The 70,986-nt window shown below is 41.9% G+C and overlaps 3 protein-coding genes across 3 annotated transcripts; 1 reads left to right on the forward strand and 2 right to left on the reverse strand.

Moving 5' to 3' along the window:
- The first annotated feature begins 1,037 nt into the window (after window positions 1–1,037).
- On the forward strand, window positions 1,038–21,516 carry csf1b (colony stimulating factor 1b (macrophage)). The gene is made up of 8 exons (XM_060930736.1): window positions 1,038–1,231; window positions 8,964–9,077; window positions 9,499–9,561; window positions 13,066–13,236; window positions 18,267–18,459; window positions 18,595–18,737; window positions 20,716–20,759; window positions 21,311–21,516. Exons 1-8 carry the CDS (start codon window positions 1,181–1,183, stop codon window positions 21,372–21,374), a joined length of 843 nt encoding a protein of 280 aa, XP_060786719.1. The 5' UTR covers window positions 1,038–1,180; the 3' UTR covers window positions 21,375–21,516.
- Window positions 21,517–24,189: 2,673 nt separating this feature from the next.
- Window positions 24,190–46,626, reverse strand: rbm39b (RNA binding motif protein 39b). The gene is made up of 15 exons (XM_060931457.1): window positions 46,309–46,626; window positions 41,228–41,285; window positions 39,766–39,815; window positions 39,488–39,664; window positions 39,189–39,269; window positions 38,859–38,976; window positions 38,615–38,767; window positions 38,387–38,530; window positions 38,186–38,251; window positions 32,535–32,739; window positions 32,341–32,421; window positions 28,338–28,434; window positions 27,807–27,912; window positions 27,611–27,689; window positions 24,190–24,620 (listed from the first exon to the last, which is right to left on the reverse strand). Exons 2-15 carry the CDS (start codon window positions 41,276–41,278, stop codon window positions 24,520–24,522), a joined length of 1,509 nt encoding a protein of 502 aa, XP_060787440.1. The 5' UTR covers window positions 41,279–41,285; window positions 46,309–46,626; the 3' UTR covers window positions 24,190–24,519.
- A 12,429-nt stretch (window positions 46,627–59,055) lies between these two features.
- On the reverse strand, window positions 59,056–60,576 carry rh50 (Rh50-like protein). The gene is made up of 2 exons (XM_060932690.1): window positions 60,130–60,576; window positions 59,056–60,030 (listed from the first exon to the last, which is right to left on the reverse strand). The coding sequence occupies exons 1-2, from the start codon at window positions 60,574–60,576 to the stop codon at window positions 59,056–59,058; spliced, it is 1,422 nt and encodes a 473-aa protein (XP_060788673.1).
- Window positions 60,577–70,986: the final 10,410 nt, after the last annotated feature.

Genomic DNA, 70,986 nt, shown 5'->3' on the forward strand with positions numbered 1-70,986 from the left:
AACAATTATGTTTTCTTTCTTAAATAACATGCTTATTTTTTATTGTAAGGCTTAGATTATGTGGAGTGGCCACCTGTAAATGAGTTGTTACTATAGTCCTGGGTATGACTTTAAACCGCAACCCGTGATGAGTCTCAGGTCCGGGAGGACTTGAGGACTGGGGAAAGTGGAGTTACCCCTTAATCGCCATTTCTTCCAGGTCCGCTTTGACTCAGAGTGGTAGCACCTGCCTGGGTTCCAGCTATGGGTTAAATAGTACATCACCAATAAGGCGCTAGCAGCAGGGCACTTTTCGGTGCATTGTGGCAGATGAACCAAACAGGGTCGATGGCACACCACCAGATGGCATGCAGAAGAGCCACTCAAATGGCCAACGGATGGCATCAGTCAGCAAGTCAGATGTCACTGCGGGTCAATTTCCATACCTGTCAGGTCTGTGGGATTTTTGTGCACCACTTGGCATCAGGTCTGGAGGTCCAGAGAGACAACATGATGGGGGCATGACATTGTTTGTCTTTCCTTACTGTGCAAGGCACTTTGTTAGGAGAGGAGAATAGTATGCAAGAGCTCACAAGGCCAGACATTCTATGGTGGCTCGTCCGGGCCGTTTGTGCTGCCGGTGCAGGTGACTCTGTCGCTCTGATCTGCATTTCTGTGCATCCTAACGAAGCAGTCATCATTGTTAGCGATGGACAGCCGCTGCTGCTGCCGCTGAGTTACTACAGAAATGATCATGTATTAGACTATAAACCTGTGATTTGAATTACAGCTGGCATTACTGTTATTCAGTCATTTATTATGAATAAAGAAATCCTTCAACTATTAATAACAAGATTCCTGACCTAATTCAATCATATAACATAATAATAAAAATAAACAAGTTCTCAACAATGTCTACAACTTCGATTATAGCAGTAATGCAGGGAGAGAGAGAGAGAGAGAGAGAGAGAGAGAGAGAGGTGGGAGGGTAAAACCCAAAAACAAGGAGTGGAGAAGCGACAGGCTCTGTGGTCTTGATATTGTGGATTGTAACTCTGCTCTGCTCTCATACGGACTAAAACTTTACCAATCAATTGCTCTGTGCTTTCAAAATGGTCTTTTCTTTGACTTGAAACTCAACAGGCTTTCAATGTGCTCAAATGCATCTACGTGAAGAACAAAACTTTCACCTGCTGGATCCATGAGCCAGATGACCCTTTACACCTCTGCCCACATTCTCCACCAAACCCAGGTACGTACAGAGAGGATCTGAATGGAAAGTGATCTGAATGTATGGATGAATTAAAGAACTGATGCTCTCTTCCAGATGCTCCAGATTTCGTGAATGAAAACTATGAAACAAATATATACAGTATATATAAAAGTTCAATAAAAAAAAACTGTGAAGAAGAGAGTAAGTCAGTGGTTTCTTGGAAGCCTGGGAAAATTAGTTAATGCATTTTTTTTTTGGAAATTTTTACGAGACTCATTTTTTTATACCATAGCTCTGCTGGATACTTGATTCTGATTGGTTCAGAATGTGTTGATTAAATTTCTGTAACAGCGACTCTGATAGCAAGGTGAATACAGATTTATATTAACATGCTTATACGTTATCATATCTATAGAAACAACTCGTTCAAATTTAAAAAAAAATCTATAGTGAAGGGGTTTTTTTTGTGAAGGATGATTATTTAGCATTTTTGAAAGGAGTCTCCAGAGCCAGCACTTTGTAACGACCAGAAATAAAGCTATGACATGAGAGAGGCTTTAGGACAGAGGACAGTTTCTCGGTAACATAACCAGCTGCTTTTTTTTTTTTTTGTCTTATTAAGTTGAGGGAATGACTGTTTATATCTGCTATAACATAAGTGATGAGAACAATTTATTTTGCTGACATTCCACAACATTAACTTCAACTATAAAAGTCAAGTCAAGTCAACTTTATTGTCAAATATGCTATACATGCTCGACATACAGCACAGATGAAATATCAGTCCTCTCTGACCCATGGTGCAAACTGGCAATGCAATAAATAAAAATAGAATAATTGAAAAAAAAACAAACAATATAAACAGTATAAACACTCTAGATAGGAACTGGACAGACTAAACACTCAAACAATATAAACAGTATAAATAAACAGTATAAACAGTAGATAACAACAAGACAGACTAAACACTCAGACAGACAATATAAACAGTATAAACACTCTAGATATTAACTAGACTAAACACACACACACACACACACACACACACACACACACACACACACACACACACACACACACACACACAAATTGGTACAAATAACCAAACAGTCAAGGGCACTTGAGGTATAGCAGGTAAACATGCAATAAGCAGAATAAACAAACTAGCAGCTGTTAAGGTGAGGTAGTGCGGAATAGTGCAAATGGGCGAGGTAAAGTGAGATGTGCGGTCCCTGAGTTCAGTGTGTTAATGAACGATGAGATGTATGTATATGTGTGTGTGTGTTGGGGGGGGAACTGTGAGGATGACATGTCAGATGCTGAAGGGGGGTGTGCGAGCAGAATCTGTGGCAGGGGGCAGAGGGGTGAGGAGGGGCAGAACAGGGAGGGAGTTGAGCCTCCTGACCGCCTGGTGAAAGAAACTGTTCTTGAGCCTGCTGGTTTTGGCCCGGAGACTCCGCAGTCTCCTCCCCGACGGCAGCAGGCTGAAGAGGCTGTGAGATGGGTGGGTGGGGTCACCTGCAATCCTGATGGCTTTGCGGGTGAGGCGGGAGTTATAGATATCCATAAGAGAAGGGAGAGAGACACCAATGATCTTCTCAGCTGCTCTCACGATGCGCTGCAGAGTCTTGCAGCAGGACACGGTGCAGGCGCCGTACCACACAGTGATGCAGCTGGTCAGGATGTTCTCGATGGTGCCTCTGTAGAATGTGTGCATGATGGGGGCCGGGACTCTTGCTCTCCTCAGTTTGCGGAGGAAGTACAGACGCTGTTGGGCTTTTCTGGCCAGTGATGCGGTGTTGTTGTTCCAGGACAGGTCTTCAGAGATGTGCACACCCAGAAACTTGGTGCTGCTCACCCTCTCCACTGCAGCACCAAAAAAGAATCAAAAGTATGACATCATATTTTAATTACAGTAAAAAGAACCATTACATTACTGGCATTTAGCAGATGCTCTTATCCAGAGTGATGTACAACATACCCAGAGCAGCCTGGTGTCAGTAATCCCGGTGTGAAGGAGCAGACTACAAACACTCAGGACTACAACTCCCATGACACACAGTGCCCTCTGTCCCCAGCCTACTGAACTACAGCTGTCACGAATTTCCTTAATCACCGTTTCCACTATTTAAGCCGCTCATTCACACCACTCCAGTGCGAAGTATTGTCCTGCCAATTCAGTACATACCGAGCCTTGTATCTTTTCTGACTGTCTCTAGTGTTTCCTGACCTTTTGCTATTTCGTCTTCGTTTTCACTCTTTGTCTTTTCCACATCACGTTGTTCACCGATCGCCTGACCCTTGCTAGTTTACCAACACCGATTTAAGTCACACATTTTGGTTTTGTTGACAGTTTGCTGATCTGTTATCTCCGCGCATACATCAGTAAGTGCCTGCACTCTCACAGGATACGTTGCCATAATGGATGTAACAGAGGGTCCTAAACAGACTGCTCTAAACATGCAGGGGCGTTTGTTAGGAGAACATCAACAGATGCTCGCCGACCTCAACACCCAGATGATGCAGCTCGTATTTGTGATATCGCAGGCCCTCCTAGAATGCTCTGAGCCTCCTCCTAGCCCATTGCTTCAACTCCCCACTCCAGAGAAGTTTGCTGGAGATGTCATCGCATGTAAGGGTTTTTCACTGCAAAGTTCTATGTATTTTTCCATCATACCGCATTTATTGGAGGAGCACAAGATCGCAAAATTTATATCTTTTCTCTCGGGCAAAACACTTCACTGGGCCACCGCAGTTTGGAATAAGGGGCATGAGCAAACCAAGTCCTATGAACAATTCTTCACCATGTTTAAAAGGATGTTTGATCATGAACCAGAAGGGATAGAAGTTGGAGAGAGTCTTCTCACCAGTTCCCAAGGCTCCAGAAGTGTTGCTGAATATGCCTTGGAATTCAGGACACTAGCAGCTGTCAGTGGGTGGAACAATCCGGCACTGAAAGCGGTCTTTCGCCAAGACCTATGTCCAAAGATTGTTAGTGAACTGGCTTGTAGAGATGAGAACCTCACTCTGGACTCCCTCATTGACTTAGCTATTTGACACTGACCATCTATCCATCTCAACACCAAATCTGCCCAGTCTATGGAGGATGGCTCACCCATGGAGATCTCACGCACCCTTCTAACCCACGCCAAACTTGCTAGGCGATGCAAGGAGGGGTTATGTTTCTACTGTGGTAGCCCTGAGCATAGCATCTGGCAATGTCCCGTATGACCAGCCCGAAAGACCCCAACAGAGAGGCCTGTAAGCTCCACAAGTCCGGTGAGAAAATTCAGTTCTAAATCCTTTACCATCCCAGTCCTACTCAGGGTAGGGTCCTCCACTCATGTCTTATCTGCTTTCGTTGATTCAGGGGCAGAGGGGATCTTTATCAGTAGTGCCATCATGCAGAAACTTGACCTGCCTACCATCCTTGACCTTTTGCTATTTCTTCTCCGTTTTCGCTCTTTGTCTTTTGCACATCACGTTGTTCGCTGATCGCCTGACCTTCCCTTGCTAGTTTACCGATACCAATTTCAGTCACACATTTTGGCTTTGTTGACAGTCTGCTGATCTGCTTCCTCTGTGCATACATCAGTAAGTGCCTGCACTCTCACAAGGGGAGTAGGTGCCTTGCTCAAGGGCACTTCGGCCATTCCTGCTAGTACAGGGAATCAAACCAGCAACCTTTTGGGCCCAAAGCTGCTTCTCTAACCATTAGGCCATGGCTTCCCCCAAAGAAAGAGAGTTGTAATCACTGAAAAACAGCTTTCGTATAAGAGGAATAAAACACTCTGGGATGCCCAGTTATTGAAAAGTAACCCATCACCCAATCATAATCTAGCTGTTGTTACATACACTTTGTATTCATTGAGCCAGTTTGTATCGTAAAAGCTGGCTTTTAGAATTCAGCTTCTTTGTATCATCAGAGAGATTAGGAATAAAGATAGTGGGGTTTTTTTTTGCCTTCACTAATATTTTTGTCATGTTCCTCGGGTCTTTATGAAAGATGCCATAAAAACTACCATCTGCAAATAAATAGGATGTGTGGAAAACATCATATTGACTCTTTTCATTCGTGGTTTTACAATGACATAAGCTCTCCTTTCTACAACGATCTTACACTTGTTTCTCGTCAGTGGTGGAAACTTGTGGCTTTTGTATCACCGTCAGCTCAATCCACAGTTCTCTGCTTGCATTGTATTGTACCTCTCTACCCTGCCAAAAAAAAAATCTAGCTTGATCAGATCAGCTACCAGCTGCAAAAACAGGCTGAGCTGGTCAAGTCGGTAGACCAACGTTACCAGTTGGTAAGGTACAGTGGATATAAAAAGTATACACAGCCCTGTTAAAATTGCAAGTTTTTATGATATGAAACCAAGATAAATCATGTCAGATCTTTTTTCACCCACTGTTAATGTTATAAAGCAACCAACAAAATTCAAGTGAAAAACAAACAGAAAAAAAAACAGGTTGCATATGTGTGCACGTCCTTTGATAATGGGGCATGTGACTGTGTTCAGAATTAACTAGTCACATTCAAACTCGTGTCCAAAAGTAATTATCAAACACCTGTCATCGATGAAGTGATCCTGATTTCATCCGACTGCTGAAGCCGTGGTTCACAGCGAGCTTACAAAGCATGTTCAGGATCTCACTGTCAGAAGGTATCGATCAGGAGAGGGGTATAAAAGAACTTCCAAAAAATTTAATGTACCACTGTGAACATGGAACACTGTGGAACGCCTTCAACAACAAAATGAGAAAATGGAGTACCACAGTGACATTAGCAAGAACAGGACATCCCTCCAAAATTGACAAAAGGACAAGATGCTTGTCATAGAAGCTGCCAAGACTACGAAAACATTAAAGGAGCCTCCCCGCATGCGACAACAATTTTTCATATTCTTTACATCTGGGCTATGGAGAAGAAGCCTTTATTTGTCACATATACATTACAGTGCAGTGAAATTCCTTCTCTGCATGTAACCCATCCGAAGCAGTGGGTTATAAACACACATATGCCGCTTTTCCACTACAAACGCGGCTGAGTCGGGCTGAGCCATGCCGTGCTGAGTCGAGCTGAGCGGGGCTGTTGGAGTTGCATTTCGACTACAACTGCGCTGAACCGTGCTGGCTGGAAGTGGGTGGACACATTGGGTGGAGTTAGCGAAAGTGGGTGGACGTCACGTGATGTCGTTAAGCGGCGCAAACAGTGACATCAGTGATCTTTTAAGCGGTAGTCTCACGACCCGGATAGTAAACAATAAACATGGAGTCGTTAGTGTTGCTGGTCTTGGTGCTGTGGCTTGTTGTCACCGACAACGCCAACAGATACTGGCAAGAGCGTATAGATGAGGCGAGGTGCATAAGGCTTCAGAAATTCTCGTAATTCGTAATTATTCTTCTTCCGGGTTTGCGGTGTTTACAGATCCCAGTGTGCTCGCGGGGCGTGTGTGGGCATGTGAGGACACTCCTCCTCACCAATCAGTGCACAAGGGAGTGTCTCCTCACGCCCCTAGCCCCACTCGGCTCGGTTTGGCTCGCTTCAGCCCCACTCCAAAACCGTGCGAGTTTTGGGGGCTGAGTAGGGCTGAAGCGAGCTGAGTCGTGCTGTTCTGAGGTAGTCGAAACGCGAGCTGTGTCAGGCTGAAGTGAGCTGAAGCGAGCTGAAGTGAGCTGAAAAAGGGTAGTGGAAAAGGGCCAATACATACCCAGAGCAGTGGGCAGCTGCTCTACAGTGCCCAGGGAGCAGTTGGGGGTTCGGCACCCTGCTCAAGGGCACTTCAGCCATGGATGTAAAGGGAGCAGAAAGCGCTGTTCATTCACTTCCCCCCACCCACACATTTTTCCTACTCGTCCAGGGAATCGAACCAGTGACCTTTTAGTCCTAGACCTGCTTCTCTAAATTTTAGACCATGACTGCCTGCAAGAAAAACCTGTCTGGTTCTGAACCATTGACCTTTTGCATATCAACAAGGTGGCTATGGATGCCATTTCTCACAAGAAAAAAAAAAGCCAAACCTTGTATCACACAAACACGATAACTACTACAGAAACTGTTCATGTCAGAAGTGGGATATGAACCCACACCTTCATCCAGAGACTACTGTAGAACCATCTTCAGGAAAGAAGTCTGAAACTTGACTCTGGCAACTTACACCACACAGCCATCATGACACTACGGAGCTGTAAAGGTAGCGGTGGGCTTTAAGCCCAGGATCTCTTGTTAATGAGGTAAGCACTTTGACCAACTAAGCCACAGCACCACTAAGATAAATGTATGGACCCCATTTCTCACAATAAAAAAAAATTGCCAAACGTTGTGGCAAAATGTGGTATGGTCTGATAAGAAAAATAGTAAACACTCTTGAGTGCTACCCAATCAGCAGCTCCTTCACAGAATGGCAATGGGTATGGGATCATCAGGAGTAGGGCTTCGTACCGGTACTGTGTACCGGTACTGTACCGTGAAAATCGATTCGGTACAGGTCCAAAATACCGGATCATGAAGTACCGGTACTGTACCGATATAAATTTACACCAAGTATCTGCTTATTTTGTGACTGAAGATGCGTAAATCCTACCACAAAGACGAAAATTTAGCACTGGAAAAGACGTAAAATGCCGCGCTGAAACTTGAAATCAGAGCCATCTTTGATTTGAGATCCTCTCGCCACAGTCTCACGAGACCTTGCGAGAGCTTGGCTGATCCAGCGTTCTGATTGGTCAAAAAGACTCAAAAGCAGGTCAGCCATTTTTCCTTTGCTGGCATTGGCGGCCTTTGTTGCTTTGTGTAATTTTGCCGGGCAAGTTAAAGGCCGCGGACTGCGCGTAGTCTGTAGTACTCTAGTGTAGTCACTTCTCGCTGTGAGACAACTTATGACTTTTTGTCCCAAGTTAACTATACGGTGACTGAGAAGTGAGGTAGGAAACCTAGTTATGTTCGGTTTTCTTTGAATAAAGATACTGACAAGTTGTCAACAGTTTATTAATGTTTCTGTCATTATTGAAGAAGTTCAGAAGAATTTGTCAAATTGTTCAGGTACAGGTACAGGTCCGGACCTGTACCTAAACCTCTGTACCGGTACCTGTACCTGATGTTACGTTTAGGTACGCAGCCCTAATCAGGAGGGACCACCCACTGAGATGTTTTAGTGGGACGGTTTTGCTGCGTACACCTCAACCTATCTTCTGTGGCTGTAGCCCTCACTGTTGCCAGGTCAGCTCAGTTGCTGCTGATCATTATTGATGGCTACATGGATGCTATTTCTCACAATAAAAAAACAAAACAAACAAACAAAAAATGCTAAATCTTGTGGCAAAATGTGGTATGGTCTGATAAGACCAAGTTAGAACCTTTTGGGCATAATTCTAAAAGGTATGTTTGGTGCAAAAACAAGACAGCTCATCACTGAAAGTACACCATGCCCACTTTGAAGCACGGTGGTGGCAGCATCATGCTATGAGGCTGCTTCTCTTCAGCTGGGACTGTGGCTCTAGTCAAGAAAGAAGGAATCATTGATAGCTAGTTTTGGTAGCTGGTATGGAGTTTGACCAGCTGTAATTTTCAACAGGGTTGTAAATATATCCATCCATCCATCCATTATCTGTAGCCGCTTATCCTGTACAGGGTCGCAGGTAAGCTGGAGCCTATCCCAGCTGACTATGGGCAAGAGGCAGGGTACACCCTGGACAAGTCACCAGGTCATCGCAGGTAGTGCTGTATAATGAATTTTATTTAGATTCTGTTTTTTGTTGCTCATATGTCCAGGTGAAGAGTGTGTGTGTTCTTGTGCTCCTGTATATTCCTCTGTCTATGATGGACATCCCTGGACCATGCAGGCACTCCATAACTAAAGATCACCTGCTCCAGATAAGTAATCTAGTGAGTGGACCTTATGTTGTATTTTTATTCATTGCAGTATGTGACAAAATATTCATACTCATGTACAAGTAAATTACAAATGCAGACTTGTTTTTTTGTTTATGCTCTTAAGTTATTCAACTAATGAAGGTCCTGATAAAATTCCGAATAAACTAGGAGAGAAAAGCCTTGCCACTGGTCTTTATGTGCATGTTTTGTAAAACGTTTCAATTGGTTGTATCAGCAAAAATCCACTAAATACTATTTAAGACAGGATGGCACACTCATTGCAAATACATTGCAAGGCTCATTTGTGTTTCTGCTTTTATTGACGGTACTCTGTGCTTTATCCATCATATTGAACGAATATGACTTTCTATGATGTGGAAAGTCAAGCAATTGGGAAACGATGATGTCAGCTAATATTTATACTCTTTCTCAGATCAATAACCAGCTGAGGAATGGATGTTCAATATCCTACTTGTTTATTGAGAAGAGACACATGGTAAGACTATTCACATTCACAATTAGTTCTGATTCTGGAAAGGGAATTATACATTCAATTTTCTTGCCAAAGTGGAATTAGGATTAAATCATGTTCCTATAAGGACTGTGTAGTGCCCTGCTCCTGCTTTCAAAGACAATGTCACTGGTTTGTTTTTTTAGACATTTGCCAGAATGTGAAGAGAACCACAGGGTATTACAAAAAAAAAAACCAACCAACCACTCTCTTAAAAATAACTGCTCATTCAACAACCATTCATGGCCAGGAACCAAAGTCAAAGTCCCTCCCATGCCAAGACCTGGTCTTCCCAGGCAGTCTCCCATCCCAGTACTAACCAGGCCCCTGAAGGCACACTGGGTGGCGCCGATCTTCACTTCTATATAGCTCTTGGCCTTTCATGCAGCTAGTTGGGGGGGGGGGGGGGGGGGGGGGGCTAGTCCTCTGGTAACCGCAAGAGTTTGACTCCCCACTTGCATCTGTATTGCAGCGTGCCTTGCCTGATGGCACCATTTTTATGATGGTCTTTGATATGACCCGATTGCAAGTAGAACTCACAAGCTCCCGATCAAGAGGTGGACATGCTAACCACTAAGCCAGCTAGCAATCATGGGCAGGAACCAAGGGAGCAAAATTGACCATGCTGTCTGGATGGGAGGGATGGTATTTCTCTTTTTCCCCTGTCAATCACAATGACACTAGTCAATCGCAGGCAACGGTGAGTATATGTATGCAGAAGGGGGTAGATAGCGCTCTCCTCCAAATGTGGTGCAGGATGAGCAACAGTTTGAAAAGATGAGTTGGATATGAAATATTTGATTTCCAAGATCAGATCAGATTATTGTATAATTGGCTTGTTCTTGGATATATTTTTCATTCTACCTTCTGTTGTACAGTGTGCTTTTTTACAGTGGGGCAAAAAAGTATTTAGTCAGCCTCCAATTGTGCAAGTTCTCCCACTTAAAAAGATGAGAGAGGCCTGTAATTTTCATCATAGGTACACTTCAACTATGAGAGACATAATGGGGGGAAAGAATCCAGGAAATCACATTGTAGGATTTTTAATGAATTAATTGGTAAGTTCCTCGGTAAAATAAGTATTTGGTCACCTACAAACAAGCAAGATTTCTGGCTCTCACAGACCTGTAACTTCTTCTTTAAGAGGCTCCTCTGTCCTCCACTTGTTACCTGTATTAATGGCACCTGTTTGAACTCGTTATCAGTATAAAAGACACCTGTCCACAACCTCAAACAGTCACACTCCAAACTCCACTATGGCCAAGACCAAAGAGCTGTCAAAGGACACCAGAAACAAAATTGTAGCCCTGCACCAGGCTGGGAAGACTGAATCTGCAATAGGTAAGCAGCTTGGTGTGAAGAAATCAACTGTGGGAGCAATTATTAGAAAATGGAAGACATACAAGACCACTGATAATCTCCCTGATCCGTGTAAAGGAAAGAATGAATGGGACCATGTATCGTGAGATTTTGAGTGAAAACCTCCTTCCATCAGCAAAGGCATTGAAGATGAAACATGGCTGGGTCTTTCAGCATGACAATGATCCCAAACACACCGCCCGGGCAATGAAGAAGTGGCTTTGTAAGAAGCATTTCAAGGTCCTGGAGTGGCCTAGCCAGTCTCCAGATCTCAACCCCATAGAAAACCTTTGGAGGGAGTTGAAAGTCCGTGTTGCCCAGCGACAGCCCCAAAACATCACTGCTCTAGAGGAGATCTGCATGGAGGAATGGGCCAAAATACCAGCAACAGTGTGTGAAAACCTTGTGAAGACTTACAGAAAACGTTTGACCTCTGCCATTGCCAACAAAGGGTATATAACAAAGTATTGAGATGAACTTTTGTTATTGACCAAATACTTATTTTCCACCATAATTTGCAAATAAATTATTTAAAAATCAGACAATGTGATTTTCTGGATTTTTTTTTCTCATTTTGTCTCTCATGGTTGAGGTATACCTATGATGAAAATCACAGGCCTCTCTCATCTTTTTAAGTGGGAGAACTTGCACAATTGGTGACTGACTAAATACTTTTTTGCCCCACTGTACATGTCTGATAACTTGCTGCTGTAACATAATTTTCCAGCTTGGGATCAACAAAGTAAATCAATCAATCCATCCATCCATCCATCCATCCATCCATCCATCCATCCATCCATCCATCCAATGAAGAGTGTTGGTTTTTGGTCATTCAAATCAATACAATTTTATTTGAATAGTGGTTTTAAAAATAGATATAGTCACAAAGCAGCTTTCCAAAAATTACAGCTGTACAGATGAGCAAGCCAAAGGTGATAATGGCAAGGAAAAACTCTATGAGATGGCTTTGAGAGGAATCAGATCAGTCTTGTAGTCGAGTCTTTAAACCTCAAGTCCGAGTCCAGTCTCGAGTCCCCAGTGTTCAAGTCCGAGTCAAGTCCAAGTCATTAAAAAATTTTTCGAGTCAAGTCCACTATTGATCCGAGTCGAGTCCGAGAACAAGACTCCAACCGTACCATTTGACGGCGGCTGTTTTAGCACCATTAACATTAGTTTGTTCCTGAACATGACTTATGAACAGGTGAATGTGCTTCTCTTTATCAGGGAGTGTGAAATATTCTGTCAGAGATGGTTGGGAGATGGATGTAAGTGCAGAAGGTGTGTTTATTAATACAAGTGAAGATGGTAAACAATCCAGAACGGCAGGCAAAATCGTAAAACAGTGAAACAGGCAATAGGTTGAGCGAGGCACAGGCTATCGTAGACTTGGCAGAATCAAAGAGGAAAAACAGGAAATCAGGGATCAGGAAACCAAACAAGGAAATATGGCTCGGTAATGTGTCAGTAACGCATCTCAACACTTTGCAAAGTAAGTGTGTTTTCACAGTTTTTATATAGGTGTGCTGAGTGCACCTTAATCCTGTGCAGGTGCGAGTCATTTACGGCGTGCCTGAGAGTCTATCTGATGCACGTGCCAAGGCGCACAGGTGTGACACTCTTGCACGACATTAGTACAAAATTAATGTAGATATAAATATCTTATGCCAAATTATTATGGCATGTTACAAAAAATGAAGAAAAAATCCGAGTCCTCATCTCCAATTTATGAGTCCTAATGCAGTTAATGTACAAGTCCGAGTCATTAGTGCTCAAGTCCAAGTCGAGTCATGAGTCCTTAAAATTAGGGCACGAGTCGGACTCGAGTACGACAAGCCTGAATCAGACTCAGAAGGGAAGCCATACTTTTGTGACATATAACAGTGAAAGGATAAACCACTGTCGGTCAAACATGACCAAGTGTGTTAACGGTCACTATGAAGATAATAAAGGCGAATGAAGATCCTGGGATGAACACAAGACAAAATTTATAATTACACCAGTTCATTGGTACAAATATACAGTATCCAGTTATCCACAGAAGCAAAGGTGAGTCAGAGAAATGTTCAAATGTGGCTTTGACTTATAACCAGGCTACTAAGAGTCCTCACAACTTGCCTGTCTGTCTTTCAGAGCTCAGTGTGCTATGTAAAGGCGGCTCTTCCACATGTGCTGGATTTGCTGAGTACCCACTTCAGATATTCCCGAGGCACAGAGAACGCTCTGTCAGTCCGTTCTCTACAGAACCTCATACACAACATCTACTCGCAGCACTGTGTGCCACCGCTTAATGAAGAATTCGAGGTGTGTATGTTTCTGACCGTTTAAATGCAGATGAGTGCAAAAGTTTGCATACCCTTAGGACAAAATGTAGATCTCATGGATGTTGCCCCATTAACCCGAGTATCCAGAGAATGTTTCCTCATTTAAATATAGATCATTAATGTTATAGTTGTTTCATAAAACAGATTGACAGTCTTACAAAGCAGGGATGTAAATCAAATCTTGGCTCTTTGAGGTAAACATTTGTGGCTGAAAATTAGATCTAACCTGCTGTTTTGATGACTGGGTAGCTTAGAAATTATGGCCAAAGTCATTTGGAAAAAATGAACATTTTGGTATTTTACTAGAAATCAAAGCATCAGTAGTGTTGAATGCCGGTTCGATGCTCTGGACATCTTTATTTGTAAAAGAAAAAACATCCTTAATAAGCTCAAAAGTACCGACTACAGACTTTTTCTCTCGGCTATTCTGTAATAAAACAGAATAGCATTTTCTTCAGCTCATAATGTGCTTGACTGAGGAGAACTAGATGTGATGACAGGAAGGTGTAAATATGTGCAGAACACATTGCGTCAAAACTGTCCTTGAGCCACTGTAGTTCTGGTTCACCAACTACAACGATTACACAACTACACAATGGGTTCGCTCCAAACAACAAAATGACCTCAAGGAGACACAGTGTAATCTAAATTTCATCTCGTGTTTACTGTTCCTCGATCCGCAATTGTCTCATGAGCACCAAAATCTTAACAACCCCGACATATTTATGAAAAGCAATTACTTTTTCGAGTGCCAATTTTAAGCTCAAGCAAAAACATATTGGTATTCAACACCTTGGGGTTGAAAATTTGTGTTTGGAGAGATGAGACTGACGTGAAGCGAAAGAAAAACAGGATTGGGTTCTGTTGCACTTGTTTGTTGCTTTATCTACAAAAATTTACAGAGTCACCATATTAGAAAAGTGGGTGGTGAAACAATATCAAGACCTCAAATTGTATGTCTCATCTCATCTCATCTCATCTCATCTCATTATCTCTAGCTGCTTTATCCTGTTCTACAGGGTCGCAGGCAAGCTGGAGCCTATCCCAGCTGACTACGGGCGAAAGGCGGGGTACACCCTGGACAAGTCGCCAGGTCATCACAGGGCTGACACATAGACACAGACAACCATTCACACTCATATTCACACCTACGGTCAATTTAGAGTCACCAGTTAACCTAACCTGCATGTCTTTGGACTGTGGGGGAAACCGGAGCATCCGGAGGAAACCCACGCGGACACGGGGAGAACATGCAAACTCCGCACAGAAAGGCCCTCGCCGGCCACGGGACTTGAACCCGGACCTTCTTGCTGTGAGGTGACAGTGCTAACCACTACACCACCGTGCTGCCCAAATTGTATGTCTCGAATTAAAAACATGCAACATCATATACGGTGTAAACAAATGCCATACAATATTAAAAACATTATCTAGCCCAGTGTTCAAGTGAAAGTTCTGAAGTGCTGCCCAGTCCCACGTTTTGTTGCCTGAAAACCTAACTGAAAATAGGCTAAAAAAAAAAAAAGAGTACCTCAATTAATGTAATAAAGTAAGCGTGAGCTAGTTGTGCACACTAATAGATTCATAAACATGGATAAATTCCTGTACAAGGGATGACTTGGTCTATAGAAAAGGATAATGATTCATCAGTTCCATGTGATCAAACTGAATTACACAAACACAATTTGTTTTCATACATTCAACATGATTTGGTCATCCATCCATTATCCGTAACTACTTATCTTGTGCTGGGTTGCGAGCAAGCTGGAACCTATCCTAGCTGACTATGGGCGAGAGGTGGGATACACCCTGGACAAGTCGTCAGGACACATAGAGACAAACAACCATTCACACTCACATTTAGAGTCACCAATTAGCCTAACCTGCATGTCTTTGGACTGTGGGGGAAACCGGAGCACCCGGAGGAAACCCACACAGACACGGAGAGAACATGCAAACTCCACACAGAAAGGCCCCTGTCAGCCACTGGGCTCGAACCCAGAACCTTCTTGCTGTGAGGTGACAGGGCTAACCACTACACCACCATGCCGCCCCGGAGTTGAGCATGTATCTTCAAAACCTTGAATAAAACTGATTCATGAATTGATCATACTCACTCTACAAGGCTCATTGACTCCCATGGGGCACAAAGGTTAGCCCATATGGTCCAATCCCACAGAAGAGCTACTGGAGCACAAACTGCTGAAAAAGTTAATGCAGGCTAAAACAGGAAGGTGTCAGCATTCAGTTTTTCAGCAGTTTGTGCTACACTACTGTAGCTCTTCTGACTATATGGGCTAGCCTTTGTACCCCATGTGAATCAGTGAGCCTTGGCCACCCATGACCCTGTTGCGGGCTCACCAGTTGTCCTTCCTTGGACCACTTTTGGTAGGTACTAACCACTGCATACCAGAACACGCTTCAAGATGTACCATTTTGTAGATGCTCAGACCCAGTCATCTCGCCATCACAGTTTGGCAATTGTCGGAGTCACTCAGATCCTTACGCTTGCCCATTTTTCCTGCTTCCAACACATCAACTTCAAGAACTTATTGTTCTCCTGCTGCCTAATATATCCCACCCTTCGAAAGGTGCCATTGTAATGAGATAATCAGTGTTATTCACTTCACCTGTCAGTGCATAAACTTATGGCTGATCGGTGTACATGGAATTATGTTGGAAAAAAAAAGTTACAAAATGTGTTTCATATTTTAGATTCTTCAAAGTAGCCAGCATTTACCTTGATGATGCTTTGTACACTACCGCCATTATCTTAACCAGCGTCACGAGGTAGTCACCTGGAATGTTAATTAGTGGACGAGTTTCTTGCCTTCTGAATGCGTTTGAGATCGAACAGTAAATAATAAAAAAAAACAGTAAATAGCCCTATTCAACACCACAACTGTAGTAATCAATATTATGTTGATATGTAAAAAGAAACGACATCCATCATTACTTTAAGACATGATGTGACTTTTAATTAATAAAAATAAAGAAAAAAACATTGAATTAGGAGGTGGGTCCAAACTTTCGACTGGTTCTGTATCATATATATATATATATATATATATATATATATATATATATATATATATATATATATATATATATATATATATATATATATAGTACAACCCTGATTCCAAAAAAGTTGGGACAAAGTACAAATTGTAAATAAAAACAGAATGCAATAATTTACAAATCTCAAAAACTGATTTTGTATTCACAATAGAACATAGACAACATATCAAATGTCGAAAGTGAGACATTTTGAAATTTCATGCCAAATATTGGCTCATTTGAAATTTCATGACAGCAACACATCTCAAAAAAGTTGGGACAGGGGCAATAAGAGGCTGGAAAAGTTAAAGGTACAAAAAAGGAACAGCTGAAGGACCAAATTGCAACTCATTAGGTCAGTTGGCAATAGGTCATTAACATGACTGGGTATAAAAAGAGCATCTTGGAGTGGCAGCGGCTCTCAGAAGTAAAGATGGGAAGAGGATCACCAATCCCCCTAATTCTGCGCCGACAAATAGTGGAGCAATATCAGAAAGGAGTTCGACAGTGTAAAATTGCAAAGAGTTTGAACATATCATCATCTACAGTGCATAATATCATCAAAAGATTCAGAGAATCTGGAAGAACCTCTGTGCGTAAGGGTCAAGGCCGGAAAACCATACTGGGTGCCCGTGATCTTCGGGCCCTTAGACGGCACTGCATCTTATACAGGCATGCTTCTGTATTGGAAATCACAAAATGGGCTCAGGAATATTTCCAGAGAACATTATCTGTGAACACAATTCACCGTGCCATCCACCGTTGCCAGCTAAAACTCTATAGTTCAAAGAAGAAGCCATATCTAAACATGATCCAGAAGCGCAGACGTCTTCTCTGAGCCAAGGCTCATTTAAAATGGACTGTGGCAAAGTGGAAAACTGCTCTGTGGTCAGACGAATCAAAATTTGAAGTTCTTTATGGGAATCAGGGATGCCGTGTCATTTGGACTAAAGAGGAGAAGGACGACCCAAGTTGTTATCAGCGCTCAGTTCAGAAGCCTGCATCTCTGATGGTATGGGGTTGCATTAGTGCGTGTGGCATGGGCAGCTTACACATCTGGAAAGACACCATCAGTGCTGAAAGGTATATCCAGGTTCTAGAGCAACATATGCTCCCATCCAAATGACGTCTCTTTCAGGGAAGACCTTGCATTTTCCAACATGACAATGCCAAACCACATACTGCATCAATTACAGCATCATGGCTGCGTAGAAGAAGGGTCCGGGTACTGAACTGGCCAGCCTGCAGTCCAGATCTTTCACCCATAGAAAACATTCGGCGCATCATAAAACGGAAGATATGACAAAAAAAGACCTAAGACAGTTGAGCAACTAGAATCCTACATTAGAGAAGAATGGGTTAACATTCCTATCCCTAAACTTAAGCAACTTGTCTCCTCAGTCCCCAGACGTTTACAGACTGTTGTAAAGAGAAAAGGGGATGTCTCACAGTGGTAAACATGGCCTTGTCCCAACTTTTTTGAGATGTGTTGTTGTCATGAAATGTAAAATCACCTAATTTTTCTCTTTAAATGAAACATTTTCTCAGTTTAAACATTTGATATGTCATCTATGTTCTATTCTGAATAAAATATGGACTTTTGAAACTTCCACATCATTGCATTCCGTTTTTATTTACAATGTGTACTTTGTCCCAACTTTTTTGGAATTGGGGTTGTATATACTGTATATCTTCAACACTTGTTTGGAAAACAACTTCATCCAAAGCAATTTATAAGTGATACAGAATCCAGTCACACAGCTAAGCAGGCTGAGGGGCCTTTTGGATCTCTGGTAGTCATACAATTTGAAACCAGAGAAACTTAACCACTAAGCTTTTACTCTGTCTCCTGTAGTTATAAAGGTTTCAGCAAAGGGGGGTAGGATAAAGCCCTCTCTTAGAATTGCCAACTGCAGCGAAATCTAAAAGAAAGCATGACTTTTCCTCCAGGAGGACCCAGTGGCATTTCTGAAGCAGTTCACAGATTCCCCTGTTCAAGCCTTACAGAGAGTCAAGGAAGTGCTGGATATCTACCTCCAGCTCATCACACAAACACACACAACTGTGGACTGGAGCTGCACAGTGGAATACAGCAACTACACAACTGTTGTCCTTACAGAGCTGCCCAGCACATATAGTACAGGTACACTTTAGATAAACAGATGATACGTTTTCACACGTTTTACCACATTGGATTCTTAAATGTGATTGGTCAGAAGACCACATAAACTAATTAACCACATGGACAGGAAAACAGTGTTGTGTGTATTTTTCTCAGAGACCACACTTGTGATGCTGGGACAGAATAAGCAGGACTCGTCTGATTTGAGTTTCTATAAACTGGGCTTCGTCGTGTTAGCAGTGAGTGGGGGAATCGTCCTGCTCATCATTGTCTCTTACCTCATACACAGAAAGAGAAAGGTAGGTCTTCCTGAAGTCTTTGTTTGCTAAATGTGTTCTACACACACTCAGCTTTGGAGCATTCCAAGATCATGGTGATCATGTCTAATCTTCCACACACTGTTCACACTGGTGTTGTGAAAGTTGTGGTAAGAGATCTGTGATAGCCTTTAACCAGAGGTGGATAGTAGCGTGATACATTTACTCCGTTACATGCATTTAATTCCAATAAATTGTACTTAGTAGTTGTTTTAACACATAGTACTTTCCACTCTTACTCAAGGACATTTAATATTCAGTGCGTACACACACACACACACACACACACACACACACAAACAGCTGTATCGCTGTCCTCTCTCTCCTCTTTATCCTGGAAGATTTATGAAACTATCCTCTGACAAAATTGCCTTAATTTATGTAATTTGGTAAATATTTAATTTATTATTAATATTTAAATTTAGGAATAGTACTGGGGTGGCATGGTGGTGTAGTGGTTAGCACGGTCACCTCACAGCAAGAAGGTCCGGGTTCGAGCCCCGTGGCCGGCGAGGGCCTTTCTGTGTGGAGTTTGCATGTTCTCCCCGTGTCCACGTGGGTTTCCTCCGGGTGCTCCGGTTTCCCCCACAGGTTAGGTTAACTGGTGACTCTAAATTGACCGTAGGTGTGAATGTTTGTCTGTGTCTATGTGTCAGCCCTGTGATGACCTGGCGACTTGTCCAGGGTGTACCCCGCCTTTCTCCCGTAGTCAGCTGGGATAGGCTCCAGCTTGCCTGCGACCCTGTAGAACAGGATAAAGCGGCTAGAGATAATGAGATGAGATATATATATATATATATATATATATATATATATATATATATATATGTAATAAATCATCATATGAAGTTACTTACTACTTGTGTAATCATTTTCTGAGATTCTTTTGTCTTACTCATTATTTTGATGAGTACTTTTACTTCCACTTGAGTCATTATTATTTATTATTATTATTATGGGCGGCACGGTGGTGTAGTGGTTAGCGCTGTCGCCTCACAGCAAGAAGGTCCAGGTTCGAGCCCCGTGGCCGGCGAGGGCCTTTCTGTGTGGAGTTTGCATGTTGTCCGTGTGGGTTTCCTCTGGGTGCTCTGGTTTCCCCCACAGTCCAAAGACATGCAGGTTAGGTTAACTGGTGACTCTAAATTGACCGTAGGTGTGAATGTGAGTGTGAATGGTTGTCTGTGTCTATGTGTCAGCCCTGTGATGACCTGGCGACTTGTCCAGGGTGTACCCCGCCTTTCGCCCGTAGTCAGCTGGGATAGGCTCCAGCTTGCCTGCGACCCTGTAGAACAGGATAAAGCGGCTACAGATAATGAGATGAGATATTATTATTATGTAACAATACTTGAGTACAGTTTTTTGCTTAATCTATGCACCTCTTTATCTAATTTGGACCAAGTGACCTGATATTATGTTAATGATAGGCCTACACTTGTTATTGGTTTTGCTGCGAAATTCAAACTACTGTTATGTTTTGGTTTCCATTTTAAAAGCCAAAAAATGGCACAATTCAAAGCAAAAGTTGTTCATGGATAGAACGTTTTTGATGTTTTGTGACATTTCTTAGTTGGATTTACAAAACCCCACTCACAGAAAGTTCGATTAATGAAATAAAGAGACAAGAAGAACTAAAAAAAAAGACGACTAATGCATCATCATTACTTTATGTTAATGAGGAAAAAAATTATGCTAATAACCAGTTTCCTCCAGAGCCTCATAAAAATACAATATTCTTTTTTGTTTGTGCCAACAACATTTACTTAAAGCTGCTATAGGTAACTTTTGGATTGAGAGATTATTTTTTTGATGATCCTTTGGTAGAAATGTATCAGCAATCTATTACAACTCTGGGGGGAAATAAAATCCAAATCCATCACCATAAGAATTTTTTTTTTTTTGGTGGTTGGTCTTGTACATACTACAGTTAGATATCACAGCTTTATTTTTTCCTTCCCAACAGAGATTTTATCCACTTCAGAGACAAGACATGGATCTAGACACATGGTAAGACTGTATTATCTTCATTCTTTAGTAATCAGGTGGTGATTCATTTTCTATAACATGAGCTCTTAGAATATTGCTAGCTGCAGGACAAATCACAGGTTTATACTGCGGGCTTACGTGCTCGTTTCTATAACAACAACTGGTTCAGACTGACTTGTATAGATGATGCTCTTCATGATCTATGGTTAATAATGAAGTGATTAAAAAGGTGTTGGAGAAAAAAAAACACTTAATAGGTGATATTGTTTAAAAATAATGAAAGGAGTCTCCAATATCAGCAATTTGTAAGGGTCAGAAAGTTTCCTGCCACAGGGAAGTCTTCAGGATAGAGGACGTTGCACTTTCTGGTTTCTCTCTAATATAAGCTATGTTTTATTTATTTTTTGCTCATTACCTTGTTTTTGTTTTACAATGTGAGAAATGAATGAGACAGAAATTACCTTAAAGAATTTATTAGGCTAATTATAATTTTATTCTCTGGTATGCACTGCTTAAATGGCTAACAAGTAAAATCAAAGTGAGCATTCATATAGCTCTCTCTTCTCCTCCAGGTCCAACGTCAGTCATTTGGATTTCTGCTCAACAGCTTTTAATCGAACGGATCTGATAATCTGAAGATTTTGCCAACTCCAAACTGCACGCCTTACCTTGTAAATTTGAGATTTATGTTTTCACAAAAAAAAAAGCACATCTTTGTATAATCAAAGTTACATGTTAATGGTCACTGTCTACACAAACTTTTACAACGTTGTATAAATCTTTGCCTTATTCTGAGCATATAAATGCTGTTCTATTATAAGATTGTTTTCAAATAATTATATATTTATTACTGCAACACCTTATTTTTGCTACAACATTTTACATAACTTTTTTTTTTAAAGGTTCTGTTTCTTACAAAGGAAAGGGTTTGTAAAAATAAACCTGCTTTCACAGATTATTTCCAGATCTTTTCCTCTCTAAAATAACAGTACTCACTCGAGAGATAACGTCCTGTCACAGCCACCTGATAAAATCGTCTTGTTATGAAATGCTTGAAAAGTTGCTGACAAAAACGCACTAGACAGAAGACGCTAACCTGCCTTTCAGCAATGCTCACACACTTTCACTTTGAAATAATGAAAAGGAATTTGTGCAGCACAGCCATTTTGAGAAGAGAAAAATGTCACACGAGTGACCCTATATCCTGTTTCAGTTTATATGACAGGATGTCATCTGTGTTCAGATTCAACAGACACACACACCCCCCCCCCCCCAAAAAAAAAAAAAAAAAAAACACACCCACAACTACTTATCACTCTTCACTGATCCTCCAGGAATATGAGTAAACAATGTGGGGGGGAAACGCATGCATACATAGTCAGGCCAGAAAGTCTGCACACCCCTTTCAACCACCCCACATTTTATTACATGACAGACTTATTTTACAATAGATTGAGTTCATTTTTTTGCCTCAAACATAAAGATAAAACTTTATCCATAAAACAGAAATTTGATTTACATAATCTACCAGATGCCACCCAAGACATAGAAACAAACACACAGTCATCATAAAAAATAATTTAAAAACTATTAAAAAAAAAAAAAAATCTACACACAATCGCCAATAATTATAAACTGAAGACAGGTTTTTAGAAAATATGCAATTTTATTTTACTGACAAAAACAGATTTAGGGGTTACATATCGGTACACACCCTTAGCCTAATACTTGGTTGATTACAGCTTTAAGGCATCTTGGGAAAGAAGCTATGAGCTTGGCACACTTGTTTCCAGACATTCTTGCCCATTCCTCTTGGCATATCCTTGCAAGCTCCATCAGGTTGGATGGGGAGCATCGGTACACTGCCATTTTCAGCTCCTTCACAGATGTTCAATTGGATTCAGGTCTGGGCTCTGGCTGGGCCACTCAAGGACATTCACAGACTTTCTCTGAAGCCACTCCTTTGTTCTCTTGGCTGTGTGCTTCAGGTCGTTATGTTGGAAGGTAAACTGTTGCCCCAGTCTGAGGTCCAGAGCGCTCTGGAGCAAGTTTTCTTCAAGGATCACGGTGTACTTCACTGCATTCATCTTTCCCCTCTATCAGCACTAGTCACCTCATTCCCAGTGCTGAAAAACATCCCCACATCATGATGCCAGGTGATCAGCAGTGCCTGGTTTCCTCCAGACGTAACACTTGGTATTCAGGCCAAAAAGTTCAATTTTGGTTTCATCAGACCAGAGAATCTTGTTTCTCATGGTTTGAGTCTCCTCTCGGTGCCTTTTGGCAAACTCCAAGTGGGCCATCGTGTGCCTTTTACTAAGGAGTGGCTTCCGTCTGGCCACTCTACCATAAAGGCCTGATTTGTGGAGTGCTGTCTGGATGGTTGATCTTCTGAAAGCTTCTCCCATCTCCACAAGGATATGCTGGAGCTCTGTCAGAGTGACCCTCAGGTTCCTGCTCACCTCCCTGGCCAAGGCCCGTCTTCCCTGATCGCGCAGTTTGGCCAGGCAGCCAGGTCTAGTAAGTTTCTTGGTGGTTCAAAACTTCTTCCATTTACGAATGATGGTGGCCACTGTGCTCTTTGGGACCTGTAAAAGCTACAGCAATTTTTCTGTACCCTTCTCCAGATCTATGCCTTGACACAATCCTGTTTCTGAGGTCTGCAGATAATTCCTTTGACCCCATGGCTTGGAGTTTGCTCTGACATGCACTGTCAACTGTTGGACCTTATATAAGCTGTGTTGGCAATTCACAATCATGTCCAATCAATTGAATTTACCACAACTGGACTCCAGTTAAGTTGTAGAAACATCTCAAGCAGTATCAGTGGAAACAAAATGCACCTCAGCTCACTTTTGGGTGTCATATCAAAGGGTGTGCACACTTGTGTACATATTTTGCATTTTGATTTGTAATAAATTAGCACAAATGTCTAAAAACCTGCTTTCACTTTGTCATTATGAGCCATTTTGTGTAGAATTTGACAAAAAAAAAAAAAGAACTCAATCTATTGTAGAACAAGTCTGTAACAAAACATGAAGGTGAAAGGGGTGTGCGTATGTGTGTGTGTGTATATATATATATATTTTTTTATTTTATACACACACCCCAGTTGTCCAAGATGAAGGTCCCATAAAAAAGGTACAGCTCCATAGTGAGATGTTCATTACCAGGAGATAATACTGCACTTGACAAACAATTGTGGAACAAGTTAACAGTGCTCCATTACTGTACTCAAATGGGGCTCATGTGGTGTAAATATGGCTCCTAACTGATGGAAGTAAATAAAGGTATCCTATAAAAGTATTAATACATGCAGCTAAATAGCATATATGACAAACCAGAAGATTTCCTGGTTCCAAAGGAAAAGCTAAGACATGCGCACATCACTCGTACTGTATTGAGTTAAAACTGCATTTCATAACACTAGAGAAACAAAAACCCAGAATGCTTATTTTCAAAGCCATTTTAATTGCAGAGTTCTTTACAAAAAGGAAAAGTGTGATTACAAAAAGCTAAAAACGTAAAGTGATCCCAGACAGCAGAGAACATCCAGGATAACTGTTTGGGGCCTTTTTTTTTGGGGGGGGGGGGCTAATCTAGTCCAGCCAGCTTTCATCTACACCCTCAGACAACTGTGTACCTCTGAGATCTAGAATGTGCTATGGACCTCCTGGGACAGACTGCAGCTGTCCTAAAAAAGGGCAGGGCGAATTTTGCATCTCCAGGCTATGCAGAGACACCGAGTCAGAAGAATTGGACTGTGAAGCAGGAGTGTGGATCACCGGCGTGTGGGTCTCAACAGCTGCATGGCTGTGACTGAGTCCGGGAACAGGTTGTGGTAGGTTGGAAGGGGTACATAGGCGGCAGTGATCATTTTGCCTGTCAGAATTAAAAAAAAAAAAAAAAGTTAGTTGGGATGTCATAAAATATTAAAATATCTATTATTGATTGGCATGTTATTTCAATGTTTGAGGCATCGGTGTATTAAAATTAGCCAAAATTTAAATTAGATGCTTAATGTGTGCACTTTCCAATTCATACATTTGGCCTTCTGTTTAATGTAATAAGAGCTTTGAGACCACAAAGGGGCGATATAAAATCTATAGACCTTGTATAATTATTACCAAGTTACCTTGCGAGTACAGCTCCATTTTTTGGTGCTTCCTTATGACACCGAGTACCAATAAAACTTCGCAAATTAGATAATTAAGGCTGTATATATTTATACCCATTTATTTCTATCTGAAAAATGCTTACATCAATAATCATCAGCAAAACTGATTATTGATGCAAGAAAAAGGCACTGATCAGCAACATTTGTGCTCACCAAGCCTGAACATCCTATAATCTAACACTACGTTCAGACTGCAACCTGAAACGACCCATATCCAATTTGTTGTGAAATCCAATTTTTTTGTTAGGCCGTTCACATTACCAATTATATGAGACTTGTATGCGATCTCCAATATGAACGGAAAACGACCCAAAAGTGTCCCGCATGCGCAAATTGACATGTAATAAGCACATCTACGTAATACGTAAATAAACAAAAAGTGCACTCTTCAAGTTTGCAAGTAAAGCATGGAGATGAGGTGAGACCTGGCGATGTGGTTTTTGTGGCGGCGGCGGAACTCCCACAATAATCTGATTAAATGTGGGCAGCAGACTAATGAGACTGAAGGTGTCAAATTACTGGAAATTTCCAGAACAATCTTATAATACAGGATGATTTAACATCCAGGTCCCTACCAAATCCACCATTAGCTTGATCAATTCTATAAAAAATAATATTTAAATTCTGAAAACTGTACAAATGTTTTCCACCAAAGAGGCGGGATTAGCCAACGCAGAATAGTGACGTTTGTCTCTTGTTGTTGACGTGTAGGTTGCATGAATGCGACCTGTCCAGTCAGACTGCAGTCGCATGTGAAAATAACAGATATGCATCGGAATTAGGACCACATATCCAAGCGGCCTGTGGGGAAAAAAAAAAAAAAAAAATCGGATCCGTGTCGTTCAGATTGTCAATAACAAATCGGATACAGGTTGCATATAGGCAAAAAAACAAAACAAAAAAACGGATATGGGTCGTTTCAGGGTGCAGTCTGAACGTAGTCTAATATGTACTAAAACGTACCTCTAGTTTCATGCCGGCAGAGAGAGAACAGACATTTGCAGTCATGCTACACAATGCATCCATATTGTGTTCAACAGAAATGATCAACTGCTGAAAGACGACTTAAAAATTCAGCCATGGAATAAATGGGATAAGATAACCACTCATCTCCCTATCTATTCTCAATGAGAAGTGGGCAGAGGAGCTGCCTGTCTCAGAGTTCCATGGTTGTAATCTGAGAATCATATCAGCATTAGCTAATATTTCCAGTCTGGCTAGCAAAATTTGCTGACAAAGCTAAAAAAAAAAAAAAAAAAAAAAAAAGCAGCAGCATAAATTAATTAATTGCTTTCTAAATTTATCAAAAAAAAAAAACCCTGGCTGTATTGCTATCAAAATGGATCAATAGACTTGCATCAGGATTCAAGAGAAATTCATTCTGACAGCCCTAGTACATACTATTTAACATATCCAGTCAGCATTTCCCTTGAGTTTACTGGGGGGGGGGGGGTAAGAGGAAGCTGCTGGATAGTCACCTGCAGGACCCTTCCCCATGCCTCCTATTACAGAGCATTTGGACCTGAACAAACAGTTAAAAAGGAGGTCATATTTAAGTCTTCATGTTTACTTGAGAACAATTTTTACAACAACTCTCTTTAATCCAAGTTGGATCAAAGTGCAAAGTACAGGCACAAATCCTCAAAAGGACTTAAGTTTTTCCAGATACCTCTACACCTGAGGTCTATCTGCTGTACTCCGATCTCTCTTGAAAAAGAAATCTTGAGCTCAAATTACCTGATTAAATAAAGCTCATCCCTCCAAGACAGTTCCACAAACTTTGCAAGAAGCACTGAAAATATCCTGGAGACTCATGGTGGTCTCACGACTAAGACCCTTCATTTTGGCTGTCACCAATCTGTATCACAGCCTCTCATACCTTATTACTTGATTGCATAACTTGCTCACCTCTTCACTTTCTATATGTTGTTTGTGCCCCCTGCCTATCACCTGTGACAGCTCTCCCTGCTGAGTTACACAAGAAATTATTTCCAAATAAAAATACTTTCATGTAAGAAAGTGCTATACTGTAGTGATTTAGAGGTTAAAAATGGCATATGAACCATTATAGTTCTGATTTATAACTAAAGTCAGACAGTTCGTTACTTTCCCCCCACGCACCTCTCCACTGCCCATCACTACTCTGATTTATGTGCTGAGTGAAGTACAATAGTAGACTGACCGTGCTCATTTGAAATAACGTAAAAAATAAGGTCATTCTATGGCTAGCTAATTTGATGTTTACAAATTAATATATTCCAACATGATCTCACTATGAATATTCATAACAACTTTAGCAAACTTAACACAGTGAGACTGAAGACATCGCGTACACATTTTTTGAGAAAAGAAAAACTCATATCCATCTTTTGCTGCTTGGGGGATTCTGACATGGCTAACTATTGTTTGAATCGTTTTTGAGTGCACGAGAGGAGAGCACCACTTAAATGGGGGACATTTCTGCATGGTTCTGGTGCCTGCAGACTTCCCTCCCCCATTTTTGAGGGGGCACACTTTCTGCGTGGTCCTACTGCCTGCATTTTTTCTGACCTTAAAATGCATGTGCGCGCACGCGTGTAGCTGGGGGAGACGGGACACCCCCCTGAAAATATAATGGTAAGGGAAACACCGACATGCACACACTGGACCTCACTCACTCAGTGGAGACATTCATTAGAACAAAGGCAGATCTTACCTGCAAACCAGCGTCCATGTAGGGCACCGACAGCAGCCATGGCAGCTGGGATAGACGGACACTTCACATACACATTGCCCTACGAGAGTAAAAGAAAAACTCACTGAAAACCACAAAGGCACAGGAGGATAATGCAAATGGTAGAAAACGTGAAGCTTTTGATAAGTTTACTCAAGCCTGAAAATGAGAAACTTACTTGAGTAGAATTCTTGTCTACATATATATGAACAATGCCTCCATGCCTATTACACTCTTCAATGACATCATCCTGAATCTCTGTATCCCAGCCAGGCTCGTTTTCTCTGGGGGGGGACGGACGGACGGACACAAAACAACCACAGACAATCTCAGGTCTTTAAAACTCATAAGAAGCACCCATACACACACAGGGGTGATAGCGTTCCGGCGCCGCGCCGGATTTCCGGCGTACCGTGGCTGGGGGGGGAAAAAAAAAAAAAAAAAAAAATCTAGTTCGCCCATTGTCCTGTCATTCTGAGATGCGCAGATAGACAGTAAAGGGAATTCCCTTTACTGTCTATCTGCGCATCTCAGAATGACACAGGACAATGGGCGAACTAGATTATTATTATTATTTTTTTTTCCTCCCCAGCCACGGTACGCCGGAAATCCGGCGCGGCGCCAGAACGCTATCAGCCCTGCACACAGATGGGCAGCAGAATTTTTTTTGGGGGGGGATAATTAAAAAAAAAAAAAGGGCACAACTCACGACTGTGGGCTGAACATGTTGGAGAGCTGAAGGCAGTGAGTAGCCAGAGGTTGGGTGGGGAGGTTCATGGCCTGGTTCATGCTTGGTGCTGGGATCACTAACGCAAAAACAAATTTATATTTCAGCATCTTTAGCACACAGTACAAACATTCATTTATTTCCAATAAGTGGTTAATCCTGCTAGAACTACTGCATAGTGCTCCTGGGGATGGTACAAACTTGATACAGACAAAAAGATTAAACACCTATGCTGCCACATACATAAGCACATGTTGCAATACAAAACCCTTATGTAAACCTGCTCTACATTTAGAAGGAAAAAAAAAAACACCAACCCCCCCCACAAAATATACGAGGGATGCTCATTAAAAGACTTCCCCTGACCCACTTCCAGTTATTGTAGGAGGCTGAAGTTACACATGTATAATAATGCATCTCTCTATAGGTCATGTGGTCATTTGCAGCTCTGAACTCATAACTGTTTAAAGTGCTAAGGTGGAGTAAAGTGTGATAACGGAGCCAATTGAATGCAGAGCAGTCATCAGGTTCCTGTACTTCAGAGGCCGCACACCAAGGGAGACATTCGATGAGATGAAAGAGACTTACAGTGGTGCTTGAAAGTTTGTGAACCCTTTAGAATTTTCTATATTTCTGCATAATATGACTGAAAACATCAGGTTTTCACACGAGTACTAAAAGTAGATAAAGAGAACCCAGTTAAACAAAATGAGAAAAATATTATACGTGGTCATTTATTTATTGAGGAAAATGATCCAATATTACATGTCCGTGGGTGGCAAAAGTATGTGAACCTCTAGGATTAGCAGTTAATTTGAAGGTGAAATTAGAGTCAGGTGTGCGTCATCCCGTTGACTGAAATCAGGTGTGAGTGGGCACCTTGTTTAATTCAAAGAACAGGGATCTATCAAAAGTCTGATCTTCACAACACGTTTGTGGAAGTGTATCATAGCACAAACAAAGGAGATTTCTGAGGACCTCAGAGAAAAAAAAAAAGAAAAAAAAAAGTGTTGATGCTCATCAGGCTGGAAAAGGCTACAAAACCATCTCTAAAAAGAGTTTGGACTCCACCAATCCACAATCAGACAGATTGTGTACAAATGGAGGAAATTCAAGACCATGGTTACCCTCCCCAGGAGTGGTCGACCAACAACAACAAAAAAATAAATAAATAAAAAATAATCACTCCAAGAGCAAGGCGTGTAATAGTTGGCAAGGTCACAAAGGATCCCAGGGTAACTTCTAAGCAACTGAAGGCCTCGCTCACATTAGCCAATGTTCATGAGTCCACCATCAGGAGAACACTGAACAATGGTGTGCATGGCAGGGTTGCAAGGAGAAAGCCACTGCTCTCCAAAAAGAACATTGCTGCTCATCTGCAGTTTGCTAAAGATCATTTGGACAAGCCAGAAGGCTACTGGAAAAATGTTTTGTGGACAGATGAAACCAAAATAGAACTTTTGGTTTAAATGAGAAGCGTCATGTTTGGAGAAACCGCTGCATTCCAGCATAAGAACCTTATCCCACCTGTGAAACATGGTGGTGGTAGTAGTAGTAGTATCATGGTTTGGGCCTGTTTTGCTGCATCTGGGCCAGGACGGCTTGCCATCATTGATGGAACAATGGATTCTGAATTATACCAGCGAATTCTAAAGGAAAATGTCAGGACATCTGTCCATGAACTGAATCTCAAGAGAAGGTGGGTCATGCAGCAAGATAATGACCCTAAGCACACAAGTTGTTCTACCAAAGAATGGTTAAAGAAGAATAAAGTTAATGTTTTGGAATGGCCAAGTCAAAGTCCTTACCTTAATCCAATCGAAATGTTGTGGAAGGACCTGAAGCAAGCAGTTCATGTGAGGAAACCCACCAACATCCCAGAGCTGAAGCTGTTCTGTACGGAGGAACGGGCTAAAATTCCTCCAAGCCGGTGTGCAGGACTGATCAACAGTTACCAGAAACGTTTAGTTGCAGTTATTGCTGCACGGGGGGTGGGGGGGGGGGGGGTGTCACACCAGATACTGAAAACAAAGGCTCACATACTTTTGCCACTCACAGATATGTAATATTGGCTCATTTTCCTCAATAAAATGACCAGGTATAATATTTGTCTCATTTGTTTAACTGGGTTCTCTTTACCTACTTTCAGGACTTGTACGAAAATCTGATTTTTCGGTCATATTTATGCAGAAATATAGAAAATTCTAAAGGGTTCACAAACTTTCAAGCACCACTGTATGGGGAGGATGCCCCATCATGTAGTTAAGCACTGGCATCGTCAGTTCAAGTGTGGCCAGAGATTGGTGGAAACGGCTCCCATTCCCGGGCGACCACAGTCCGCCATTGATGACACCATCTGGCAAGTGGAGGCCACCATTTTGGAGGATTGCCGCATAACCGTTTGCCAACTAGCTAAGATCAGTGTGGGGTCGGTGGAGAAGGGGGGGGGGGGGGGGGGGGGGGGGGGAATTTGCACACGCGGAAGTTGTCTGCATGATGGATTCCCCAGTTGCTTTCACCTTTCCAGAAGCAAGAACGAGTCAGGTGCTCACAGGGTCTTTTGGCCATGTGCCAAGAAAACCAGGAGGACTTCTTCGACAGACTAATCATGCAGGACGAAACATGGTCCATCACTATGATCTAAAGACTAAAGCCCAGTCGAAGCATTATGACTTCCCACCTCCGAAGAAAGCACATAACCAACCCTCAGCGGGCAAGGTCATGCTCATGGTCTTTTGGGACCAGCGTGGAGTAGTGATGGATTTCCTGGCGAAGGGTACCACAATTACCAGGACATACCATGCTTCACTGCTGCAGAAACTGCAGGAGGCCATCAAAACCGAGAGGCATGGCATGCTGACCAAAGGGGTCTGCCTCCTGCAAGACAATGTCCTGGTTCACAACTCGCATGATGCCCAGATGGAAGCATGGTCCTGCGGCTATGAAATCCTTCCTCACCCCCCCTTACTCTCCTGATCTCGCACCATCTAACTTCCACCTCTTTCCAACCACGAAGTCATTTTTGAAGGGCAAGCACTTCTCAGACAATGAAATGCTTATTTCCAAGGTCAAGTCATGGCTTCCGACGCAACCTGCAGACTCCTACAGGAGAGGTCTTCACAGCTGCATAAAGCGATGGGAGAAGTGAATCAACCTTGGTGGTACCTATGTAGAGAGACGAATAACTGTGCCAAGTTTCGTTACTCTCAGTCCATGGGAAGTAGGTCAAGGGAAATATTTAATGAACATCCCTCATATTTTATTTATTTTTCCTTTCTCGTCTTGGTAAGGCCATGGATTCATCAGTACACTGAAAAGCACATCTAATCCAGGCAACCTGCAAAGTCCAACATTCTGTAGTGTCAGCAATACAAAGGCTAATACTGCAATAATGATTAACATCTGATAACGTGAAGCCTTATATTGAACTGAAAGGAAATTCGGACTGTAGCCTGTTATCCATAAAGCCCAACAAATTTTAAACCAATTATAAATAATCTTCAAAATGATTTTTGGAGCAGATTCTAACTATGACGTAATGGTCACTAAGGCTGCACAGCACAGTGCATTGTGAAGCATGAACAGTGTTTAACTAAAGACAATGCAGAGAAGCCTTCCAAAAGATCAGGGGAGGAGAAAGTAGGGGGGAAAAAAAAAAAAGTGATACAACCCTTGCACATTATGAAGAATACTGTGGAAATTTTTATTACCCATCACCTTATCTCTGTTTACATAACGTGTTCGATTGTTGCATGGAGGTGAGAAACTCTAATGTGTCACAAACAATTCTCTTACATAATGTACCTGACCAGTGAAGCCCTGAATGATAGTTTCTTATACAGGACAATTTATGACAAGTGAACAAATACATCCGTTTTAGTGAAAGACTGCAGAGCACAAATCCCATCACCTGGCTCCCCATCATTGCTGAAAAATGTATTTCCACAGAGAGTCACAGATCTTTGAACAAAAACAAGACCCTCACCTCCTGGAAGGGTACCAAATGGGATAGAACCACTCATCTGCAGAGCCTGCTTTGCAGCTGGAGGAATCTGTAACCCTGTACCTTTATATATTTAAAAAAAAAAAAAGGCACAATTACTACATGAGAATTAATCAAATGCAGACCATCAGGACAGAGACTCTCATACACAGGTTAAGCTGCTCTCTAATCCCTACCTTCAGCAAGTCGGGCCATCAGCTGCAGGCGGCCCGTGGTGCCCAAGTCAATGCCCGTTCTATCCAGTTCATCGTTGTCCAAAAAAGAGCTGGCTGATGAGCCATCTGAACGCTCCGTCACATGACCCACCTTCATGGGCCGCCCAGCCAACTCAAAACCGTTCAGCTGCTCTAGGGCTCTCTTGGCACATTCAGCATCTGCAAACTACAATTCAGAGATGTATTCATCTCATTAGCTTAAACATTAATCCTAAAATCCAGTTGTCACTAATGAACAATGTACATGAAATCATACATTTTTAATTGTACTGCTTTCTCTGGATAGAGAGATATGGCTTTATATGAAACATTTAACAGAGCTCAGGAAAGTAAAAAGACTTAAAAAAAACCAAAAAAACAAAAAACACCACAATGCTTTTGCAAGTCCTATTGAGTATCAGTTAAGTAACCATCAATTTCCTGTCTAGATTAGATTCACTGATCAGTAATAAAGATGGGGGGGGAAGAGAGAGAAGAGAAAAACACCTTGGTTTAATACTGGTGTTAAGGAAATTGTTTGCCTTCACTGTGGCTTCGGGGGGGGGGCCTTTGACCAAAACTGCTGGCGGCAGCAAGCAAGCTAGCTATCTAACTACACACAGCCCAATTCGTATATAATTGCTCAGTCAGGAATGCAAAATGAAGTAAATAAAGCACACACAACCCCCCATAGTTTTAAGGCAACCTTAATGATTACATAAACCCATATGGTTACTTGCCAACACTAGCTAGGTAGATTGCTACTGAGATTACACAAGCAACTCTGGTTGAGGCACATGCTCATTTTGTAAAACTCTCCTGCTGTTTTGGTAGCCACTCCTCATTGCAAGTTTTAATATTGAATAAAATTAAAATGGCCTGGTTTGTCTCCAAAAGACATGCTTGCTATGGTTCAATATTGTAAAAATGGCCACCAGCAGCAAGCAAAACCCAGTGCAGAAATATGCCAAGAAAATTCACACATGCAGACAGTTACATATACACTACCTGGTCAAACAAAGTCACGCACAGTACTTTCATGCCCCTTTTCCACCAAAGCAGTTCCAGGGCTAGTTCAGGGCCAGTGCTTAGTTTGGAACCGGGTTTTCTGTTTCCCCTGACAAAGAACTGGCTCTGGGGCCAGAAAAACCGGTTCCAGGCTAGCACCAACTCTCTGCTGGGCCAGAGGAAAGAACCGCTTATGTCAGCAGGGGGGCGGAGTTGTTAAGACCAACAACAATAAGACCGCGAAAGATCGCCATTTTTAAGCGACGAGAAGCAACAGCTGTACAAACGCGAAGTCGTCCATTATTATTGCTGCTTCTTCTGCGTTGTTTTTGCTTCGATATTCGCGCCAAGGTTTATGCAAACGTAGCGACGTAACTGACGTATACAGCGACGTAACTGACGTGGCTTCCTTTAGAACCGCGAGCTACGAAAAAGCAAACTGGTTCTCAGCTGGCTCACAAGTTGAACGAGTTGTGAACCAGCACCGGCCCCGAACCAGCCCTGGAACTGCTTTGGTGGAAAAGGGGTACGAGTGGACTGCCTCTAGCTTTGATTATGGTGCACATTCACCATAGCATTATTTCGACAATCTTATGCAACATCATAACCAGGGCTCTACAGTGCGCACATTTCACTCGCATTTGCGAGCGAATTTTTCGGCATGCGAACGACGAAAAAAAAAAAAAAAAAAAAGCACATTCGTGCGAGGGCTTCTTGCGGCCGACAATTTAGGAAAGCACTGAGCACAGACGCGACGAGTTTAACATTCTAAAATGTATCAAACGTTAAACTGCAAAGTATGTAAATCCAGCGCTGGATAGCCTACCTAATATCATTTTTTACACTAGAGACAGGAAAATTACATCAATGTGTTCATCAGAGCCTTGTAGTGTTCAATGTGAAAGTTTTGTGAATATCTCTTTCCCGTTTCGTGTAAATCCCCGTTGTTTGGAGGGAGCGCTCTGAGGAAATCCTTCACTTTCTGTGTGACACACTGCGCTCAGCGCGCGGGTGGGGGAGGGGATGCTCGCTCTCTCACACAGGAGGGAGGGGCTGCTCCCTCTCAGAGACACACAGGCTTGTAGCCTCATGGCAAGTCACACATTCACACAGTACAGCTCAGCTCCTACAACTAGCGGCTGCTACGCGCACTGCATCACTCTCACAATTTCCCCCAGGGGAATTGTTTCTAGTTAGTTATAGAAACTCCGTTCAGCTACAAAACTCAGGATATTGCACTGTATTTGGTATTGCATTGTATTGGGTATGGATGTAAAAGTGTAGAAATATAAAAATATACAAAAGCTTTAAAAACTAAAAAGTTGCTCTGTGAGGTTGCACTGTAATAAGTATTGCACTGTATCAGGTAAGTGTGAGAATATTGCCCTTTTTGGTGCATTGTTGCACCTGCCAGAAGTGGCATCAGTCAGTGCATGTAATTAGCCTTTTTCACATTACGTCACTTGCAGAAGAACTCGCATCTGTTTCCAGCCTTTTGAATGGAAGAAGAGGCGGCATGCTAATCTGCTGGCTAACAAGTAGCAACCATAGAAAGTCAGTAAACTTCCTTTCCAAAACAAGGCAGATAGGTGACTGGAATGGTCGCTAACAATACGTAATAATAAACAACAATGCGCAATATTATCAATCTTCTGTGAATGACACAGTTTTGTTAACACATGTATACCTCTTCTTCCATTCAAAAGGCTGAAAACGGATACGAGTTCCCCTGCAAGTGACGTAATGTGAAAAAGGCTAATTGTTCAACGTGGTTATGGCCTGTGGGAAAAAACTGTTTGAGTCTGTTGGTCCTTGCTTTGATGCACCTGCAACGCCTGCCTGAGGGCAGCAAGTCAAAGAACTCTGAGCCAGGGTGGGAGCTGTCCTTGATGATGTTAGCTCTGCTGAGCTCTGCTCTCTGTTTAGCTACTGTTTGTTCATTCATTCAGTTGTTCGTTATTCATTTGTTTGTTCATTCATTCATTCTCAATTGAATTTTGCGTTTTATGTGTTGGTGTCTAAGGTTTGCGCTGCAATAAACCTTTAAAATGAAAACCTACTTGTGCCACCATTTTTTTCCCTGTGCTCCTAAAATTTTTTAACTTAGGAGCACGTGTGCTCCTGGGGAAAAAAAAAAAAAAAAAAGTTAGCCCATGTTTACATTAGACCGTATCAGCGGATCATGCACACAGCAACACCAATACACGATTTGCGTGCACACAGCAACGTCAATACACGGATACGCTCGGCTCCGCAGGCATCCTGCGCTCCAAATCACTCCGCCCTGAACAGTGAGTGCCCTCTGGAGGGTGCGCACTCCGGCCCTGCGCAGCTCACAGAGCACGCGAGTGAAGTACACAAGCCACGATTCTGGACTGAGCCGCTGTGTGTGTGTGTGATCCCAGCGCATATTACTTACTACTTGCAAGTGGAAGGATGGCAAGCCTAAAGACAATCATAACTACACAATGGGCAGTATTTGCATCAGTATTTGCAGTATTTTCATACTTTTATACTCTTTAATGAAAGGTGATACAAGGCGGAAGTCCGCGCCGTTTTTCAGCAGTCGCGTCACATGACCAACGCCAGCGAATCAGGAAGGTGGAGGTCACAGTGACGTTGTCCAATGAGACGCCAGCTAGAGCTCAGCATAGCGTATCCGCGTATTCTGAATGTTTACACAGCACCGGACCAGACACGATCTGGATTGAATACGTGGACGCTGGCGGATTCCCGTTTCCCGGCGTTTCCAGGCGGTTTAATGTAAACAGACAGTGCATCCGCAAAGAAAACGAGACAGATACAGTCTAATGTAAACGTAGCCTTAGTGTAGAGCCCTGATCATAACATTCATTTACTTCAAGAGTTGCATTAATTTTCACAGAGGTTTTGTGTTGATGACAGGAGAGTCAAACCGCTCTAAAGTCTTGTCCAGCACATCCCAAAGACTTTCAAATGGGTTAAGGTCAGGACTATCTGCTGGCCAATTCATGTGTGTAAACGATTCCTCTTGCTTCCTGAATCACTCACAATCTGAGCCCGACAAATCCTGGAATACACCCGTGCCATCAAGGAAAGGATCCACTGATGTGATAACCTGGTCATTCGGGTCATCAGCTGACTCCATTTATTGCCACATAACATTGCTGAGCCTCGACCGGACTAACTGAAGCAACTCCAGATCATAACACTGCCTCCAGTGACTATTATATATAATGGGTGCATTGCTTCATGTGCTTCCCTTCTTACCCCGACACACCCATCACTCTGGAAGAGTAAATCTGGACTCAGACCACATGACCTTTTTCCATTGCTCCAGAGTCCAATCTTTACAGTCCCTAGACAATCGAAGCCTTTTCTTCTGATTAGTCTCACTAACAAGTGGCTCTCTTATGTTAACACAGCTGTTTAGTCTCAATTCTGTGACATTGTGCATGTGGAAACGCCCTTACTTTCAGTATTAAACATAGTTGCGAGTTCAACTATCGACTTTTTACGATTTGACTTCAAGTAATCCCTGACTACAGTCAGTCAAGACTCCCCCCAACCATATTTCATCTGAAGTTGATGTTTCACCACTGTCCTTCCAGGTTTCAATAATGCGTTAGACAGTTCTTAACCCAATTCCAGCAATAACAAGGCAATAATTTTACCCAACTGAAACACGGGGGAAAAAAAAAAAAAATCTTTTCCCATGACCATGGGATTCATCATCTGAGGTGGGGTTTACATTAGAGCGTATCAGCAGATCATCAGATTAACGTTTTTAAAACGATTAGTGTGCACACAGCAACACCAATACACGATTCGTGTGCACACAGCAACGCCAATACATGGATACGCTCAGCTCCGCAGGCATCCTGCGCTCCAAATCACCCCGCCCTGAACAGCGAGTGCCCTCTGGAGGGTGCGCACTCCAGCCCTGCGCAGCTCACAGAGCGCGCGAGTGAAGTGCACAAGCAGTGATTTGGGACTGAGCCGCTGTGTGTGTGTGATCTCAGTGCATGTCGGGCATGCGCGTCACTTACCACTTGCAAGTGGAAGGATGGCAAGCCTAAAGACAATCATAACTACACAATGGGCAGTATTTGCATCAGTATTTTCATACTTTTATACTCTTTAATGAAAGGTGATACAAGGCGGAAGTCTGCGCCGTTTTTCAGCAGTCGCGTCACATGACCAACACCAGCGAATCAGGAAGGTGGATGTCACAGTGACGTTGTCCAATGACGACGCCAGCTAGAGCTCAGCACAGTGTATCCGCGTATTCTCAATGTTTACACAGCACCGGACCAGACACGATCTGGATTGAATACGTGGACCCTGGCGGATTCCCGTTTCCCGGCGTTTTAATGTAAACGGACAGTGCATCCGCGAAGAAAACGAGACAGATACGGTCTAATGTAAACTTGGCCTGACATGGTTGTTTCAGAAATGAGAAGCTACTCATTGCATCAATTAGGTTTAAAAGACTTGTTGCCACCTGAAACAATTACTGCAGTAATTATCCACTCAAAGGCTCTTAAGTATTTACTTATTGAAATCCAAAGAGCAGCTTTTCTGGCCAGGCAGTGTAGAAAATGACAATTCTGCTATTACTGACATAAAAAAAAAAAAATCCTTACCGATATAAAGCCATAACCTTTTGACCTGCCCGTTTCACTGTCCATGATCAACTGGATGCTTTCAATCTAGGTAAGGAAGGCAAGGATTAACCAACTTTGCATTACTAGAATTTCACTAGTAAGTGGCAGTTAAAAGCCCATGTGTTGTCTTGTACATCTGCAGCAGTGTAAATCACAGACATAATGCATCAACAGTCTCACCTTCCCAAAGGGCTCGAATATGCCTCTGAGCATTTCCTCTGTGATGTTGAAGTGCAGAGAGCCCACATAGAGGCGCATTGGTCCTGCACTGCCTTTTTGTAGGTTATGGGCTGCCGCCGCCGCTGCCGCCCTGTTTTTCTCGGCCTAAACGAGGCAGTGACGCAGAGTTAGACATCACGTATGGAAAGCTGAATCAGGACGACTGTTAACATGTGGGATTATACAGACCTGTGAGGCTTGAACAATGATCGGCACTCCCAGCAGCCTCTGTCCTGTCAGCCCAATAGCCAGGGGCACAGAGGTGGCCTCCACAAACTCCACATATGCAATACCCTTTGACCTGCGAGAGTTTCTGTCTGAAATCATCCTCACATCACGCACCTTTATAAAAGAGGATGGAAATAAGCTGTTAAAACAAAGCATTGGGGGGACCCCAAAAACACAGAAATAACTTAAATGGGGCAGCACTTACTTTGCCCACAGCAGAGAAGAACTCTTCCAGATCTCTGGGTCTGATTCTGGCAGCCAGCTGCATGCAGAATACTGTGCGAGCATCTCTCTCCTCTGCACTCAGATTATCAATAGGCTTCCTGCAGGAGAAAGTAGGGAGTTTGGGGATTTATATGGACCAGCACAGCAAGTATATTTATCTTGATTTTCACACTGAAAATCTAAGGGAGTGGTATCTTAGTGAATTATAAAACTAATTTCTAAGCTCTCTAACTTATTCACAATAACACCAGCCAATAAACATAGCTCATTAAAGTATGACCAAAAAGAAAAAGTAGCATAGTTATATTACCTGATTGGGCTCTTCTCTTTCTTAAACGGGCTCTTCTCTTTCTTAAATGGGCTCTTCTCTTTCTTAAACGGGCTCTTGCGGCTGTAATAAAAGAGAAACAGTGATATATTTGAGGTTAACTGTTTGTTATTAACTGTATGTATATGCCCAGTTGTGGTGTGCCAGTTAAAGGTGTGTATTGGGATTTGAGGAGGGGGAGTAGTTATCCAGTCTTATGGGCTGGAGCAAGCAGTCAGATATGAACATCAGATCGAACATATCTCGTACTACACCATCTGAAAAGAGGATGCCATACTCACTGGGGGCTTTTGTGACCTCGGTAACGTCCATGCCTTTCATGACTTCGAGAACGGCGGTCTCTGCTACGTGATCGCCTCTTCTCCCGACTGCGGCTCCTACGCTTGTCCTTGCCCTTCTTGCGCTCTCTGCTCCTACGGCGGTCTGGACTTGGGCTGCGACTCCGACTGTGCCTTTTCCTACAGAGTTTTTAGGAAAATAAAAGAGAGAAAAAAAAAAAAGTTTAAAGCATGTGGCCGTCACTACAAAAGATGAGTAAACCAAAAGAAGCGTTACTCACTTCCTGCTGTGTTCTTCATAGCCGTTTGCACTATACGACTTGCTGTCACCCTAAGCAGGGTTGATAGAAGAACATCATGAGGACGGACAGGATACATAGCAAGTCATCAAGGGAATGGGGGAGGGGGACAAGAGAAAATACAGAATATATTGATTTAGAAACAGTTAAAATTCCTGTTGCTTACTCTGCCCTTTTTGCTTTGCCACAAAATCAAATCTTTGCCCCCAAAAAGGAGCAACAGTTTGCATGCTAGCAGAAAGACCATGGTGCTTAATGGAGACTCAGCTCTACAGTCTGACAGTACCCTGCTATTTTAAACCTAAAGCGTGCTGCTAAGCACACTGTCACTAAACAGGGTTTCCACAGTGGAGGTGGTCATTCGTTGAGATCTTCGCCCATTTGTGCGGTTGGACCGTGCGAGTGCGATGCCATCTCTGTCTTACATCTCGTCCTGAAGCACACAGGGATTTACACGGCTTAGTCAGAACGGCTCCCATGTGACATGGCATCAAAGCATTACAAAGAAAAACGAAGAGGAAACACCCCCCCCTTTTTTTTTTTTCAACATCAGCAGTATTTTTTATATACCTACAACGAAGTCAACTTGGGAGGCGTGTGCCCTAAATAAGGCCAAATAAATGTAGTTTCTTGGTTATTTATCACAAAAGATTCCTAAAAGCAAATGGCAAAATAAAATGGATTAAGGAGAAGCTTAAGAATAAGGGGCATGCAAAAGAGAAAAAAAAAAATCCAATATATTGACTTATCTGAGACCTTTTCTGGAGAATAGCTTGGGAGACAGTATTCATATTCTGCAACAATCCGTTAAATATTGTAACAACCAAAAGTACTGGTGAGCTATTAAATTCATATCGAACAATACTTTTCTTCATGAACTTGTACATTAGAGTCTGTATGAACAACTGCGTATTCCATGTAACCGAGATGATCTGCCAGGTAGCACAATCTTAAACACTAACACATGATGGCGGATTTTGCAGGACAAAGATCAACCGTGTGGAGTAAAAATGTGAATACTGTCTCCAGTTCAGTAAGGTTCTATCCCTGTTTCATCCACTGTCTCATCTTGTTGACATCAGACAGGTGACAGGATGTGAGTCTTTTGGTATTTGACCTAAGGGAACACAGTACATCAATAGATGCCGCAATGACGACCTTACTTTTTTCACACTTCACACTGGAATCAAAGGTGTATTCAGGGAAGTAGAGATGAGATATCATTAGGCAAGTCTATAAAGAGAGATAGACGGGCATTTATTTGTAATTCAGATCATTTGCTGAAGCATCACACAAAACATCATTCTCTCTACCACTGAGATATCTCTCAAGTCTATATTTAATCAAATTCTCGTCTTCCGAATTGCCTTATTGCAACAGTTACTCAGCCAAGTGCAAAAAAGTCAATTCATGTTAAGTGAAACCGCCTTGTTTAGTCACCCACCTTCCTGTAAGGTGCTTCAAGCATCGCCTCGATATCAAAGTCGTCTGCCATTGGAAACCTGAAGGTATGAAAATAAGCATTATTAAGCCAATAAAAGAGAAAACAAAGTGCATATCCTGGACCAATTTCGTGTTTTTTTTTTTAAATATGAAAGTATGTCCTTTTACATACTCATCCAGAAGGGTAATTTTGCACAAGGCCATCTGTCTACAGCAGAAAAAAATAAAACACGTCTGGAAAAATCCCAAGGGAGTCTGGAGCCAGATTCGTGACGTCACGTGCGGATCCGCCAGCAGGCTGCGAGAGCTTGCATGGATTCAGTTCACAGTCTGTGTAGACCAAGTTTAGCAGCTAGCGATTTTGCATTGAAATATGGAATTGTCGCCTGAGCTTCTAAACCAGGGGTCACCAAACTACGGCCCGCGCCAGATCCGGCCCGCCACCCCCCTTTGACCGGCCCCCCAGCCCCTCTGCCCCCCATCACTTGAACCGGCCCTATGAGGCAATCCCCAAAAGTGGTCATGGCCTATTTTTTTAAATTGCTTTTTGGCAAATAATAACATGTCTGCATTTGTATTTTGTTGATTTTATCAATTAAAAATTGATATTTAGTTATAAAATGAACTATTCATATTTTCCGAATTTTCGTCATATGCTCGCGATCAAGCAGTGACAGGCAGCGCATGCGCAAAGAACTGTCAGTGTTCAGGACAGCAAAGTGGCTAGCGGTCAGCGAAAAGGTGACAGAGAGTGCAGAGTTTTTAAAGAACAGTGGACCACCGATTATTTTTTCATTCAGTGTAAGGACCGTGCAGTTTGTCTTGTATGTAAAGAAAGTGTGCCGGTTTTCAAAGAATATAATCTGCGTCGTCACTATGAAACCCGCCACAAAGCAGGGTTCGAATTATAAATTTGACCCTATGGGGGTCTCTATTTAAAAAAAAAAAAAGCAATGCATACTCGCTCTCCTGGACCAGCGCACTTTTGCGCACTGCAGTGCACAGCTTTCACACACAGGCGCGCACATGCACGCACGCACACACACGCGGTGTTGCATGCATATTATATATATATATATATATATATATATATATATATATATATATATATATATATAGTTAAACAAAGGAAGATCGTTGTGAGATAGAGGACAAGTCTTCTTCGGACTTAACTTCACATTCGATTTCGCAGGCTGCAAATTTCAGTTTGCGCGCATAGTGGTGTGGTGGTGAAGTACAGCCGCACATGTTGCGGTTTAATAACACGTTCAATACAAAGTTATGGCTGCATGGCGATCGGAAATGAAATGAGTTTTATTTATATTTATATGGTGATATAGGCTATTCAAGCTTATTATGGTGATATATGACGTATTTGAGAGAGTTGCACAGAAAATTAAGTTTGCTTCTTTCATGGGAGCCTGAGGGAATGGGAGCTCAGCTCCTATTGGCTCCCACGTAATTCGAACTATGCCACAAAGAGTATGCTAGTTTGCGAGGGCAAACAAGAGAAGACAGGATTCGGAGGATGAAATGCGGACTGGCTGCACAACAGAATGTATTCCTTCGCCAAACCCAGATCAACCAGGCTGCTGCCCGAGCTAGCTATAAGGTAGCTCACCTACTAGCTACCCATGGAAAGCTGTTTACTGATGGGGACTTTGTTAAAGTATGCATGCTTGCTGTGGCCGAGGAGGTGTGTCCCGACAAGAAGAATGCGCTCAACGCGGTGAGTCTCTCCGCACCTACTATGACCAGGCAAACTGAAGATTTGGGGGACAACGTGTATGACCAGCTGAATGAGAGAGCGTCAGAATTCGAGTTTTTTGCTTTGGCCATGGATGAGAGCAATGACGTGCAGGACACAGCACAACTGCTGTGATCTATTGCTCATATTATTATAATTTCACTGTTTTTTAAAATGTATTTATTTTATAGGCCTATTTATTTGACCTTTATTAAGTGCTGCATACAATTATTATTAATATTATTAATAATATCAACAGGCTTACCTACAATTTATAATTTTCCACTCACCTTTGCCAGTGTCAATCACCTCAACTAGACAGATGTTTCTTACCTTGACAGCTTTGATATTATTTTTATTAGAAAATAAATAAATGGAATATCTGTGGTATTTCAAATTAAAACAAAGTGTGAAGACTCGATTACTACTTTTGCAAACCACTAGTAAAGATAAACAAATATGTGCCAGGAATCAAGTGTTGATATAGTAGTGTGGATATAGTAGTATGGATATAGTAGTGAGGATATAGTAGTATGGATATAGTAGTGGGGATATAGTAGTATGGATATAGTAGTGTGGATATAGTAGTATGGATATAGTAGTGTGGATATAGTAGTGGGGATATAGTAGTATGGATATAGTAGTGGGGATATAGTAGTATGGATATAGTAGTGGGGATATAGTAGTGGGGATGGCCGTGCCAGGCTAGTAATCTCTACTACACAATGAGGCCTGCTGGTGGTCATATTTGTCTGGGTTATACAATTCTATGTGATATAGCTGACCCGACCCCGGCCCCCATCACAGTCAGGAACGACAATGTGGCCCCCAGAGAAAAAAGTTTGGTGACCCCTGTTCTAAACCCATGGATTCATGCATCAATGCTCATCTATCCATTGTTACATAAATCATGTTTTTTCTAATTACTATTATATATTTCTTCATTTAGAAGAGTACTGGCTACTGTAGGAGAAAGATTTCATAAGCTACACACATGGAATCGGCTAATCAGGGTTGTATATACATTTAATGCGTGTTTGACAGGTCCCAAGATCTCAAGCCCTAACACGCATATCCCTTGATACATGTGAAGTAAGTGCTTTATCACCCAGCGCTTTCATGTTGTGCGCTTGTGTGTGTGTCAATAAATAACATTAATCCGTGTACCACACAAACACAGGAACACCTAATTTAGAGTCTAGTCTCATTTCTTACCCCGCTAACAGTCAACTTGTGAATTGCCAATTTTCTTGGTCTTTTTCTCGGCTCTGCTTTAGTCCTCGGCTTCCCGGTGCCTCGCACAAAGCGCTCCCATTTCTCTCTCATTGTCCGGTCTTTTGGAAAATGATGAGTACTAATCCCATTATGATTGGTGTTGCTATAGCCTCCTACGATACATCTGTTAACCATTTTAGTAATTACGTGATAACGTTGAAGAAATTTGCAGAAAACCACCAGGTTGTTTTCTCATAAACAAACCAGCGCTGACGTAGGATTCAGAAGGAAGCATCCCGCACGTGACGTCACAAAAATCAGTGTTTGCCGGGAAATCCAAATGGCAAGTTTTTTCAGAGGCGGACCAATTCGCCTCAAATGGCTTGATTTCAACTGAATTTTTCTGGTATTGCACAAGGTAAAAAAAAATTGCACAAAATGTGACAGATATTTGACCAAAGTTTAATATAAAATAGGAGAATTACATTGATCTTGCTCCTGAATTTACCCGTGATATGCACTTTAAGCAAGGCACCTAACTGCTCCAGGTATGTTGTACGTAGCTCTGGATTAGATCGTCTGCTAAATGCCTGTAATGTAACGCCGTAGCATGGTTAAAGAATCCATCTTCCATCTCTCCCTTTCTTTTTTAATTTTCATTTACCAGCAGTTATAAATGCTGATACTGATTTTTTTGGCAATAACCTCAGACAAACTGATGTATTGCTCGGGTCCAAATCAGCACCGGGGTGTTCACACGGCACATATTTGCATCGATGCTGCACCGATGTATTTTGTTGCGATATATCTTACACCGGTGTAAATTTTGTGGAGCATTCACACGTCACTCACAACCCTGCTTACTAGAGAGAAGCGTGTTAGCACCGGTGCAGCCCCACTTGCGGTCACAGCAGTTTTTGCGACCGTGCAATAGTTGCAAAAACTTTATTACTATCATTTCCTTTGATAGTAATAAAGTTTTGATATCATTTCCTTTTATTACTATCATTATTAATATCATTTCCGATAGTAATAATGCGGAAATGAAATATGCGCATGCGTGAAAATGTATTTCCTTTTCCCGGTGGTCATGGCATCACCAAGCGCTGGGAAAACAACGTGGATGAAGACACGCAGTTCTGTTGTTGTTATTCGCCATTTTGGAAGCGCAAAATACCAGGATGCAAATTATGCAATGCCCGTATGTAATCAACTCTCCTCACGCGTAGCGAGTCTACCCCTGTAGCGTTCAGACGTCCCATTTTATATCGGTGCTGCCCCGCAAACTAGCATTTACTCCGGAGTAAATTTCTTAAACCACCTCCCGAGCAGGGTTAGATTTGCACCGGTTTAAGCAGCTTTCAGTGCTACACCGGTATAACTTTGTACCGCGTGAACGCTCTACGGGGGCAGCCTCGGTGCTACACCGGAGTAAAAGTTGCCGTGTGAACACCCCTTCTGGTATGTTAGTCGGTTCAGCTGTCTCACCTCGTCATCCGTTTACTGAATGTCATTTCAAATAGTGAGTGGGGGGAAAGTGATTGCTCTTTGCCCCCCACATTCCTATCTAAGAAAGAAAGAGATTAACACGGTTAATACATTCCGGGACAGACTGTACAACTTGGACTTCAAAACAGCCCACGCACACAGCCCTTAGATATGGCCACTTTTCAAATTTGTATATTTTAGATTCTTCTTGTTTTAGGTTATTTACTATATAACTACTTTTGTCTTTTTTTCTCGTCTATTCAGGCACCAACCACCAAAACAAATTCCTCGTGAGAACGGAATTGACAAACTCGATTCTGATTCCGGATCTGATAGGCCAATTAACTCGACTTCCGTCTTTCCACTGGCCCGAGTTATATAACGTGTTTATCAAAATATAAATTATACATGCAAGAATACAAACTTAATACTAAACATACAAGCAATATTTCTACACACTAGTTCATTTAACTTAACTATTTGGTTTGGACTTCCCAGACCTTCGCTAGTAAAACCTTTATTTAGTTAGCAACCCAGAAGCTACCTAATACATTTGAGATATTTTCCCCGAGCTACAGAGCTAATAAGCTTATAAAAATAATTAATAATGACACACAAAACAGTTTAATTACCCGCACACGTGCTGTTATATCTGTGGAAATCGTCGAGGTACGGCACTGATGCAAACTAGCTTGCTAGCAACATACGAAACAAATAATGCTAGCTCCGGTTTTCAGACCTCTTCACTCAGGAGCTTTAATTTCCGGCAACCGACTTTACGTAATTTTAGCTGTAATTGTTAAACGTTGTATACACAAACAATGAACAGAAAATACTGTTATTTCATTATCCTTCACACTCTACAACTGAATTCGGCTAGTTATCTGAGATAATCTGCTAGCTAGACCTGTTTATAAGTTCACCTTCTATGTACAACTTCCGGAATGTCTTACAAAATGGCGGCGAAACGGGGTTTCCAGGTCAAAAGTGCACGGACTTCCTTCACACATTGATGGCCATTGGGTTTAATTTGCACCATTAGCAAGGCTATTATTTACAGAACCACTGAGGTGACATGGTGGTTATTTTTTATTTTTAGTTTTATTTTTAAACAAGGTGTACGCACATTAATATATTAATTAAGGTTTTCAAAACTCATGCAACCATTACTTGGAAGTGTATTGTATATTTGTTAAATAAGGCCAAATAAGCATAAATTGCTTACATTTCACACAAGCATAATAAAGTTTCCTTTAAGCAAATGACAAAAATCAAATGGATTTAAGAGAAGCTTAAGAAAACTTTGATACAATATATAGCCAAAAGGTTTGTAGACACCTGACCAAAATGCTAATACAGTTAGGTCCATATATATATTTGGACACTGACACAAAATTTTTTTTTTACCTGTTTACTGAAACATATTCAAGTTATAGTTATATAATGGACATGGACATGAAGTCCAGACTTTCAGTTTTCATTTGAGGGTATGTATCCACATTAAAATTGGGGCGGCACGGTGGTGTAGTGGTTAGCGCTGTTGCCTCACAGCAAGAAGGTCCGGGTTCGAGCCCCGTGGCCGGCGAGGGCCTTTCTGTGCGGAGTTTGCATGTTCTCCCCGTGTACGCGTGGGTTTCCTCCGGGTGCTCTGGTTTCCCCCACAGTCCAAAGACATGCAGGTTAGGTTAACTGGTGACTCTAAATTGACCGTAGGTGTGAATGTGAGTGTGAATGGTTGTCTGTGTCTATGTGTCAGCCCTGTGATGACCTGGCGACTTGTCCAGGGTGTACCCCGCCTTTCGCCCGTAGTCAGCTGGGATAGGCTCCAGCTTGCCTGCGACCCTGTAGAACAGGATAAAGCGGCTAGAGATAATGAGATGAGATGAGGTATCACATTAAAATTGGATGAAGGGTTTAGGAGTTTCAGCTCCTTAACATGTGCCACCCTGTTTTTAAAGGGACCAAAAGTAATTGGACAATTGACTCAAAGGCTATTTCATGGGCAGGTGCGGGCAATTCCTTTGTTATGTCATTCTCAATTAAGCAGATAAAAGGCCTGGAGTTGATTTAAGGTGTGGTCAGAGGCGGTTTTACCATAAGGTGAACCTAGGCAGTTGCCTAGAATCTGTACCAAACCAGCCCACTGTAGGGGCCCCCTCAGTCTGCCCCTCCATGGTGAACACCTCAAAAACAAGTACTACCTTATTTTGTTACTTTTGTTAAGTAACCGTACATTTATATAAAAAAACCACACCAAAATCGCCTCAGAATGCCTGGAGGGTATAAGGTGGAGGGCCCCATGTTTGTATTTTGCCTAGGGCCCCCAAATGTCTAAATCCGCCCCTGGGTGTGGTGCTTGCATTTGGAAGATTTTGCTGTGAAGAAAACATGTGGTCAAAGGAGCTCTCCATGCAGGTGAAACAAGCCATCATTAAGCTGCAAAAACAGAAAAAACCCATCCGAGAAATTGCTACAATATTAGGAGTGGCAAAATCTACAGTTTGGTACATCCTGAGAAAGAAAGAAAGAAAGAAAGAAAGAAAGAAAGAAAGAAAGCACTGGTGAACTCATCAATGCAAAAAGACCTGGATGCCCACAGAAGGCAACAGTGGTGGATGATCGCAGAATAATTTCCATGGTGAAGAGAAACCCCTTCACAACAGCCAACCAAGTGAACAACACTCTCCAGGAAGTAGGCATATCAATATCCAAATCTACCATAAAGAGAAGACTGCATGAAAGTAAATACAGAGGGTTCACTGCACGGTGCAAGCCACTCATAAGCCTCAAGAATAAAAAGGCTAGATTGGACTTTGCTAAAAAACATCTAAAAAAGCCAGCACAGTTCTGGAAGAACATTCTTTGGACAGATGAAACCAAGATCAACCTCTACCAGAATGATGGAAAGAAAAAAGTATGGCAAAGGTGTGGTACAGCTCATGATCCAAAGCATACCACATCATCTGTAAAACACGGCGGAGGCAGTGTGATGGCTTGGGCATGCATGGCTGCCAGTGGCACTGGGTCACTAGTGTTTATTGATGATGTGACACAGGACAGAAGCAGCCGAATGAATTCTGAGGTATTCAGAGACATACTGTGTGTCAAATCCAGCCAAATGCAGCCAAACTGATTGGTTGGTGTTAGGTTTTATTATATGTAGGTTTATATAAGTATTAATTCTTGGCCAAGAAGTTAGCAAATTATTTTGTGACAAAATTATATTATTAGTTGAAATGACCTTATGTCTCGGCTGGACATTGTTTGGGAACATTTTGTTTATTTTGATATGAAATGTGTATTTTTGATCAGAGATGTGTCTGAACGATGCCAAGGTCTGTTTTGATGTCAGATCGACCCACACACACTCGCAGCTGCATAGGGATTAAAGGTTAATGTAACGGTTCAGTGTTCGTGGGTGGAGCACAGAGGACGGCAGGACAGAGATCAGGTTTGATAGCATGTTTTATTGCCACGCTTTTCAGCATAACAATTATGTATGCACTTTTCAGACACACACACACACTCAGCGTCTGGTTCAGCAAGCGCTCCTCTGCTCTCGCTCTCCCTCCTTAAGTAGGACGCGGTCACTGGGAAGACACAAACACAGGTTAATTGCTCTCAGGTGTAGTGATTCTGCCACTCACCTTCCCTGACTCCGCCCTCCTGTCACAGACCGGCGCTTGACCATGCCCCCGCTGCCACATACCCCCACCGCCTGACTCAGGCCGGGCGGCCGTCCGGCTTGCAGCCGACTCCCCCCCCCCCCTTGGCGGGAGAGGAAGTCCGCCATGACCATCTGCACCCCCGGCCTGTGGACCACCTTGAAATTAAAGGGTTGGAGTGCCAGATACCAACGGGTGATCTGCGCGTTGGCATCTTTCATGCGGTGGAGCCACTGGAGGGGCGCGTGGTCCGAACAGAGGGTGAAAGGGCGCCCCAGCAGGTAGTACCGGAGGGCGAGGACCGCCCACTTGATGGCCAGACACTCTTTCTCTATGGTGCTGTAGCGCCCCTCATGCACCGACAGCTTCCTGCTTATATACAGGACGGGGCGGTCCTCCCCCTCCCCCTCCTGGGACAAAACTGCCCCCAGCCCTCTGTCCGACGCATCGGTCTGCAACATAAAGGGGAGAGAAAAGTCAGGGGAGTGTAGAAGTGGCCCCCCACACAGTGCAGCCTTTACCTCTGAAAAAGCCCGCTGGCATTGCTCCGTCCACTGGACCGGATCTGGTGCCCCCTTTTTAGTGAGATCAGTCAGCGGGCTGGTGACGTCCGAATAATTAGGTATAAACCTACGATAATAGCCAGCCAGCCCCAGGAACTGTCTCACCCCCTCTTTGGTCTTGGGCCTCGGGCAGGCCGCAATCGCTGCGGTCTTGTTAATTTGGGGACGCACCTGCCCGTTGCCCAAGTGGAAGTCCAGATACCGTACTTCCACCCGCCCAATCGCACACTTCTTTGGGTTGGCTGTGAGACCCGCTTGCCTCAGCGACCTAAGGACGGCCCTTAGGTGTTCCAAGTGCCTCGGCCAGTCATTACTATATATGATGATGTCATCAAGATAGGCGGCCGCATAGGTGGCGTGGGGGCGGAGGACCCGATCCATCAGCCGCTGAAACGTAGCGGGCACCCCAAACAGCCCAAACGGAAGTGTGACGAATTGGTGTAACCCAAACGGTGTGGAAAAGGCCGTTTTTTCTCGGGATAGTGGAGTCAAGGGGATCTGCCAATATCCCTTCGTCAAATCCAGTGTCGAATAAAAGCGAGCCGTGCCTAGTCGATCGAGCAGCTCGTCAATACGAGGCATTGGGTACTCGTCAAATTTAGACACCACGTTGACTTTCCTATAGTCCACACAGAACCGGACCGACCCGTCGGCCTTGGGTACCAAGACCACCGGGCTGCTCCAGTCACTTTGGGACTCCTCAACGATGCCCATTTCGAGCATGGTCTGAAGTTCTTCCCGAACCACCTTTTTTTTGTGTTCGGGTAGCCTGTAAGGGCGGCTACACACTACCACCCCCGGGGGCGTCTCGCTGTGGTGCTCTATGAGGTTAGTGCGACTGGGCAGGGGTGAGAACACATCCGAAAACTCGGTCTGCAACTGGGCGACCTCCGTGAGTTGGGTCGGGGAGAGGTGGTTTCCCCAGGGGACCGGAGAGGTATGTGATGCCAATGTCCCTTTTTGAACCTCCGGCCCCAGCTCCGCCTTCTCCAGAACCACTGACACCAACGCCACGGGGACCTCCTCGTTCCAGAGTTTAAGCAGATTGAGGTGGTAAATCTGTAGCGCCCCACCCCTGTCCGTTCGCCTCACCTCATAGTCGACGTCCCCGACTCGCCGTGTGACCTCAAAGGGTCCTTGCCACTTGGTGATCAATTTGGAGCTCGACGTGGGCAGCAGTACGAGTACTTTATCTCCCGGAGTGAACTCTCTAAGGCGCGTACCCTTGTTGTACAGGCGGGCTTGCCATTCCTGGGCCTGCCGCAAATTCTCCTGAGTTAGGTGGGTGAGCGTGTGGAGTTTTGCGCGCAGGTCCATAACGTACTGAATTTCATTTTTGCTTTGTGAATGTCCCTCCTCCCAATTTTCCCGCAGCACATCTAGGATACTGCGCGGCTTACGCCCATATAATAATTTGAACGGGGAGAACCCCGTGGAGGCTTGGGGAACCTCTCGCACTGAGAACAGCAAGGGTTCGAGCCACTTATCCCAATTACGTGCGTCCTCACTTACGAATTTTTTAATAATATTTTTGAGGGTGCGGTTGAACCGTTCTACTAAACCGTCCGTTTGTGGGTGATACACGCTGGTGCGGATCGGCTTAATCCCCAATAACCCATACAGTTCGCGCAGTGTCCGTGACATAAACGTAGTGCCTTGATCAGTCAGAATCTCTTTCGGGATTCCAACTCGGGAGATGACGCGGAAGAGCGCCTCTGCAATGCTGCGTGCTGAGATATTGCGCAGAGGCACTGCTTCCGGGTATCGCGTTGCATAGTCCACCAGAACTAATATAAAGCGGTACCCTCGTGCTAATGGCCTGACGAGATCCATCCCAATTCTTTCAAACGGGGTCTCGATTAATGGAAGAGGGCGCAAAGGCGCTTTTGGAATGGCCGCTGGATTTACTAACTGGCATTCGCGGCATGCCGTACACCACCTACGAACATCGCCGCGAATCCCCGGCCAATAGAATCGGGCCATTATTCGGGCTAGTGTTTTATCCTGCCCTAAGTGTCCAGCCATGGGATTAAAGTGAGCCGCCTGGAATACCAATTCCCGGCGGCTCTTCGGAATTAAAAGCTGTGTGACACGCTCTTTAGTTTGAGTGTCCTGCGTCACTTGGTATAACCTATCCTTCATAATTGCGAAGTAGGGGAAGGACGGGGTGGCGTTTGGCTGGAGCATTTGACCATCAATTACTCTCACTTGGTCAAAAGCATGTCGCAGAGTCTCGTCTCGCGATTGTTCTAATGGGAAATCCACGAGGGATTCCCCAATAGAGAGAGGAGGAACCGGTGGCTCCTCACTCTGACGCGGAGATGACGTAGATGGCTCTGCGACAGCTGCTCCCACCAAAGCGGCACCGGGACCTCCCCCTGTTAAATGGCAGGACCCACTCTTTATTAGGCGTGTCATTAAACCCCGAAATCCCGGCCAATCAGTCCCCAAAATTAGAGAGTGGGTAAGGCGGGGATTAACCGCCGCCTTCACTATAAATTTTTCCCCTCTGAAAATAATGTGGACCGACACCAACGGGTAGCTGTGAACATCCCCGTGCACACACAACACCTTCACCCCTTGTGCTCCCCCCAATGCCTCATTTTGAACCAGGCTTTGGCGAATTGAGGTCTGATTACAACCAGAATCCACCAACGCCTGATATGTAGCCCCTTGGACACTCACCGGTATGCGATACGCTCCGGCCCGATTGAGGGCGGCCTCTGGCGCGTCGGGGATCCGAACCACCGCGCCCACTTCCATTGCCGTGCACTGCTGTTGAAGGTGGCCCGGCTCCCCGCAGCGCCAGCAAACCGGCCCGGGCTTTCCCTCTGCTCCGGTGATCTGGGGCTCACTCACCTGGGGTGGGGGAGAGACAGACACAGAAGGGAGAAACGGGAGGGCACCGCGGGTGCGGCGGGCCGGCTGGGGTGGTGCCGGCCCCCGCCTCCGCGGAGGGGGAATGGGGCGAGGACGGAGCACAGAGGACGGCAGGACAGAGATCAGGTTTGACAGCACGTTTTATTGCCACACTTTTCAGCATAACAATTATGTATGCACTTTTCAGACACACACACACTCAGCGTCTGGTTCAGCAAGAGCTCCTCTGCTCTCGCTGTCCCTCCTTAAGTAGGGCACGGTCACTGGGAAGACACAAACACAGGTTAATTGCTCTCAGGTGTAGTGATTCTGCCACTCACCTTCCCTGACTCCGCCCTCCTGTCACAGACCGGCGCTTGACCACGCCCCCGCTGCCACAGTTAAATTTAAAGCCATGATTTAACTTAGTTTTATAGCTAGTATTGTGATTTAAGATTGTTAAGAGTTAACCAGTTTCTTTAATGTTGAATCTGAATCTGTAATGGTAGAATTAAAGCTGCATTTAGTGATTAATGTTAGTTTTATAGTTTTAAGTTAGTTTTATAATTACAGAATATAATTTAGGATTGTTAAGACTTTATGATTCTAAGGTTTTTAGTTTAAAAGCATTAAACTAATTTAGTTTTTAGTTTTTGTTATGAGTTTAATTCTGAATCCTGTTAGTTGGTTTGCCAGACATACTCTCATTTTTCTTGTTTCGTATGCCTTTCTTGTTTAAGTTTGTTCTTATTTTTTGTTTACTTTCTTATAACATTCTTTATTTTAACATTGTTAAAGACATATTCTTATTTGTTATTTTGCTTATGATTGTCTTACTACATATTGATGAAATCAAGATGTAATTTGCTGACTTAGCACACATTCATGTGTTAAGAAATTATGATTTTAATATTTTAGCTTTTAGATCCGTTAAACTATTTCTGTTTAATTTGGCATTAATTTCTGATGTATTTTTCTTTGACTAAAGGCCAATTTATGCTGACAACCCAGTCCTCGCAGATAGCGTCGCAGACAGTGTCTGCGTAGCCCCCCCACCTTCACAGACGCTCTGCGCGCACCTCCCAAAAATTGTGACCACCGCAGAAGCCTCGCAGACAGCGTCGCAGACAAGAGGGCTCTGATTGGTCCACTCTACATCGGCTGTACATGCACTTCCGCTTCCCTACTTTCCCGGTTTGGTTTGTTTTCACGACCGGCATTTTTAAAAACACAAGCGAAGATGGAGCAGCATGAAGAGCGGTTGATTGAGGAAGTACGTACATCTATACGACTCCAGTTCTAGTCATTATAAAAAAAGAAGTTCTAGTCATTATAAGTAACCGGAGGATAAACACTCCACTAACCACACCCACCAACTACTCCTAGCGACTTCGCGCCCCCTTGCGTTGTGCCGGTGAATAACATCGCGCACGCCTATTACTCCCCGCTCAACGATAAATTACAACTGTCTGCGAAAAGCTATCTGCGAAAGCCTTGTCGCAAGAGCATGCAGAGGCCTTAAGACTTCGTAGACTGCACATATTATCTGTGTTTAAAAATTCCATGCCCTGTTATATCTGACCTGAAGGGGTGTACGTAAGCAGAGACCTTTAAAATCTGTCTGTACCTTGCTATCATGTCATATGATCAGAAATATGTTATTATATTATGATTGATTCAAAATTTATACACACACACACTGATGGAGATTATTATTATTATTTCCAGATCAAGGTCCCCTCAATTGCACACAAGTGAGGAGACGAACATAGCTGATGTTATAGGCTGACATCCCACACGCACACACAACACACACACATTCCTACACAGACGCACACCCCTCTCTGAGGTCACATACAAACACACACACACACATTCGACAGACACAATAGCCGTTTAGAGAGATTATAATTTGTTATAAAAGGTGTTTGTAATATTTCATCTTTGATGAAGTGACTGTGAATAAACTGGCTGTGAAACCTTTCTGGTTTTCCTGGTCTGTTTCTTTCGCGGTATTTCGTCCCGGATCCGAGGGGCACGAAGGCATCGGGGGTCTTGAGAAATAAGGACCGTTCAGACTGGGTTGGACCCTAACAGTTGGCGTTTCATAATAATGGACAATGACCCAAAACATAAAGCCAAAGCAACCCAGGAGTTTATTAAAGCAAAGAAGTGGAATATTCTTGAATGGCCAAGTCAGCCACTTGATCTCAACCCAATTGAGCATGCATTTGACTTGTTAAAGACTAAACTTCAGACAGAAAGGCCCACAAACAAACAGCAACTGAAAACCGCTGTAGTAAAGGCCTGGCAGAGCATTAAAAAGGAGGAAACACAGTGTCTGGTGATGTCCATGAGTTCAAGACTTCAGGCAGTCATTGCCAACAAAGGGTTTTCAACCAAGTATTAGAAATGAACATCTCATCTCATTATCTCTAGCCGCTTTATCCTGTTCTACAGGGTCGCAGGCAAGCTGGAGCCTATCCCAGCTGACTACGGGTGAAAGGCAGGGTACACCCTGGACAAGTCGCCAGGTCATCACAGGGCTGACACATAGACACAGACAACCATTCACACTCACATTCACACCTACGGTCAATTTAGAGTCACCAGTTAACCTAACCTGCATGTCTTTGGACTGTGGGGGAAACCGGAGCACCCGGAGGAAACCCACGTGGACACGGGGAGAACATGCAAACTCCACACAGAAAGGCCCTCGTCGGCCACAGGGCTCGAACCCGGACCTTCTTGCTGTGAGGCGACAGCGCTAACCACTACACCACCATGCCGCCCAGAAATGAACATTTTATTTACAATTATTTAATTTGTCCAATTACTTTTGAGCCCCTGAAATGAAGGGATTGTGTTTACAAAATGCTTTAGTTCCTCACATTTTTATGCAATCATTTTGTTCAACCCACTGAATTAAAGCTGAAAGTCTGAACTTCAACTGCATCTGAATTGTTTTGTTCAAAATTCATTGTGGTTATGTACAGAACCAAAATTAGAAAAATGTTGTCTCTGTCCAAATATTTATGGACCTAACTGTATGTGCTTTGGCAACTTTAGTAGTAAGATCAACCACGTGCAGGGGCGTACCTGGGGGGGGGGGGGGGTCCTCGGGTGCCCATGACCCCCCCCCCCCTTTTGTCGGACTATATGTTTTTTCAATAGCCTCATAAGAATATTAGAAAAGTGCTCACTGTAATTTTTCTAACATTTAAAAAAAAAACTAGATTGTCACCTCAGCCTCATTCGGGTTTCTATAACCTTGTACCGGTATGGACTTCCTGTGGTTTGGACGCAAAAACTTAGTTCTGTGCAAGTGCAACACGGTCACACTAGAAAGCATGGCCAAGCTGCATTGGTTAACTAGGGTAAGATATTGAGTCGCTATCCATACACTGCCGGATAAAGCTGATTTGGCCTAATCGTTGTCCGACATCTCAACAGGAGATGAAAGAATGATGCAAAGACCGCGTTATTTTCTCAAATGTATTCAATGTATTTTTTCATTTACAAACCTACGGGTATGTACTCAGGCTGCCAGTCAGTGTGTGACCCCCCCCTTTGAAAAATCCTAGCTACCCCCCTGATGTGTGATTACAAATTAAGATTAATGAGGCCACAAAATATATTAAGACCATGAGGACTTAAATTGTGGCAGCTGTTGTATTTTAACATATGAAAGATAGATATATACATTGAATTACACCATTGTGGTCTCAGCAAATTAACGGGGCTGACTCATCTTTCCCAGAATTCATATTCGTTGTTTTTGTTTTGAAATCACGTAACTGCTACTTCACTCACTTTTTATGCAGCCAAACCTCTGAAAATTCACTGTTAGTAATCCTGTCAAAACCCATCGAACTTTTTCTTCATCAACATGTCTTATGTGGAACTTTTGAGTAGAATATTCCTGATATTTCTTTCCTTAGTGGCTGCCTGCAAAACGATTGAGGCCGGTTCTGATCCATTACAATGAAATAACCATACAAAAATGGGATGGGTTGGTCAAAATAATTTAAATTATTTTTTTCGCAGTGCGGTTTCCATCAAATCCTGCGCTCTGATTGGCTGGCAAGCGGGTCCGTATCCTATGATACGGACCCCAGTTACGGACCCTGGTTATGGACCTCTGGCAACTTGCTCATTCAGAACAACAAACATAGTAGAATTTTTTGTCAACATTTCTTTTTTTATAAGCGTTATTTATAAGATTATCAAAAATCTTATAAATTTTTGCCAGCATTTCTCAGGAAAATAGTATTAATTTTACAGCATGGATAGTGATAACGACAGTGTTCACAGTGAAAGCGAGTTTTACTACCCTGAGGAAGAAGAAATAAAATAAAACATTTCAGGAGAAAGCTAAAAACCTCTAACTTGCTAACGCCAAGCAAAAACATGGCTGAATCCTGAATGACTCAATTTCGCATAAATAGGGGACTACATAGGTGGCAAAATGTAGTATTTTTCCTGCCATGGAAGTGCACTTGTATACCGAGGAGGAAGCAATTTGCATTACAGCCGTGAATGAGGATTCAAAATGGTGGCTCGCCTCAACTTGGTTTTCCCTTTCGGGCGTTCTCATTTTCTGTTAGAATTTAGTAAAGAAAAAAAAATATATTATTTACCAGCTTAAGGTCGGTCCGTATGGTGAAATACCGTGACCTCGGCCTTGAATACTGACCTCGGCCCAGAGGGCCTCGCTAAGTACTTTCAAGACCTCGGTCACGGTATTTCACGATACGGACCTCCCAGCTAGTAAATAACATACATATATATATATAAAATATATAATATAAAACTACTTTGACAAAATATATTTAAACTCATTACAGTTTATGATCTATGGCTTAGGATGTTGTCGCATTGTTGCGGATTGTTTTTGGAATATTGCTAGCATTGAAAATGGCAACTTGCCACTTGGCACAGAGGTTTCTGGGAAGGCTGAGTATGGCCCCTTTAATGTATATTGTTTGGTCAAAACTAGATTTTCCATCTTTTTTGTCTGTTTCCCAGAGTGCAGCAGCATTCCAATGGATTTTTAGACCACCACACATAAAAGTAGACTTTTGTTTGGTTACCCCAGAACTGAGGACAGAGAGGACAGTAAGAGTTCGCGCCAGCAGTTATTATTTGGCTGTTATCTAAGATAACACAAATGACAAATTCGCACTAAAAGCAGTCTTCCTCTAAAGGAAGATCCAACCTTTATTAACATAACAGTAAGTTTTTCTATGTGCTGTATATTTTGTGGTCAACTTTGGATAATAAGAGCGACAACATATTATGTCTGCCTGTTCCTTATGATATAGAAATCAATTATTAATTCTGATTGTCTTGCTCAGTATCAGATTAATGTGTTACACCGGCTACAATCAGAAATACAATCAACAATGCAGTTTATGATTGGAATTAAACTATAAAGCTCCATTCACTGATATTCCTATTTAACCTTTTAACTTGGGACATCTTAAGGATTCAACTCTGTTGCTTACTGATAAACACGAATATAAAAAACCTTATGAGCAAACAAATTGAGATCCAACTAAAATGACAGCGAAACTTTCTATGGGTAAGTAAAAGTTTTCTTTCTTGACTCTCACAAACACTAAAAAAGCTAATAATATTTAAAATGTACCAATTGTTGAAATCATTTTTACTTAGGGATTCTCAAACTTTTTATAGTTGGTTAAAAAAAAAGTAAAAAAAAAAAATCAATTCACAGACCTACTGAGTACAGATGTATTGCCCAAACAAACTATTTTTAAAATGTAGGCAAATTATTTAAATGTATATAATAACATTTTGGCTAGTTGTTGTAAACAGAGAGTTTTTTTTTTTATTTCAGAAATCTCCATCCATAGAACACATTTACATTCAAATAGTTATTAGATTCCATTTGACATTATTTATAGTCATAAAAATGCATCATTTCTGGGTTGTGATGTTCATCACTGGGAAAACAAACAAGGAAAAAAAAAACTATGACTATACTTCAGAAGACCGTGGGTTTAACTAATTAACAGTGAGAGAGATTCAACTTGTGGTAGCATGTTTTTTTCAATCACCTTGAAAAAAATTATTGCATGTTGGATAGATAGATGATTAATCTAACTTTAACTTACTTTAGCTAAATCAATGAGGATCTGATTACAAGATGAAAAGGGTCAGCAATTAAAATGAACTTTCAATCAGTGGGTTTTGCCTTGTAGCAAAAAGACAGAAGGGCTTGAATTAAAATGAAATGATTTGATATCATTGCGACATTATGATATATTTGCTAAGTTGCTTGGCTTAGTGATATATCTTTCTCAGTCCCAGTTATATATTCAGAGTCTGGAGGAATGTTAAAGAAAGGCTCATCATCAAAGCAGAACACATCATTTGGGGAGGCCAGATATGGCAGCCTGAGCACCAGTCCTGTCAGCAGGCCCCCCACTATGGCTATCGCAATAGTGCTTCCCAGTGCAGCCACTTGGTACAGGGCTTGCTCTTGTGCAGTGCGTCCCAGACCTGGCTTCAATTCTGGGATCAGTTTCTGCAGTTCCCCCAACCGAGGGTCTCCAACCGGGGGTGCACGATGTGAAAAGGTCTGGTAGAGGCTGGGGCCATATACTTCTTCACTGGCCAAGAGAATGGCACAAATAGCAGCTAGAGATGAGATAAGCCCAGTTAAGCCATGGAGGTTATGGATGCCACACTGGTCCTGCACACGCAATCTTTTTGCCAGGAAAGGGCTAAGGTACTTATAGCCTAGCATGCAAGCCGTGCCACCCAGCATCCCTAGCACATAAGCGGCAACAGGTGAGATCATCATGTCAACTGAGGCACCAACGGTGACCCCACCAGCTAGGGTTACATTCTGCACATCAGCCATGCTGAGCTTGCCATTTTTGTTGAGCATGGCAGAGAGGGCAAAGGCAGTTAGTGTGGAGGCACTCAGCCCTATGAATGTATGAAGAATGGCACGATGCTGGTCATCCCCCCTCAGGGTCAAGACACAATTAAAAGAGGGCCAGAATACCCAAAGGAACAGGGTACCTAGCACAGAAAGCAAGTCAGAATGATAGCTGGTAACCTCCTTGGGATGGCCATTATTCAGATCTGGTCTATACAAGATGAAGGTGACACCCAGACCAAAGTAGCAGGCAAACAGATGGATGAGTATGGAGCCTCCAGCATCATTGATCTTCAGATATGTGACGACTATCCATTCTGCAACACCAAAGACTGGAATCTCCAACAAGGCCATGATCTATAGATGACACATTTGCTGTTAGTGACAAATCTAAAATTAAAACTAATGAACTTACAAATAGTAAGCTAAAATAAATAATCCAATAACCAAACTTACTAATAGCTGCACAGGACTGGTCTTCCCCAGCACTGCCCCAAATGATATCAGTACAGCAGCACAAGCAATCTCTGCATTGATTAGGTTTATCATTCCCAGATGAATCTTCCCATCATAGTAGAAATGGAAAAATCCCTGTACCAAAATGGCCCACTGAATAGAAAATGTAGCAGTCAGGAAGTTAAAAACCATTCCTCCAAATCCAAAGTACCTAAAGAAGGCTAGAAGGCAGCCAAATCCAATGAAGATCATCACCTGGATGTCAGCAAAAAAGGTATAGTCTTGGTATACAGCATTGTCTCTTGGATTTGTCATATTGTTCTGTAGTCCTGCATTGGTGTGATCATCATAAGTCACAAAGAGAGCATATAAGACCACAATCAGGACTTCCAGGGCAAATACAAGTGCAGGAAGCCGCACACTCAAATTTGTAGAATCTTTCTTCATTTTGTTTGTTTCTCAGATAGATGTTCTTTAGAAGAGTTGTCTGTCCTTTTGTGTTACCATGTATAGTATCTTGTGCTTTTATATCATTTAGTCTGATAAGAAACGCAGTGGCTATTGGCTGAGAATATGATGTACTCTGCCAGTCTCGACAGTCCAGCAATGGCCATATGCACTTTGGCTCCTGGGAGCAAAGTTTAAAACACTCAGCAGCTTTTGAGCACCAGAATAGGGTGTAATTTTTGGCACCCCTTGTAAAGAACGAGTAAAAAGGGTGAGAAAAAAATTCACCTTTTGGTGAAGTTGCTTCATCTCACACTGAAAAAAAAAGAGAAAAATCCAACCTTTAATTTTTAAAATAATAATAAAAAATTATATATATATATATATATATTTTTTTTTTACTGGTGTGGCTCGATATGCCCTCTTCTGCTGCTATCCACTGTCCTGCTGCAAACAGGAAATTTCCCTAAATCCCTCATATTGTTTTGAAATTTCCCTCATCAAGAAATATTATTTTCAACAAAAACACACATGCCATTATTATTTGCACCCCTGAAAATTTTAGTGAACACAATGTAACTGAGGCGGCACGGTGGTGTAGTGGTTAGCGCTGTCGCCTCACAGCAAGAAGGTCCGGGTTCGAGCCCCGTGGCTGGCGAGGGCCTTTCTGTGTGGAGTTTGCATGTTGTCCACGTGGGTTTCCTCCGGGTGCTCCGGTTTCCCTCACAGTCCAAAGACATGCAGGTTAGGTTAACTGGTGACTCTAAATTGACCGTAGGTGTGAATGTGAGTGTGAATGGTTGTCTGTGTCTATGTGTCAGCCCTGTGATGACCTGGTGACTTGTCCAGGGTGTGCCCCGCCTTTCGCGCGTAGTCAGCTGGGATAGGCTCCAGCTTGCCTGCGACCCTGTAGAACAGGATAAAGCAGCTACAGATAATGAGATGAGATGAGACAATGTAACTGAAGCATCAGTCCTCGAAAAAAATCTCCCAGCCTTACTTGCCCAATGGGCAAGCAGCACCCAAAACATACTTGCCCGAAAAACAATTCCACTTGCCCAGAGCTTTATTTTATTTTGGAGAGGACAGAATGCAGTTGATTTTTTTTAAATAGGTGAAGCAGCATAATTATCATAAATCCACAAAACCATAACACCAATATATGCAGACACATTCAGAAAGAAAAGTTCTAGTAGTAGAGGAATTAATAATTTAGGGTATATTAAGCTGTAGAGTTTTGAAAGAGTATAATAATAATGCTGGAGCTTTGTTTCTGTTATCAAAGGAACCCAATCCTGTGGAAAATGTCACCATGGAACCAGTGTAGAAATGAACCTCCAGTTCAAGAGAGATTTACACAAACACACTGAACTTTACAACAGCATGTGAAAGGGAAATAAATCAACTAAGGCAGGAAAAACTATTTTGGATAAAATTGTTACTGTCTGTTCCACACTGATCAACCTGTGTGACTCAGTTGTGCCTTTGAATTGAGAATAAATGAAAAGGGAACTGAACATTAACTGTTTATTGAAATTATTATTACAAGGGTGATTATAGTTACTATATGACTATAGCTACACCCGGCATGTGCTGATTCTGTTAGTGTTTGTAATTAGTGTACCATTCACTATTAGATAAAATTAAAATACAATTTTGCAATATTGTTTGAAAGTCTAGAGCAATATTTTTTTTTATTTTACTAATAAAACACTTCAGATATTGTTTTAACAATGATAAGCATCACTGTATAAATGATAGAGTGCAGATAACTGTGTAACTAGATGTCCTTGGGGTTGATGAGACATGGACTAGTGGGAATAAGATCTAGCCCACAGTTTAGGTGAGAGCCCTTTGAGAGTAAATGCTTTCTGTTACCAAAAGCTGATGTCGGAGGAAAAGTCTTTACACAAAGAAGGTTTTCTTGCTTCTGTAGTTTTTTTTTTAACTGTTCTTGTGTGTCAGGACTTTTTGGGAAAAAGAATGTATATTCCAACATGTAGCTAATGCTAATGCTAGGCCACAAATCTGCACCGTCACTCCAGTCATTTCGAGGAATTTTGCACGGATCAGAACCACTACTAAACTCTAATTTCCGTGTATATCTATCCTTCGCTTTTTTCTGACTAAGATTGTCCAAGTAATCTGGTAGCAGAGCTTTTTTAGCTGTAGTTTTCTTCGGAGAACAGCAAAAGACGCCGGATATCTCCGCTTGGCTTCAGTATGTGAACAGTCAATCAGCGGGTCCCGTAAGTGTTTATGATTTTTATGTCACGATTTACAACCAATGGGAGACACCCTTTGTCGGCTGTCCACCAATCACAGGTTCCTGTGCCACAATGGTGGGATGTTGATAAATATTTAGAAAATAAAAATGATATCATTACGAAATATATGAAACCATCAAAAACAATTAAAAATGGTTTATATATATATATATATATATATATATATATATATATATATATATATATATATTATATATATATATATATATATATATATATATATATATATATATATATATATTTTATATATATATATATATATATATATATATATACACACACAACCCCGATTCCAAAAAAGTTGGGACAAAGTACAAATTGTAAATAAAAACGGAATGCAATGATGTGGAAGTTTCAAAATTCCATATTTTATTCAGAATAGAACATAGATGACATATCAAATGTTTAAACTGAGAAAATGTATCATTTAAAGAGAAAAATTAGGTGATTTTAAATTTCATGACAACGACACCTCAAAAAAGTTGGGACAAGGCCATGTTTACCACTGTGAGACATCCCCTTTTCTCTTTACAACAGTCTGTAAACGTCTGGGGACTGAGGAGACAAGTTGCTCAAGTTTAGGGATAGGAATGTGTGGCAGCGGGGGCGTGGTCAAGCGGAGGTCTGTGACAGGAGGGCAGAGTCAGGGAAGGTAAGTGGCAGAATCACGACACCTGAGAACAATTAACCTGTTTGTGTGTCTTCCCAGTGACCGCGCCCTATATTAGGAGGGAGAGCGAGAGAGGAAGGGGCTCTCATCCCTGAACCAGACGCCGGTTGCGTGTGTCCCAAATACGAGGGATTATTGTTAAACTGAAAAGTGTGGCAATAAAGTCAAATTGTAAACCTGATCTCTGTCCTGCCGTCCTCTGTGCTCCACCCCCACTTAGGGAGTCCTACAGAATGTTAACCCATTCTTGTCTTATGTAGGATTCTGGTTGCTCAACTATCTTAGGTCTTTTTTGTCGTATCTTCCGTTTTATGATGCACCAAATGTTTTCTATGGGTGAAAGATCTGGACTGCAGGCTGGCCAGTTCAGTACCCGGACCCTTCTTCTACGCAGCCATGATGCTGTAATTGATGCAGTATGTGGTTTGGCATCGTCATGTTGGAAAATGCAAGGTCTTCCCTGAAAGAGACGTCATCTGGATGGGAGCATATGTTGCTCTAGAACCTGGATATACCTTTCAGCATTGATGGTGTCTTTCCAGATGTGTAAGCTGCCCATGCCACACGCACTAATGCAACCCCATACCATCAGAGATGCAGGCTTCTGAACTGAGCGCTGATAACAACTCGGGTCGTCCTTCTCCTCTTTAGTCCGAATGACACGGCGTCCCTGATTTTCATAAAGAACTTCAAATTTTGATTCGTCTGACCACAGAACAGTTTTCCACTTTGCCACAGTCCATTTTAAATGAGCCTTGGCTCAGAGAAGATGTCTGCGCTTCTGGATCATGTTTAGATACAGCTTCTTCTTTGAACTATAGAGTTTTAGCTGGCAACGGCGGATGGCACGGTGAATTGTGTTCACAGATAATGTTCTCTGGAAATATTCCTGAGCCCATTTTGTGATTTCCAATACAGAAGCATGCCTGTATGTGATGCAGTGCCGTCTAAGGGCCCGAAGATCACGGGCACCCAGTATGGTTTTTCGGCCTTGACCCTTACGCACAGAGATTCTTCCAGATTCTCTGAATCTTTTGATGATATTATGCACTGTAGATGATGATATGTTCAAACTCTGCAATTTTACACTGTCGAACTCCTTTCTGATATCGCTCCACTATTTGTTGGCGCAGAATTAGGGGGATTGGTGATCCTCTTCCCATCTTTACTTCTGAGAGCCGCTGCCACTCCAAGATGCTCTTTTTATACCCAGTCATGTTAATGACCTATTGCCAATTGACCTAATGAGTTGCAATTTGGTCCTCCAGCTGTTCCTTTTTTGTACCTTTAACTTTTCCAGCCTCTTATTGCCCCTGTCCCAACTTTTTTGAGATGTGTTGCTGTCATGAAATTTCAAATGAGCCAATATTTGGCATGAAATTTCAAAATGTCTCACTTTCGACATTTGATATGTTGTCTATGTTCTATTGTGAATACAAAATCAGTTTTTGAGATTTGTAAATTATTGCATTCCGTTTTAATTTACAATTTGTACTCTGTCCCAACTTTTTTGGAATCGGGGTTGTACTACCTCCTTTTCTTTTCTTTAGCTTTCAGCAGCCTGAAATCGAGTTGTACATGAGCTGATGTGGCCCTAAATTCATTAATTGTTCTATTTAAAAAAAAAAAAAAACTAATAAAACTGGAAGTCTGTGATTCGAATTCAATAACTTCTGGTTCACTAAACAAAAATAATTGGGTGTCGGGGGAAAATTCTTTTTATGACCTACACTTGAAAAATCTGAAAGGCCGTCTACCTTTAAGGCCTGATGTAATTTTATATTTCTCATTTCCAGCTAATATTGCTCGAGAGCAAAACATTATTTTCAACAAAAGGAAGCCACAACAATGTGTGTTATAAAATGACAATTTATTGCATTTGTGCAGACAACTCTATAAAATGGTCCAGAGAAACCATTAGCCATGTAGTAGAGAAGCATTTGACAAGGTAAAACAATAATCTCAGATATTTCTTTTAAAATATATGTTATCATCGAACACAATAGAGAATACACATTTCTGTATTTTCTTTAAAATAGTAGATTTGCATGGACATGGAAATAAAACAGCTACACTCGGATATAACTCTATAATAGTCGTATTTACAAAAATTAAACACTACGGTCTAACTTTTCTCATTTCTTCTAGAAGTACAACACACACACACACCCACACACACACCCCTTCATGCCCTTTCTGTCTCTATCCTTCTTTCTCAATATGCACTCACACATTTACTGAGTCCTCGCTCAAATGATGGAAAATTGTAACAGAGAACATAAAACACTTCGAACCCAAATCATGTCTGCATTGGACTACGACACAAAACATATCACTACTCTTCGAAGAACAGAACACAAATGTCAGTTATATAGAAATCCAAATTATCTTTCTAACATTTTTGGCTGGGCGAGGACTTTTTTTTTTAATTCATAGTGTGTGTGTGGATGTGTGTCTACGAAACAAAGCTAGATTACACATAGTAAGTTGCGGATGAACAGGGCCTGGTAGAATCCTGCTGTAAACACCAACCCAAGGTTCAAACAGAAATTTAAAGTTTTTTTTTTTAAATTGAAGAACAAATTCATTATTAGTCCGTAATTTGAGTATGGTGATTAATGACCACTCAAAAAAAAAGGACTATTTAGTCTAATTATATAACAAGAGATAATATAAGACTTTTGATAAACACATTTTAGGGTCAATAGACCATTTCTAACAGATTAAAATTGATGTATCGAACTGCCAAGTCGAGCGTTGAAGCTCTAACTCAAGCAAATAAAGTTAACAGTGACTCCAAATTGATGATCCAAATCAGATCTGGGTGAAAAATCTATCCTCTAAGAGGATGCCATGGGTCTTTATTATACTCATTATTGCATTTGTAAGTATTTGTGACTCCTGAGCCACACACCACTTTTTTACAGCACTACATCTTCCTCTGCCAACGACTATCTCTAACCTACTCCCTATGAATCTGCCTTTTTAAACGATCTACTCTTACATTTTCCACAACAATCACGCACAAGTTTATAGCACCTTCAGAAAAAAACCTGCAGTTTAATTAAAGTAACTCTAATTAACTGGTCTTTTTATCGACCTTTGCTGGACTATCAGTAGAAAACTTTACGCTCTTGTTGCAAGAAGGCTACAAGTCAACATTGCATAATTAGCATGAACTGAGATTCGAGCTGTCTAAATATATACTCTGTTCCCCAAAGGCAACTTCACAGCACAAGACGAGCATGGGGGAAAAATAATGGGGGAAAAAACAAGGTAATATAAAAAGCAAACAGGACAATGGAACCATCTTGAACATACACCAGAAGAAATAATGCTTCTGAAATAATATTTGACCGTCACATCACTCTGCTCACATTTGTTCTACTTTGCCATTACAGAACAAAGCATTGCTTTAAAGTAAAGATTTTCAAACATGGGATAAAGCTCGGACACAGATTAACCCTTTTGTTGGATGAAATTACACTTAATATGTTTTTTTCCCGCAGAGTTAATCCAGAGCTACTTTTAACATCCGTCTAGCCCTGTAAATACAGTCCTACTAAATAACAGATGCAATTTATCTATTAGCATGGAATAATATTATAGAGCCCTTAACTTCAATGTGAATTGAAATTATTCCCAAATATTTCATACCCTACTTTGGTAACACTTTCCAAATTACTTTCAAGAAGATTAACAGTGTCTTACCTACTCTAATGTACCTAGAATTAGTATTTGAAAAGTTTCTACTTTATAAAATAAACATGTATTAATAATTATTATACATACAGGACACTTTTTCGATGGAATAAAAACATGTATTCTATTCCCTTCTTGCAGGTTTCATTCATTTGGTTCGATAGCATGCAATATTGTTAGCATATCGCTTATCCTACATGTATTATGCCCCTCTACCCAATGGAGAATGAGTGTTGAGTATGGTTTACGATATTGCATGGTTGTCAAGAAAACATGACGTCAGACGTCGGAGCTGACGCAAATATCCAATGAGAAAGTTTTCTGTTGCGCATGTGCAGAAGCATTTCTTTAAAGCTTCCGGGCTAGCAAGCGACTGTGGCAATTTGTAAACAAACATGGCCGCCAGGTTTCCTTTGTCAAATACAGAAGATTTTGAGATAATTCTTAACTTTTTGTAAAATCTATAATTGTTCCATCGAGTGTGTATGTATGTATAATAATAATAATATTGGCTGGCTTTTTTTCATAGTATATCAGATATATTCCATTCACCTAGCATGATATCGAACTGAATGGAATATATTTGATATACCATGAAAAAAAGCCAGCCAATATTATTTAAATATTATAGTTGCTCGATAATTTTTCATGTTATTATTAGTTATAAAGGTTGTACACTACAGCACATAGCATTATAATGAATACTGACACTTGCATTACAACATAATGATCAAGGAATTATTTAGAGCACATTATTAGGGCTTTGTGAGGGGTTATTAAAGCGTTTGGCGCATCATCATCAACTTACAAAGAAGCTGTTGTAATGATTCATGAATACGTGCGTTTCAGAGAAAGTGTTACCGAAACATTGATTTTTAGTTTAGAAGTGGTGATTAGGTTTTAGACCTGAAATAATGGGTGTTTTATTACTATGTAAGTTAATAATTAACACAAATACAAACAAACAAACAAAAAAAACCACTAGACAAAATGGATAAATTCAATAGGATGAATTTAGAAAGTGTTAAAGTTGTAAGTAAGAAATTGCAAGCTACTACACAACAAACAGTACTGTACTTAACTCATCAATCTAGCTATGCAAATCAGGGGTGGGTTTCTTGATAACATTGCACTTTAGGGCTAAAGAACGAGTTTAAAGATGCTCTGAAGCAACGAATGTTGTCTCTGTACATGGTTTTCCTGAACTCACTCGTAAGAAGGATTCTTAAGAGTAACTTTGCTAAAAGCATCTTTGCGATGTGCGTCCTCGAAATAGGCATTAGTAGTTGCTAAAGACATTAGTATTTGCTAAATCCAGTTAATGAGGTCACACGGTGTTTGTTTTTTGACAAAAAAACAATGAAATATAAAGCGTTAAAGTATGTCAATATATTGTATCATCGTTAAACATTACATATACAGGTAGTCGTCGACTTACGACCTATGTGACTTACAACCGATCGACTTTATGACCGTCTGGCTATGACTGGCAAGTGTTTCCCAGCTGAGCTAGCTGAGCGTACGACAGTTTCCGCCCCAGCTCCCGGCAGCGCCTCTCGCCGAGTACAACAGTTTCCGCCCCAGCTCCAGGCACATGCGCAGTCTCTCTCGCGCTCCCTCGCGCACTCCGTCATACAGTTTCCGCCCCAGCTCCTGGTTTATGAAACGAGCAAATGCTCCCACCAGCCCGAGCGCTGCAACAGCTGATGATGACGTAGACGACCCACAGCCAAGCACCAGTGATGCCAGCGGTCACTAAATTTTGTATTTTGCCATGTTTTACATTTGTATTTTGGTATGTTTCAAACTAAAATGTTTTCTATTTTTCACACCTGTATTTCGTATTTTTTGTTTTGCACATATTAAATGAATTGTACTGTACGCAGTGTAGTATGCAGTGTTTGGCTTAAACCAAATAATGAGCCAAGGTAATGAAATAAGAAAATGTAGATAAAATAAAACTTTAAGATGATTACAATATCATTACACATCACAATATACTTACGTTCATTTAACATAGGCCGACTTATGACCAGATCGGTTTACGACCGGTCAGTCGTAACCAAACGCAGTCGTAAATTGACGACTACCTGTATAATATAAAATCTATAATTGTTCCATCGAGTGTGAATGTATAATAATAATAATAATATTGGCTGGCTTTTTTTCATAGTATATCAGATATATTCCATTCACCTAGCATGATATCGAACTGAATGGAATATATTTGATATACCATGAAAAAAAGCCAGCCAATATTATTTAAATATTATAGTTGCTTGATAATTTTTCATGTTATTATTAGTTATAAAGGTTGTACAATGCAGCACGTGGCATTATAATGAATAGTGTTGACTGTAATGTGTTGGCTATAAGCCATGTACGACAAGATTAAGCGGAATAATTGTTTTATTCTATCCACATTCACTGGATTTTGAGAAACAGAGCATTTTTATTTTTTGCAAATTCGATAAATTAAAAACTTTATACAAAACATCCGACAAAATCATTTCCACTTAGAATGTAAACAAACTGACGAAATGACAGGCACAATTTTTGAAAAACGCTATAATAATAATTATTGAAAAAAAGATACGTTCTTGCCATTGAATACTTTCATTCCGTATTTTGTTGCTTTTTTTGTATTTTTAGGGGTTTTGTTTTCGAATAGAGTTTTTGTTTCGTCCTCAGTTAGTTCAGTAACACTGTCTGCCATTTTCTTTTTCTTTAGGTTTTTTTTGGTGGTTGGCAAACCAACTTAAAGGTGCATTACCATCACCTGTTGGGCTGGAGTGTGGAACAGGAGATATTGGGGGGGGGGGAACTAGTCTTTTAGTTATTTCAGTTTATTTTAAATACATGATAACAAAGTGATATATCTGACTTGATGCACTCCGCCATTTTGTTTTTCTCTACTCATGGCTCATGGTATATGAGCTGATATCCTAGTAGTGGAGTAGCCAATCAGAGCATGTGATTGCTCATATCCAGTGAATGTGGATAGAATAATTATATATATATATATATATATATATATATATATATATATATATATATATATATATATATACACACACACATATATATATATATCCACCCACCCACACACACAGAATGCTAGAGGTGCAGCAGTTTGTCTCATTTATGACACTAAATGGGATAATCACTCACCTAATGGAGTTAAATTTGATTAAAATATGGTGATATCAATGTGACATTATGATATCCATACGTAATTCCATAACTTATTGAAATGTATTAATAATGTTTGGTGGATATTTATTTAATAATTAACTCAATGTACTTGCAGTGTACAAGAAAGATAATTGAACACCGGCAGAAGTTTCAGCACCAGTCTCCGCCCATTGATTGTGAGAGCCCCTCAGAGGCGCATGCGCATTCTGTGTATTCAGCTGCGAGGAGATGCTCTTTGCTGTGAAAGAATGATCCAGGTCCATCGTAAGTTAAGCATGAACTAAAGTATTACTTTGGCTATGACGTTAGCTTAACAATGAGTCTTAAGACGCAGTTAAAGACGCTGTTAGCCTTAAGAGGCTTTCGGGAAACCCACCCCAGGTTGTTGCGATAAGACAGTTTAAAGTAGTTTAGGTAGTTTAAATTAGGTTTAAATAACTAGGGAAAATAAATGCATCTCGCAAATGTACTAAAGACATCTTCAGAGAAGGTGAACATTCCTTTAGAAAGTTACATCTGAAACGGCGTCCAGGTTTCTTCTATTACTACATCTGT

Source organism: Neoarius graeffei, chromosome 10 (genome assembly GCF_027579695.1).
Source record: "Neoarius graeffei isolate fNeoGra1 chromosome 10, fNeoGra1.pri, whole genome shotgun sequence".
In the NCBI taxonomy this organism is placed as follows: Eukaryota; Metazoa; Chordata; class Actinopteri; order Siluriformes; family Ariidae; genus Neoarius; species Neoarius graeffei.

Coding starts and splice junctions, on each gene's coding strand:
- rh50 (XM_060932690.1), bottom strand. CDS start 60,576: ATGAAGAAAGATTCTACAAATTTGAGTGTGCGGCTTCCTGCACTTGTA. Junction 60,031..60,129: donor CCAGTCCTGTGCAGCTATTA/GTAAGTTTGGTT, acceptor TGTCATCTATAG/ATCATGGCCTTGTTGGAGAT.
- csf1b (XM_060930736.1), top strand. CDS start 1,181: ATGAGCCAGATGACCCTTTACACCTCTGCCCACATTCTCCACCAAACC. Junction 18,460..18,594: donor GCCCAGCACATATAGTACAG/GTACACTTTAGA, acceptor TATTTTTCTCAG/AGACCACACTTGTGATGCTG. Junction 20,760..21,310: donor GACATGGATCTAGACACATG/GTAAGACTGTAT, acceptor CTTCTCCTCCAG/GTCCAACGTCAGTCATTTGG.
- rbm39b (XM_060931457.1), bottom strand. CDS start 41,278: ATGGCAGACGACTTTGATATCGAGGCGATGCTTGAAGCACCTTACAGG. Junction 38,977..39,188: donor AAAGAGAAGAGCCCAATCAG/GTAATATAACTA, acceptor TTTCTCCTGCAG/GAAGCCTATTGATAATCTGA. Junction 27,913..28,337: donor AACATGTTCAGCCCACAGTC/GTGAGTTGTGCC, acceptor GTCCCCCCCCAG/AGAAAACGAGCCTGGCTGGG.